Source organism: Cucumis melo, chromosome 5, assembly GCF_025177605.1.
Source record: "Cucumis melo cultivar AY chromosome 5, USDA_Cmelo_AY_1.0, whole genome shotgun sequence".
Taxonomy (NCBI): Eukaryota; Viridiplantae; Streptophyta; class Magnoliopsida; order Cucurbitales; family Cucurbitaceae; genus Cucumis; species Cucumis melo.
This window is the reverse complement of record NC_066861.1, coordinates 22,216,239-22,288,327: the sequence shown is the minus strand read 5'-3', so window position 1 is coordinate 22,288,327 and position 72,089 is coordinate 22,216,239. Positions and strand designations below refer to the sequence as shown.

At 30.1% G+C, this 72,089-nt stretch overlaps 3 protein-coding genes and 2 long non-coding RNA genes across 7 annotated transcripts; 1 reads left to right on the top strand and 4 right to left on the bottom strand.

The window, feature by feature from the left end:
- Positions 1-12,365: 12,365 nt before the first annotated feature.
- Positions 12,366-18,058, bottom strand: LOC103492589 (uncharacterized). 2 transcript variants are annotated; one of them, XM_008453022.3, is made up of 6 exons: positions 17,769-18,058; positions 17,286-17,552; positions 16,410-16,513; positions 15,997-16,173; positions 13,269-15,127; positions 12,366-12,757 (listed from the first exon to the last, which is right to left on the bottom strand). In XM_008453022.3, exons 2-6 carry the CDS (start codon positions 17,501-17,503, stop codon positions 12,608-12,610), a joined length of 2,508 nt encoding a protein of 835 aa, XP_008451244.1. In that variant the 5' UTR covers positions 17,504-17,552; positions 17,769-18,058; the 3' UTR covers positions 12,366-12,607. The 2 variants fall into 2 exon arrangements, with proteins under 2 accessions (XP_008451244.1, XP_050940523.1); XM_051084566.1 differs by having other exon boundaries at positions 17,286-17,546.
- A 6,427-nt stretch (positions 18,059-24,485) lies between these two features.
- Positions 24,486-26,129, bottom strand: LOC107991384 (uncharacterized). The gene is made up of 2 exons (XR_007820879.1): positions 24,846-26,129; positions 24,486-24,735 (listed from the first exon to the last, which is right to left on the bottom strand). It is a non-coding gene; the product is annotated as an uncharacterized LOC107991384 (long non-coding RNA).
- Positions 26,130-42,412: 16,283 nt separating this feature from the next.
- On the bottom strand, positions 42,413-51,814 carry LOC103492585 (putative clathrin assembly protein At5g57200). The gene is made up of 15 exons (XM_008453007.3): positions 51,487-51,814; positions 51,320-51,389; positions 51,139-51,236; positions 50,903-51,041; positions 50,677-50,804; positions 50,498-50,590; positions 50,356-50,406; positions 49,469-49,534; positions 49,309-49,374; positions 49,114-49,194; positions 48,925-49,002; positions 48,458-48,649; positions 48,302-48,377; positions 47,958-48,073; positions 42,413-43,119 (listed from the first exon to the last, which is right to left on the bottom strand). Exons 1-15 carry the CDS (start codon positions 51,574-51,576, stop codon positions 42,685-42,687), a joined length of 1,779 nt encoding a protein of 592 aa, XP_008451229.2. The 5' UTR covers positions 51,577-51,814; the 3' UTR covers positions 42,413-42,684.
- Positions 51,815-60,219: 8,405 nt separating this feature from the next.
- LOC103492569 (protein CHLOROPLAST IMPORT APPARATUS 2) lies at positions 60,220-64,839 on the bottom strand. 2 transcript variants are annotated; one of them, XM_008452988.3, is made up of 3 exons: positions 63,130-64,839; positions 62,307-62,469; positions 60,220-60,613 (listed from the first exon to the last, which is right to left on the bottom strand). In XM_008452988.3, exons 1-3 carry the CDS (start codon positions 64,231-64,233, stop codon positions 60,591-60,593), a joined length of 1,290 nt encoding a protein of 429 aa, XP_008451210.1. In that variant the 5' UTR covers positions 64,234-64,839; the 3' UTR covers positions 60,220-60,590. The 2 variants fall into 2 exon arrangements, with proteins under 2 accessions (XP_008451210.1, XP_008451201.1); XM_008452979.3 differs by having other exon boundaries at positions 62,311-62,469.
- Positions 64,614-65,024, top strand: LOC103492578 (uncharacterized). The gene is made up of 2 exons (XR_538285.3): positions 64,614-64,760; positions 64,836-65,024. It is a non-coding gene; the product is annotated as an uncharacterized LOC103492578 (long non-coding RNA).
- Positions 65,025-72,089: the final 7,065 nt, after the last annotated feature.

The window sequence follows — 72,089 nt, the reverse complement described above, 5'->3', positions numbered from 1 at the left end:
ATATAAATGTTAAGGTGTGCAGGAGAATGTGCCATTTGATAACTGAGTCCGGGGCATTCTCACTCGCATTTTCTTGGGACGAACACCGGAAATCCTCGAGCTCGGCCCGTTTCCTTTGTTGCAAGTGCATTTCCAGTGGTTTCTGACACCGGACGAGCGTTCGCCACTAGTTGGAAGCATTGGCCATCATTTGGACCGTTTTGGATCACACCTCAGTTCTCCCTCCAACGAGCTCGCTTCCCGACCTATACCTTGGGAAAACATGTCAGGGAGCATGCCAGAAGTATGGGTTGAAGTTCTCGGACTATGAGCCCCGAAGATCGAGAGACTTATGACCAATACGAAGCAAAGGGAAGAAACTGTTAGTGGACCGCTTTTTGCCCCAGGACGAGAAAACTGAGTCCGGGGCATTCTCGCTCGCGTTTTCTTGGGACGAACACCGGAAGTCCTCGAGCTCAGCTTGTTTCCTTCGCTGCAAGTGCATTTCAAGTGATTTCTAACACCGGACGAGCGTTCACCACTCGTTGGAAGCATGGGTCATCTTTTGGACCGTTTTGGGTCCCATCTATATATTCTTTAATTTAGGCTTTTAACATATTCAAATTTTCTTTATAATGCAAAACGTAGGCATGAATGTGAAGTCAAATGATTTTAAAGTGAGATAGTTTACAATTAAAATCGATGAACTCCACCAAATTAAACCAATCCATATGTGGGTGTATTAGTAACACTCTATTAATAACTATTAGATATATGGTTCGATTTTTTCTACGTTAGTTGTACTAAAAAATTTTGGTCCAACTCCTCATCTATTTCCAATAAATAATGTTAATAATCACAATATTGAATTGCTTTCATCCCTTGAACTTTCATGTGATAGAGGTTTAGATGAACTTCCGTCTGTACAAGGGATAATTCCTTGTACGTTCAACTGATACCTGTAAGTACCTGTGGACGTGAGATTTCAAGTTCAAATAAATCTCCATGCTCCAACTTGTACTAAAAAAACTTTGTACATTCTGATTTTATGAAATTAGGATTACTCTTAAATTTTGTTCCTTCAATAAATAAAAATAAGATTGAACATACCTAAGTCTTTTCATAATTGGGGTTAAAAGTTAAAAAAATAAAACAAGTTTTTAAACCCTAGTTGAAAAGAAAACTTAACTTTATTTTTTAAAATATTTGGAGAAAATAGGCAATAAAACAAAGAAACTTAAAAGATGGAAAAAGTGATTCATATATAAACTTAATTTTCAAAAACAAGAAATTAAAACCAAAATAGTTATCAAATAGACCGAAAATATTTCGACTCATTTATGACATAAATACAAAATAAATGTATCGTTCTTACTTGTCTTAATGGCTATTAGAGTAAAAGTTGTCCCACAAACTAACATGAGTCCTTTCAGGATGTTTTGTCTTCACCAACATGCATCTTAAAAAAAATCAACATAGAATTGTTTCGAGCTGAGCACGCTTAACACTTTGGAGTTTCAATGATTGAGTCATTGAAAAGGAAAGTGCACCATATTGGTATAGGTATATTAACTTTTAATTCTTTTAAGTATTTCTTAACCTTATTTTCATGTTTTTAGAATCTTTCCCATTCAAATGTGAAATCAGATGAGTCAAATCCCACTTCTAAACTTAGAGTATTACGACAAAACTTAATCCTTTGTTTTAAAGCGCCATATTATTTGGTTAAAAGTACTATTCTTGTCATTATACTTTAACATAAAAACATATTCAAATGACTAATTTAGTCGATACAATCCAATAAACCTTAAACTTGGTTTCTTAAAATTAATTTAATTATCGAAATTTATTAAATAATAGAAAACTTATTTTGAATGAAAAATCTATTGAAAGTATTTGTAAATATTACAAAAGATTATTCTATCGCGCTCTATTATTATCACAGTTCTATTTTACTTTATTTTATTTTATTTTAAAAAAACTCTAAATAATAATGGGTTGTAAAGGAAATACAAATATAAATATGTGTTAAAAATCTATTGGGAAAATACTAATAGAAAATTAATTAGAATGAACTAAATTCAATAACCACAATGGAAGTATGTATGAACAAATAAAGTAGTGTTATGGAGATTTGAGAAAATGAAATTGAACATTAAAGTTTGTGAATTTAATGCTATCTCTCTCACATTCTTAAAGGCATGCCACCTAATTAGAGTGTGGAAGGGACATTTACAAAAGAAAAAAATTATGGATAAGGATCAAAGGTGATTTTCAATGGGACAAAAAGGCAATGGATTTTTGGTACTAAAATCGTCCCCCTCATTAACATCTTACCAAGCTTTTAATTTAATGAAATATGATTTGGTTTTCTATGTGTCTCAAATCAAGAAATCAAGATTATGGAAATGGCTAGTTTTTTTAGAATTTTCAATTTTAATATTTTATTTTTATTGTACATTTGATTCTACAAGATTTTAATCTTCTTTTTTTTTCCACAATATAATTTAATTTGTTTGTTTTTCACCACCATTGCTTGTTTTGAATTCTACGTAAACACTCATTCTTTAATTTGCTTTTATTTTTCCTTCCTACTAATTAAAATCGACTACTTTTGTTTCTGAAGAATTAGATATCTCTTCGACATAACTATGTTGTACAATGAAAGATGCGCCGAAAACAATCAGCATGACGATTTTTATATGGTTTGACAAAGTAACATAAATTATTTAACTTTTAAGTTGTTACTTTAGTTAAAAGCTAGAGTGATAGCTAAGAAAACATAAAGTAAAAGGAGCATTGTTCGATGAAAACCACCTACTTTTAGAGAATTTTTACGGTTCAGAAAAAAAGATTTTACTAAGATTCAAATGAGTATTATTTTGTGAACACACTTCATTAGTCTAGAAAACGCTCCCCCTAGGTTGGTACTATTTTAGTTAAATAATATTTACTAAAATAATTATGCCCCCTGAAATTGATAGTTTGAATCTTTTGAAGATTGTTAGGTTCCCCCTAAATCTATAGTTGGATGTTTTCAATTATCAACGTCTTCTTTAAATCTCTTATCCTTAGATAAATTGAATCGATCTTGAAGAAGTCAATTAATCTTCATGAAAATACTTGTTTATGAATGTAAAGACTTACCTTTGTAAAAGTTCTTCTATAGATTTTTGCTTGATTGCGTCTTGATTTGATGATACCTTGAAGAAGAAGAATTTTCCTTTTTATAGATAGAGAAAATAATCTTTAAAAACTCTTAGTCAAAGACTTGTTGATGAAACAAAACAAATATTTTCTCTAAAAAAATCTTCATGTGAGAGAGAGTGCCGCCAACCAGGGGAAAAACAAGTATCACTACAAACTTGGAAGATATTTTTAAAATAATTCTTTTAAAAAGAAACTAAATAAAACTTTTATCAAAACGTACCATGGTTAATATATTGATTTTCATGGACTATACATTATAACAATTTACTGATTGTATTAAGTTTCTATATTAAATATAAAGACTCGTTACATGGTGTTTGTCTATCATTTCAAGTGACATATATAGTTTAGAACGTCAATATTATCCTTATCATAATTGAAATATTGATGTTATATGGATTCAATAAATAAAGTCTATTCGTAGGATGATAACATTAGAAACAACTAACAATATACAAATGACAAGATTGAGCTTAAATGCATGGATTTGGTTGAATTCAATGCTATGTTTTATTCCAAGTAAAGTTTTAAAAAAAATAATCATATATCTACTTGCATTCAAAGCACTTTTTAAACTATAGAACAAGTAGATCAAGTAGTAACATCTTTGTTCTTAAATGCAAGGTAGATTTATGTAATAAGTTTTTTTTAAGGACCTATCATTATTTAGACAGCAATTTGTGGGTTGTCTATAGATTGATTAATCATCATCAATGTCCTAACAGCTTTGCACACCTATGTTCTTGTTGCATTTTGTGCCTATGTCAATAAACATCATCACAATTTTCAACTTTGTATCTAATATAGAGTCTCGATTATTTGTATATTAAAATTGGAAGTTTTTAATTTGTGTCTAATAAGTTCTAGACCAATTTGACATTTTCTAAAAAAAGATTGATCTCACGAAAATGAAAGATCGGTGTCCAATTATAGAAAAAGAAATTAACTTTATATTTAATAGACTCACTAATCTTCAAAAAAAAATTAATATGTTTTAAACCAACTAAATAAAAAGGAAAAGTTGAAGAATATCTTAATTATTTGGCATTTTAAGTGTTAAATGATGCATATATATATATATATATAAAAAAATTATGTATAATCGTAAATGTTGATGGAGTTTGAGTTATTTAGATGTTTTATAAAAATTATATTGAACAAGAACATGAAAATTAGAGTAGAGTAGTAATTTAAGTGGGGATATAATGGGTTTGAGGAAAATAAGGCTACTTAATTATTGTGATAAAAGTAATTGTGCTAATTAGGGTTTTAGAGTTTGAGGGGTTTGGTGGAGATATAAAAGTAGGTGTTGGAAATTATGGTGACATATGAAAAGGAAAAAACACCACAAAAGATATGTTTGGTGGCGGTGGAGGACAATAAAATCACACACTTTTTTTCTTTTTTTTTTTTACTCATTTTTCACTTCTTTTCCTTCCCCCTTAAATCTTAAATTTTGTAAACAATTCAATTATATATTTAGTATACAAATTCGAATAATAGGTTAAAACAAACGTAATTCAACTCAAAGGTATTAGGTATTATATGATGATAGAAACATTATTCCTCGTCGTCATCATCATCATATATGTTGTGTTTCTGTGTCAAATTCAAAAGAAATTACATAATAAGAAATATTCAAAACTTCTAAATTAATTTAAAAACCTTATAATGATATTTTGGTTAGATCAAAATCAGAAATATATATATATAGTGCAACCCTAAGAATTATAATTAAAGCTATGCTGAGACATTTTTTAAATATGTCCTAAAGTTGAAATTCACAATTTCCCTAATTTGTTCTTTTAACAAAGTAAATAAATAAATAAAAATACCAAATGAGCCAATTTTTTAGTTTATTTAAAAATAAGATTGTTGATTAATTAACATTTTTTTTTATTTTATAATTTATATCTCCCCAAAATGCTTTAATTTAACTTGAAAGAAGTAACAAATTTTCTAAAGAACCTAAAATACAGTAATTCTTGAACGTAGAGAACAAATTCGATAAATGTAAATATAATATACACATTTAGTAAATTATTTGGATTAGTGGCAAAGATCAACTAGGAATACTTCTTGTACACTTTCCTTATACTTCACTAATTTGTGACCTAAAAGTCCAAGAAATTTGGTTTTATTATTATTTTTCTCTAAAAAAAACCTAGGTTTGATAATAGTACTATAATTTGAAGGTTTGGATCCGCAAACTCAACTTTTACAAGTATTGACCAAATAAATGTAGTTGAACGTTGAGACTAAAGACTCGTACGTTCAATCTCTCTACATATATTGCAAGAAAAAAAAAAGCTTTCGTAAATATTTTATAGGTTTTTAAACTTTCAATTATATGTTTATCAACTCTTCAAACTAAAAAAATTTGTAATAAATTCTTAAATTTGTGACTTCATGTCTAATTAGATTACTACACCTTTAATCTTAACTATGATAGATCTTTACTTTATCCAAAAATTTGACTTCACACCATAACTATCTACTAAATTAAAATTTTTGGATTTCATCAAGCACACAATTTTAAATTATATGAAAAGAATTTTATAATATAACTAGCTATGCGTGGAAAATAAAAAGGACCTAAAGCAATTCTTTTAATCGGACAAAGTCGTGTGTTTTTAGTTTATTTTGGATCTAACTTCCATTTGCCTTGAATTTTAGGTTAATTTTAAATATAGTAAAATGGATTAAAATATTTACAAATAGCCTTGTAAAATGTTTATGTTTTATCAACGATGAACACTAATATATAATTAATAGACCGTAAAATTTTACTATATATTTGTGAATATTTTTAACAGATTTTTAGTTTATTTTTGTTGGGCATTTATTTTACAAAGACTTTTTTACTTTATTAAACCGTCCAAACTTGAAAAAGATGTCATATTCCTTCACAAATCACAACTATGATTTTGCTTCTCTTTTTTTTCCCCTTTCAAGGGAAAACAACAGCTCCAACTTCTCTCAATTCTTTTATTTTCCTATTAAAATAACAAAATTATAAACTAAAGTTACAAGAAAAGAAAAGGAACACAGAGTGTTTAGGGCCTAATAATAATCTTCATTTTTTTAATAATAAAAATCTTATTAAAAAAAATCCATTTGGCCTGGAAGCTATCATAATATTTGTGGGTTCCTACAAATTTTTTCAAAAGCATTTTTTTTTTCAAAATTCATCCATAGTGTGGTGTAGTGGAAAAAATAAAAGTTGGCAAAAAAGATTACAACTTTTAGGGTTTATGAGTGTTTTGAACAAACCAAAAGCTTATAAAGCAAGTAAAACAAAAACCCTATTTTAGTAATTTTTCATTTTTCAATCCATTCTCGATATATCTAGGATGATATCATATTTCTCTACTTTAGATATATATACTCTCCTTTTCTTTGTTTAATATCTAAAATACTTCATACCACTAACAGAGATAATTAATTAATGTCTCGTGAACTTTTTCTCTTTTCTAATAAGTATTGAACTTTATAATTTTCATTCTTCTTCTTCTTTTTTTTTTTTTTTTTTTTGTTTGGGAGCACATGTCGTCAAGAACGTCAATCACATTTCACATTGTGGAATCATTTAACATTGACTACCATCATGTCCTACTCTTGTGTTTGACATCTAGGGATAGCCATCCACAATTTCATATATATATATATATATACACACTAATAAAGTATACCTTTGAGACTCATCACTCTTTCTCTTAATTACTTCAGAATAATACAACCCATGACTAATTTGAAAGTAAAAACAGAAGACCAAAAATTTATGAAACTTTTGGGTGATCAGTTTTGAAATTTGATTTTGGGGTCAAACAAAAGCAGGTTTACTTTAGAGATTGGATTTAATATAAAGTCTGAAAACCAATTAATGATTCTAAAAAATATTGAGGCGAAGCTTTGAAAATCAACAAATTTCCCAATATAATACTTTTTATATATAGTAAAGAGATTGCAAAAAAGTTGATTTAATGCCAATCATTTAAAAAAAAAAAATCCTCATAGCCTTGAATTTCTACCCAAAATAATAACTATTATTATTATTATAATAATAATAATTACGCGTTTAATAATGTCCCACCCCATCATCAAATTAAACTTAATCATGTGAACTTTCTTTTTTCTTGAAAATTAGGTACATAGTAAAATTAATTGTATTTTTCTTTTCCAATTAGATTTCTCTGTAAATGAACCATAATATTACTCAATATTATACCAATCTTAAAAGTTTTATAATGTCTATAAATTTGTCTCACACATAATAAGTTTGATTTCTTTTATATATAATGTGTTAATTACTATAATAACCTCACGATATTATTGTTTTCTTTATTATTTAAAAATAATACTAAAAATTCAGAAAAAAAGGAAAGAAAAATTTAAAAAAAAAACGAAAAAGGATAGTTTTGTGAATTTTTCCACCGAAAATAAATTTTAAAAATGAAATAATGTGTTTGAAAATTCTCGACTATATTTATAAAAAAACTTGCCAAATTCAAAATAAATTACATAATAAAGACATTTAAAACTTGTAGAATTGAAACCATTTTTTTAATATACCCTAATTAAAAGTGAGTCCATGTGAAAAAAAAATTGTAGAAGAAGATATATTTGAAAGAAGTGAAATCTTGTTTCAAATAGAAAAGAATTGAAAATGGTTATTGGGCTAAATCAATTGGATCATCATTCTCCAATATGTAATGATGACCTAAATAATTGTGACATAGTTATGAAGGAAAATGATGGTATAGGTCTATAATCAAACAAATTCTCATCAACCTCTACTACCTAGACATTGTAGTCGATTGGAGTCTGTCGATCTCTATCAATCTCTATTATTAAAAACATCTCTTCTAAACGCAATTCAATTCTAGAGAAGGTTTGGGTGTATTCATTTAAAGTATTCGTACCTAGTTGTGGAAAAACATTTGGATATTTTTCAAGTTGCACTCATTTTTATATATTTCTTAATACAATTAAAAGTTATATAGAATGTAATATGGGATGCATGAACTATTATAGGGTAAAAGTTTCATTTTTCTTTAGTATTTTTTTTAAAATAATAACAACAATTAGAAACTCTTGATGTGATTGATATTCTTTCCTTTTTGGTTTATTTCACTTCTTGTATACTTTCAAATGTTTGTTTTCGACCGTATATATATTTTTAATTTTGGTTTAGGTTGATTGCATACACGTACTTAAGTGTAATCATGTTGGTCCCTTAACAATGATAAAAGTGAAGCTGAAGACCAAAATATTTACACATTTGCAGAGTATGAAGAAAAAAAATGATTCAGTTGCAAGTATATCTACCAAAATGAATCAATGGTTGAAAGTATAGAGACTAAGAAAATCGTTTTAAGAGTATAGACACCAAAAGCAAAACTACGTGATGAAATGGAGCACTTTAAGACCCTTGAATGTAGATCAATAGATGTTTGTTCATATGGATCAATAATGGGCTAAAGTATTGATTATAGTTATTTATCAACCTACATATTAGTTGGATTGTGGTTGTCATACTCTTGTTGATATGTGTTCTACTTTTTCCTACATTTATGAGTTCTTAGGTAAAAAAACTTTATTAAAAATTTCTACCATATTAATCTATTGATGTTATGAAGAATTTATTTCTGGTCCAACTATGAACCAAGTTCTTTTTGAATCAATTGAGAGGGCGAGATCCTATTCTTCAGGTTTTGGAATCAGTACTTAAGAGCATCGATCAATTTAGTACAGCTCCAAGTAGTTTGAACGTCATTCAACTTTATGCTCTTAAATATGTGTTTCTATCAAATTGAATTGCGCGGAATTAATTAATTGTTTTTTATTTTCTAGAATGTAATTCTATAAAATATAAATTTGTTAAGTTTAATATAAATTACATTAGAGATGTGGAAATTAAATTGAAGTGTTGAAATTTTTTTACTTATATTTTGAATGATTTGATTAGTGATGTGCCTATGGATTAATTTAAAGTAATTTTGGAAATATTTTTTTAAAATAATGTAATTTGTAAAAAATATTGTCAAAAATAGGGTCGTTCCAAAAGAAATGTCAAAAATAGAGTAGGAAAATCATGTACTGGGTACACAGTTTCGCTAAATCGTGGACTGAGTCTACATATTCGAAAAGGAATCAAGTACCCGATCCACGACATTTGACTGGAGTCATGGACCCGATCCATGACTTCTGACTGAAGTCGTGTACCGGGTACATGACTTCGATACAAATGGCAGACTGCCATCTAACGCGTACCAGATGGCAGTCAACTGTAACGTTGACTGCCAATTTTGTCATGTAGCGCCGAGGTCATGTACCCGTATTTGCTTATTGAATGTTTGTACCGTATTTTTCTTATTACGACGAGATCGATGCTATGTTCCTCGAGTTTACAGAGGCGCTAGATAACCCTGTGAGAGGGTCGTAATTTACTAATTTATTTTGAATATTTAAGGAAGATTATTCTTTCAAGAACTAAATCTTTGTGTACTAATAATAATAATAATAATAAATAGAATAATTAACATAATAATAATAATAACAACAACAACAATAAGAACAAGAACAACAATAATAATAACAACTATTAATATGATTTTTTAAAAGAAGTGGTGTACCCGGTACACGACTTCCATACACTCATCCCACGTGGGACGGTCAAATGTTGGTCATATGTTGACCTGTTCAATGGAAGTCGTGTATCGTACACGACTTCCTTCGAAAAAGCAAATTTACTATATTTTTACAATAGTTTGCCCAACTACCCTATATTTGTCATTTCTTCTCGACCTACTCTATTTTTGTTAGTAGTTTAAAAAAAATTATATTTCTCAAAATTGTCAAACAAATATGATAAGAAAAAAAGTGGTTACATGTAAGTGAAATATAAAAACCCACATTTGTTCTTATGAGCACTCTCTTTTTTAAGATGAAAATGAAGAAATGACCGTTAAAGGATTTTGAAGAAAAAAGAAATGATCATCTTTATGTTAATGGAATAAGAACTTAGCTTTGTTCATGAGCATCATCTTTTTGCATGAAAAAAACTCATCAATTTTGTATTCACAACCTTACTAATTAAAAAGCAAGTAAGCATTGCTGCCAAAATAAAAAGTGTTACAATCAAAATTGAAAAAAAAAAATGAAGAGTTGAGCATTTACTTTGATAACAATATGATTACGAAAAAATAAAATTGATGTAAATGGAAAGTTCTTGAATAGGCTCTCTTTTTAGAGGCTTTTTTGTATTTACAAAATTATTTTTAGAAAAATCAAACATTGCTGTCAAAATAAAAATGACAAATATTGCTAACAAAATTGGAAAAAAAAAATGAAAGGAGTCAGCATTGCTTCTAAAATTGATAGACAATTGTGCAATTTTACGTTCATGCTGAGCATTCTTTACACAAAACTTTCTTGATGGATGCACTCATTTGATTGGAAAGAGAAAAAGTAATTATAAATAAGTTAAGAATTGGTTGAATAGGTTTGTTTTGCTTGTAACCACAAAATCTAAGGTATACTTTAAAAATTGAAATAGATGTGTGTTGTTAGTAACTCCTAGTTAAATCTAAGAAATACGTATAACTAACCACAAGGGGTATAATAATCTAAGAAAGGTAATGATTCTTCCCATTTTGCCCCTTTTTTATATAGTAAAAGACTATTATACCACTAATACTAGTGGTTAGCCTAGTGGTAGAATTATCACACAACTCTGGATATTTGGATGTATTGGATGCACTCACTCACATGTGAAAACTCTTTGTATAAGATGACCTCACTCACATGTCTCCACATAAACAGTTTGGGTTACATCTTTTGAAATAGATACAGAATGAGTTGTATCCCTATAGTGCCACCAAGATTAGACGTCCAATCTTATCTATCTACCATTGACCTTTTTAGTCATTGTTCATGTCTCATGCAAATAACTTTGGATTTTGTTCTATTGTATATAGTTATAGAAATTGAAAACATGATATAAAATTACAAATTATTTTATTAATCATCAGTAAATTGTTTATTTATTTACAAACCACAAGTTTATGGTAAAAAGTCTAGCATAAAGCTCTTAGGAAGGTGAGATTCTTTTTCTCGCAAGTTCTGCATAGTTGTGTGAATACGATAGGTCGTCTTACCATGAAGCTTCCTCGCTTATTAGGTCATTTTCTTGTATCCTTTCTCAAAAGGCATAGGAAAATTTGGATCATATTCTTTGGTAGTATGATTTTGTTAGTTAAGTTTGGAAGTGTTTTCTCCGTACGTTTGGTTTTTTGTTTGTTCATCAAAAGAATGTTAGTTCTATGATTGAGGAGTACCTACCTCATGAGAAGAAGGGGAGATTTTCGTGATTAGGTAGGGTGGCGCGATCTTGTGGATTTTCTAAGGTGAGAGAAATGATATGATCTTTAGAGTGGTGGATAAAGACCTTGAAGAGATTTGATCCCTTGTACACTTTTATGTTCATCTGTGAACTTCAATTTCAAAGACCTTTTATACTATTTTTTAATTGTTATTTTGCATAGTTGAACCCTAGTTTGTAAGGGTCAATGTTTTCGTGGGTTGATTTTTTGTATACTCCTCTATTCTTTCATTTTATTTCTTAACAAAGGCAGTTGATTTTATAAAGTAATAATAGGAAATAAATAAATAGATGAAATTTTGGTTTGATTAAATTTTGCACATTCAAAATATTCATTTTTATAATGAATATTTTAAACAGACAACTAAACAAAACCAAAATAATGTTTAAAACCAAAATTTAATTATATTTCTCAATCATTTTAAATCCACGTCGGAGACAATTGTAGATTTAGTAATCCATACTTTGTCCTTTTCTTTCTTTTCTAGATTTGACATATCCATTTTTCACCCTTGGATTGGTCATTGCTTTCCATTTCAAAACATGGAAACTAATTTTGGCTAATTATGAAGATCACTTCAAATTTCTCACCATATTCTTGTAAAATGTTCAATTTTATATTGAATGTATGGAATCATTACAATCAAATTCATTTACAAAATAAAAGTAAACATAAAAATTGATTGTTGAACCAACAAAACTCCTTGATTGGATTCTCCAACTCATAACTGTTGAACTAGAAGCGGCCTTTCATTAACATCTCGAAAAACATTTCAAAACGAGAACATAGATCTTAAAGCAATGGGTGAGTTTACTTATTATGAAGTTAGATCTGCAACAAAATTCTGTATACATTTATTCTACCTCAACGCCTTCTCGGTACAAATGCATGTTTATAACCACGGTTTAGACTTTAACCCGACATATTGAAAGGGCTAGTAGTAGTAGCAGTAGTACAGATAAACTCGATTTTATTAAGCCACTAAAAATATAATTACAAAATGTATATACAAATAATGTAAGAATAGGACTGCCTTACATCTCAGATAAGAGATTGCTGATTTTCCGAAGCTCCTTGAGAGCTGCCATGGCCGTTACTTGTCCTTTGCCGACTAAATGATTTTTAGACAAATTCTCCAACGATCCTACTTGACCCCGTTCTTGCTGAAATACGGTCTCAATAACCTGTCAACCAACCAAATTGACCGTTATTGTAAGAATGGAACGACAGATGAACCAAATTTACACAAATGAACGTCGTTTTGATGATCATAGTTATTCATCTTCTCGTCATTAGCATTCGATTCCATACTTTGTTTCTTTCTATTGTGTGAGCCATTGACACTATCCATTACAGACTCTCACTAGGGGTAGAGCCGACAATTTTCTTGACAATATTTTGCATTCTAACTCTGTAAATAAACTAGAAGAAAGTAGCTCACCATAAGAATATCTAAATATTTTGCACTCTAACTCCGTAAATAAGACTATCTAAGTGCTTTATATATAAAACAAACCGAGAGGCAACCTTCTTCGCTCGCCTTCCAACTCTCACAATCAAACTTAAAATAACTACGTACTTATCAAGCCTGTTTCTAAAATGACAGTGCTGCACAGAGGCAATATGTTTTTTTCGTACTTCAAGAATTAGTGATACATTAAACCCAGAAATGAAGTGACAATTTAGAAATGTTACCTGTATATGATCGAGCATAGACTGACCAATATTCTTGAGAGTCCCCATCACGTTCTGATCGACACCGTCTCCTTTACCGCTAATAGAAGTACTACATGCCCCATCAATTCTAGGGGGAGCAATATGCTTTATCGGATTATTCTCAGCTCCAGCCAATTTGGAAGCCTCAGTGTCACCTTTCCCCTCACTAGCAGCATTTCTACCAAACTTCCAAAACCATGGAAATTTTCCAAGAAGTTTCCTCTCCTTTGCCCCTACTGCTGGATTGCCCTCACAATCGTTCGTGCATCCGGATTTTTCAGGGATGTTCTCAAGCTGATCAGGAACTGGAAGGGACGAACCTTCCACTATAGACTGGGACTGATCATCATTTTCATCCAAAGACAAATTTGAAGCAACACTGCTTCTGTTTGAGTCATTTAAGTCAGGTTCATTATCATTTGCTCCACTGAAGGAACTTGTTGGGTCTGAGAATATTGAAGAGTTTTCTTCACTGCCAGCAATTCCACTTCCACACCTCTTGTCTTCAGCATTTTCTAAGTACTTCTCGCAGCCATCTTGTCCATCCACCTCCCCTTCTACTGAAAGATCGTCCTTGTTATTTACGATTTCATCATTCCCACATTTTTCACTGTCTTCCTCTGCACCAAGTTCCCGTGACAAATCAGCCAGTAACCTTCGCCTAACAGAGGACTTAGTGTTCTTTTTGCCACCAACCAGCTTTGCTGGAAATGGATCAGATTCCGTCCTATACAGGAACCTCACTTTCTCCGACCATCCTTTCTTTTGGGCTGCATTCTTACTTTTTGAGCCACTTTGTTTAAATTCTTGTTCCTTGTGTAAAACTCTCCACTTCTCCTCCCAGTAACTCTCGGGAACATGATTTAACGGAGTTTTTGGTGAAACAGAACCAGATGAAAGGCCATTACCTCGTCCAACGATAGACTTGCTGTGGTGGTGATATGCTCCAGACAACAAGGGTGACGACGAGATATTAGAATGCATTGCTAATGTCTGCAAAGATTTTGCCTTCTCTATCAGTTTTTTCAAATCCACGTTCTTGGGGAAGTTTAGCAATCTTTGTAGGCATAAAGTTGCATTTTCTGTGGCAAGTAAAGATGATCGCAGATAAAGTAACATAGAAACCGCAATAGCAGCAATAAATGCACCACGAGATGAACTAAGGAAGCCAAAGCTGGAGCTTGTCTCAGGTTCATCACTTCTGTCAAATTTGGTATTATCTGAAGCAAATATTTCATCCCAAATCGTTAAGAGATCTTCAAGCGAAAATTCACGACCAAATAAAACTCTTAACCAGCGGAGAGAGAAGTACTGAGGTTCTACACCCAGTTCAACAAGGTGAGCATGTAGAGATGAATCAACATGTGACAGCAAGTGGTATAAAGCAGAAGACGCTTCAATTACAGGAGGCAATCCTGAAAGGGAACCACCTGCAGGCGTTGGAGAGTAAAAGTCTGCCATTGCAACTTCCCCATGAGCTCCACTCATTAAAGCATCAAACATAGTATATGCATCATGTTCAATAAATCTATCAGAAAGGACAATTCCCAGTTCCCCTTCGGCTCCATATGCATCAGTCAACAATATAATGGTTTGTATTTCAGGATCTAGCTCTGAAAGACTTTTCACACTTTCCACATTTCCATCAGCTCCAAACTCATCTTCAGTTGAATCCAGACGGTTTTTGAAATCGAAATTATATTTGAAACTACCATCTTGAAATGAGAGACCATCAAACTTGTCAGCAAATTGGTCTTCATAAAGCTTTCTCACTTGGGAAAGCCTCTCCACATCAACATGAAGAACATACAATAGAGGAGCCAAAAGTTCGTGCATTCCTACAGTTCAGAACAGGGGAGTATAGCTTAGAAATATAACAGCAGGAGGCTAATCAAATTTTTTTTTCTCCCTTTGTGACAGGAGAGGAGGGTAGATCGAGAAAATTGTACATGCTGCAAATTAAGTAGATAAACTCTTGAGCACATTTCTATCACATAGTTTTTGATATGTGAACCTTCAAGGAGTGAAAATCGTTTACATTTCATTTGATTCCATTTTTATCAGAGAATATTTGTTGGCAAAAATGTCAAACCAAACACAAAATTCAGGCTAATGCAAGGTTATAAGTTTGCACCTAAACATAAAGTCCAGAACAAATAATAGTTCCTACCATTATTGAAATAACTACTGTGAATAAGACCACAAGAACCGTGACGTGACAGTTTCTCCACAGTACTCACGCTTGTAGGTTTCAGTGTCTCACTATAAACGACATTCAGAAATCAGGGCTATATAGCCCTAGTTAACATATAGAATGGTCAACAATGTTCATCATACCATTTAAATCATTCTTGCCCAAAACATTTGAGATAAGTAGGGCGATATATTTCACGCCTAAAAAAGGGATCTTGTAATTGTTAGTTTTTTAATTTGTTTTAAATACAAAAATCTCACCTGTGATATTGTTTTTCAATAGATGTGGTTCTCCAACGCTTTTCTAGTTTTTCCTAGAAAGGAAAAGTTATTGGAAAATCATAATAGGAGCAATTATTTTACATAGCTCCTCCCAATATAATTAAATAAAAGAGAAATTTAATCATTGGTTTGAGAATTAGAAAATCTTTTGCATCCCCTATTTGAGATTTAATTCATAAAATTTGGAACAAGAATTGCTTTTACTCTTTCAATTTTAAATTGCTGAAATTACCTTGTCTATAGCCGAACTGCGGATGTTGAAGGCACCATAACAATAAAATTCTTCTAAGCAAGCTTTGGCATCCAGGCGTCTGGAAGTAGCTTCCATGTTCTGGATATAAACGTGATAAATCCTGGTCAACCATTTTCTCCAGCTCAGCACTCCGAAAGAAGCGACCCCACATGCTATCTGCAGTACAGGATGGTGGCAATTAGAAGCAAATATTGACATTGCTACTAAAATAGCAGCAAAATGAACTCATCTAACAATTCAGTGCCAATGAAATAGAAATGTTAGGAACCCATTATGAATTAGTATCACCCAGTTCACACTTGGGAGGGAGAAAAAGAAAAGAAATGTTTGACGAGTAATACCAAAGGCATCAAGATCCAGAAACCTTCCAGGAATGAGGAGCTGCAATTTACCTGGGTTTTGTGATAGAGGATTATCCATTGCAATATCAGGAGAACTGCTTCCATCCTTGGAAACGTGTGGATCAACAAGGTGGCGTCTTCTCAAGATAGCATATCTGAAATAAATAAAGAAGAAGAAAAAAGGTTCAATATGATGATTAAATTTTGAATTTTTAGAAAATATGGAGATGAAATCAGTTTTAGAATTGTTCAAATCGATTTCTTATAAAGAAAAATACCATCATTATTGAGATACAGTCCTCTACATCATTACATTCTACAACAAAGTTTCAGAAAGAAACTCTATAATTTATTGGCTGGAGACATCCACTTAAAAGGGGTATCTAAATTACAACCACCGACAACATATTGACATATACCACAACATGAAATGTAAATAAAACTCAATAAGAAAAACAGTCGATGTTCTGTATGAAACTATAAGCTCAACTTTGCAAAATAAACCAATTTGGGAACTTCAACAAGAAAAAAACAAGGAAAATCAAGACAGGCTTGCGTTAATTATCATTTCAGAACATGATGAAGAGCACGTAAAATGTCAGAAATCAAGGAGAAACGTTCACGCAGAACGGAATCCATTTGAAAAAGGTTAGACGAGAGGTAGCACATCTTTAACAAATTAAGAAACTACATGAATGTATGCTGCCGATTACAGAATCGTAAACATCTAAACCGGCGGGGAAGGAATTATAGACAGATTTAGTAAACGGAAAATGAATCTCAGAGAAATTGTTGAAACAATTCACAAAATGAAGCTACATTAAACTCCGGGGAGCAATATAAAAAAATGACCTACAAGAGAAGTAATCAAATAGAAGCAACTTAATTAAGAAGGGTGAAAAACGGGAAAATCCCCCAAAAACAAACCTTCTTCTGGAATCAGCTGTGACGCGACGAAGATCATCAATAGAAGCCAAAGAAGAAGACGGCAAAACCCCAAGATTTATACGCCACCGTACACCTCTAAGATCAACAAACTGCCGCTTATCCTCAGAAATCCGATGAAAAACAGAGCCAGAGCAGGAGGAAGAGGACGTAGTCGACGTGGGTTCGGACAATGCCGGCACGATTTCAGAAGGGGCCATAGATTAAAACTCAAACTTTCACCAACCCAATTTTCTCCACGTTCTGAATCTACAGAGAGGAGAAACAAGCAAAACCCGAAATGTCAACGAAATCCCACAAAACCCCAGATAAGAAAAAGGGAAAATTAAAGCAGGGGAAGTAGAATTCTGCAACGGAAGAATCAGAAAAGATACGAAGATCGAGAAAAAAAATAAAAACACATCAAAGAAAAAGAGAAATTAAAGGTGGGAAAACAATGAAAACGAAAAGAAAGTAGATACTTACGTTTAAGAGTGGGGATGAAATCGAATGAAGAAGGTAAAGGAAATGAATTGAGTGACTACCCAGAATTCCATCGACGGGGTTGTGAAGAAATTAGGGAGTTCAATAAGAAAAAGGGGAAGAAGGAATTTTGTTGTTTGTTTGGCTATGGCAGGCGAGAAGGAGAGAAGGAGAGAGGGAGAGAGAAGAAAGGAAAAAGGAGAGAAAGGAATTTTGTTGTTGTAATGGCGCTGATAGGGCTTTTGGAGAAAGTCTGGTTTAGGGTATGGTGAGCTGTCTTCTTCTCTTATTTCTCTCTCTCTCTCTCTCTCTTTATTAGTAATTTTTAGAGAATTTTATTTCTCACCAATTGTTTTCTCTTTCTTTTTTTTTTTTTTTTTCTAATGTAATTTAATTTGTTACATCTTCATATCTCAAGAAACTAATTTTCTTTTTCATTAGAATGTTTGGCCTAACTTTGGGCTTTCAATATCATTACATAAATGATTTTCAGTCTATATTGAGCAAAATTATAATCCTTCTCTCAAAATATTAATTGGTAATTTAATTTGAATTTAAGCTAAATCACCTATGATAATTAAATTATAATTTCCATTTAAATATGTTTATTCCTATTTATTATGAAATGTTGAAACCACAACTAAATCTTATAATCAACAAATACAATTCTGAATGGTTGAATTAATTAGATTTATTCATTAATCTACAATTTTTTTCAATAAATATTGTTATTGTTATCATTATTGTTGTTGAAATGTATATGATTAAAAAAAAAACAATCCAATAACATTTTATTGTTCAAGTCTATTATGATTATACCTGAATTGTAACTTATTACAATGTACAATTTTAATTGATAAACTTGACATTAGTTTAATGGATAAGAAAACTATTGATTATCAATAATCAGAGAATATTAATTGAAATATTAATAACCTAGATTTGAATGTTGGAAATTTGAATCTTTATTTAGATATATACCCTTTTCTTAATTACAATATGGTATAATATATATATATATATATATATATATATATTTATTTATTTGAGATCTCTCATTCTATTATTATTATTATTATAGGATATTTAACGTTGTAAAATATTTGTTGGTTTTTTTTTTTCTTTGAATTTTATTGTTCGTGAGTAATTAATCAAATTAAGAAATAACCACTTGAATTCAAAATGGTTTTGTTGTATTAAAATAAAATAAGTGGATCCCAAATTAATTGAATCGAATTATTTAATGATATCGAAGTTGGATTCGAATAAATGGGTTTCAAAATATTTCATAAATAAATACTAAATGTTGCAATGTCATAAAAGCAAATAATCTCACATCTTAAAAAATCGACCATAATTCAATATATAAAAATGAATATTAGACTACTTAATTTTGAAGGGTCAACTCAACTCCTTTTAAGACCAATTTTTTTTACTAGAAATAATTTTAGTTAAGGATTTGACAAACATAAAATACTAAAAAAAAAAATAGATGATTAAATAAAATTATTAAAAACAAATAATTATAAGACGAAAATTGAACTTATCCATTTAATTTTACTAAATCAATAATAGCATTTAATTACTGTACAATGTACTCAAATAGTATAAAGTTTGTATTTAAATCAAAAGATCCATAATTTGAATCTACATTGATACAACAATTGGAAGACGATGGATTAGATGTTTCTTACGATGGTAAATTCACTTTCTACTTACAAAGTTTTTAAAAAATAATAATAATTAATGGAATATAAATCCAAAAAAAAAAAGTGGTGGAGGTTAATAATGGAAGAGAGGGAGGAAAATGTGGATTGGGATAGTCTATATCTATTTGGTTCTAAAGCTAAAAGCATATTCCCTTTCTTTTTTTCTTGTTAGTGGCGTTCCCATTGCTTTCTCACATGCATTTCTCCATACCTCATTACTTCACTACATAAATCATTGTATATAGAGAAAAAGGTTAAAACTGGGAGCCCACAATTTTCTTTTTACTCCAAATAAATAGTTACAAAGTAAATAATTATTTTACCATTCAATTGTATGAATATCCATATTCTCTTTTTTTACAAAAACTAATTTCACATCCATCCTTATAAAAACTGTACTCTAATCAATTATGATTGTACACTGTTCTGTATGTGAAAAATGATCACAGAATTTTCTTTACAATTTAGAGTCATTACAGTTGACACATAAATGAAAACTCAGTACAATCGAATCAATTTAATTTGGTTATAGATTTGTAAACTTGATTTTAGAATAGTCCTCTTATTAGATTTAATCTTAGAAAGAATGATTATAAAAAAGAAATGAAATTGTCAAAAATAGAACTTTTGACAAAATATTTATAATTTATAGAAAAATCAAATATAATAAAATTTGTTTTTTTATTGGTTTTGCTAGTGTAAATTATCAAATCTTTTTATATTTTTAGAAAAACCAAAAAAAGAAGTACGTACTTTCTCTCTTCTCATGAAACTGAGCTAAAACTCTTCTTTTTTTTTTTCTTTTCTGTTCTTTGATTAGAAAATTTACTCAAAAAAAATGAAATTCAAATCGAGCATAACTCAAAAAATTCATATATAATAATCAAAACCATACATTAACTTTAAGCATAAAAAAAGAAATTAAAAAGAAGTAAAATTAATTGGCGGTCGGTCAACGTTTTTTTTTTTTTTTTTTTTTTGTTTGTTTTTTTTTTTTGTAAAAGAGGAAAAAATTGGAAGAAGAAAATTGTGAAGCATAAACCGTTGCTGACGTGGCAGATACGTGTCTTGTCTTCCAAGTCACTAATTCTTCTGCCCAAATTGACCTTAACCAAAAACACCTCTCATTTTCTGCACATCTTCTTCACGTGTTTTTTTTTCTACTTCCATTTTATTAACGCAAAATAATAATTATTATTATTTATTATTATTACTACTTTTATTATTGTTCATATCAAATTTAATCAACAAATATAAGTGTGACTTCTCCTATACAACATTGGTAAATTTGTAATTTAAAAATTGAGGCTATTCTACACAAATAAGAATAAGGTCTGTGCACCGATGAGATATAAACCACATTGGCATGGCTATTCTACATAAATAAGAATAAGGTCTGTGCACCGATGTGATATAAACCACATTGGCCTTTATGCTTGGTCAATTATTGAGATAACTTTTAATGTAGGTATCATACATAGCACACAAGACGATCTACTTTCTCCTTGCCCATCACTCTTCTATTTATAGGATCTTCTCTTTCCTTCTCCTCGTAGTCTAAGTCAGCCATCAAGATCTAGACCCTCCTTGGCATCGTGCTTAACCTTGCTGGTCAAGGCCAATCCTTCTTGTTTGGGTCTCGACTCATCTTTTTTGTCTTATTGTGGTTGAGACCCATCTTTGTTGGCTCAGCTAATTCAATTTGTTTTTTTCTGTCTTATCGTGACCTTATATGATATTATCTTTTGTTGTAGACTTATCCTCTATAGAAGTTGTTTTCATCTAAATGATTAAAAAGAAAAGCAATTTAAAATGTGCACATTCATGTATTTGGTTAAATTTATTTGTTTTTCTTTTCTTTTCTTTTTATTAATAATGAAAGATAAATACGAAATACAATGGACTCGAGTCAATGTAATCAGAATTAATTAATGTTGAAAGGAAAATTAAAATTTTGATTTTGCTGACTTTTTTTTTTCTTTCCTTCTATTGGTTCTCTAATTGCGTTTACGCCACTTATTTGTTATGTCATTTAATTATTAAACTAAGTTAGGTTGGTTAGTTTTTTTGGTTAAATCCATCCTTTCCTCTTTATATATATATATATATATATATATATATATATATATATATATATATATATATATATATATATATATATTTCCAGGGAAAATTCCATATTAACATACAATAATAAATAAATAATTGCATTTAATGTTTATATTCCGTAAAATGAAAACCTTCACATTGGTATTTTAGTTGTGTTAATTAGTTGCAATAATAAAAAGTAAATACAATTTCAGTCTAAGAGCTTAGCTATTATATATGACTCTAAAAATAACATGTATCATCCTCATTTGATTATTGTTTTTAATTCCCATAATGGACGCACACAAAATAATAACAATCATCCTTTGACAAAATACTATAAAATAAAACACTACAAATTAATAATTTAAAATAATATTGATCGGAGTTAACCATCTAAGATAGTGGTGGCCACCAAAGTTGATGGAAAGTGGTGTGTTGAAGGTGGTGTCAATAGCAACAATATAATAGCTTAAAGCTTTTCATCGGAGGCAATTGGTCTACATTATACTAGTAGAGAGCAGCGATAGCCGCAACAAAGATAGAAGAAGTGAGATAAGTGGTTTTGGAGGCGATTTAGTAATTATAAGAATTATACAAATTATAAAAGATTAATCAAATATTAAACATTAAAAGTATTTTTTTTCTATAAATTAAAATGTATTTGAAACAAGCTTGTGGTTATGAATATTATTTAAGTGGAACATTCTTTTCTTCCATCCATTTACTTCTAAATTTAAAAATGATATGAGATTCCTTTTTTATTTTTTTTTTCAATTTATAATAGAGATTATGGAAATAAAGATATTTGATTTAAACGTTTGGTATAAGACATTTTAATTTTTAATAATGTGGATAAAAAATATTGAAAAAAGCATTTTAATAGGGATAGATAGGTGTGATAATGTGATGGGTGTACCAATATCAATAAATACTAATAATTTTGTTAAGGTGTGACAATGGTTGCTCTTAATTCTTCTCACCAACCAGACAATCTTTTTGCTTATTTATGATTTTTTTTTTTGTTTTTTTCTTTTTTCTTGTTCTAACTTTAGTTTATATTCCATTTAAAGGAAAAAAGAGGAATAAAATCACCTCTTTTTTGTAACCAAATTATTACTTCAAAATTTACCATCTTACACACCAGTATTTAAATAATTAAAACCATTTTTAATTTTAAAATCATATTAAAAAAAATTGAAGTTTTTGTTCGATGAATTATTATAATTATTACTACTATTTTAAATAAACTTCGTTAAAACGAGAAACTAATTATAAGAAAAGCTTTCATCTAGAATAGAGGATAACCAATTAGAGTAAACATCATTTCGGTATTCACAACAATAATCTTTCTTCACCTCAAAAGAATTTTGGAGAGTAAAAAAGGTTTACAACAGCACGTATCAAAGAATATACAACAAGATTATGAGAACGATTACAATAACCAAAAGCAACCTCACTAAAACATTTGGCAAATGCAAGGGTGGCATCCATCGCATATTTGTTGTGATAGAGATCAACATCTAAATCACTTGAGGGCCGAATGATATCAATAGAGATTGGGACACCTCCATGTTCAAAATATTAATTTAGTTTTTTATACTAAAATGTTACAATTTTTCCTATAAAATACATGTTAGAAATTATATTTTGATTTATATGGTTGGAATGCAAACAAAAAGCTCACCTCTCTCTTTTGGTGTGAATCTCTTTTGTTTTCAATGTTGGGAACAATAAGGCCCCTCTTTATATCTCCTCTATCTTCCCCTATCTCTCTCCACCAAGTTTCACATAGTGGAAGATAAAAGCATGCATTCAATTACTAGTTTTTTTTTCTTCTATATAAAATATTAGATTTAGATTTTATTTAAGTCCCTAAAGGTATATTTTAGTTTCTAAAGTTTGAAGAAAAATGTTTACTTTCATCCATATTATTAACTTGACTTTAACATAATGGTAAGGTAACTATATTTTGAAATCAAACGACTAGGCACTAAAAAATTAAAATTATCGAGCAAATCAAATAGAGTTTTATAAAATAAATGTAATCTATATATAGAAAATAAACAGTTCTAGAAAAAATAAAATATGATTTCTATACATTACAAATGTGGCTTCATCAAAAAGAAAAAGGGAAAAAAATTGAAAGAAAGAAAAACATAATTATCTTAACAAATCACAAAATTAAATATTAAATATTTGAAGAAACAAAGCACTCAAAGTTAGTGAAATAGAATGTGTACAACTAATAGGTTAAAATAGTAAACAACCAAAATCTTGATCGTAAAATTTACTCTTGAGTTCTCGTGTACAAAATTGATTTACTCTCTAATTCAAAATTGAAACTTTGTATTTTGTTAGCCCGATTAATTTATCTGGGAGCCATCTACAAATTAAGTTTTGTGTACAAATTAAATTAACAATTATAAAAAAAAAAAAAAGGATAATTTCAATTAAAAAATTTGAATTGCAATCATGACTCATGAGTAGTGAAATAGAAAAAGGTCTGATTGAATAAAAACTCAATCTATAAGAGAGGACACCTTTTGTTATAAGATTAGGGACAATTAAACAAACATTAAAGATTTAAGATTTAAGATTTAAATTGCATACTTAATCCTATAATTATTGTTGTATATTACGATGGAGGGGCCCCACATATATATCCATTGTTTACATTCATCATAAAAAGTTCAATTAATTATGATTAATATGTTTTGCACAAATATGATTAAAAATACTTTTTTCTCCTTAAAAAGCTATTTGCCCAAATTTTGCTAATAATCAATATTAAAAATTTAGTCCCCTTCTTTTTCTTTTGATTGGAATTAATTAGTTCCTACGTGTAACGACCCAACTCTTTATACTGAACTAAGGTCATTACTACTTAAAATATAGTAAAACTTTCTTAAATCAAAATGAAAAATAACAAATTTTCATAATAAAAAACTCAAGTACTCATAAAAAATCATAAATAAACTAATGTATGGAGAAATAAATCTCAAAAATAAAATCCTAGCCTGGGCCCTATCTAGTTTTAAAAGAGTAATAATGAAAATGCAAAAATACTGAAATCAAAACTAATAACATAACGGCGGAAGTAAAACGTTTCCCTATGGCACGTCACGGTCACTTCTTGTCATTCGCCAACTTTTCTCTATATCTATCTTTGCCTGAGAAATTAAACATTTAAAGAGTAAGTACAAAAATATATTCAGTAAGGACCAACTACTAGTCCCCTAGGTGTCTGTTAACTTCTTATTAGAGTTCTGCAAAGTAGTACCCCTAAACTGACACGTTTCTGAACACATGCAAACTGTGATCCCGTAGAAGCATCTCTAGTATTCAGTGAATCCAAAGAACACCTAGGACAAAACTGGTCTTTAGTGAACTCGAAAGAGACACTATGACAATCGGGCTATGAGTGACCCTATCGAGTCACTCATATACATATCATCTCATACTGGACTGGTAATCTCGTTGGACTACACAATAAAAAAAAGGTGGTGATTCCGAGGGACACCCATGTGGGAATAATTCTAATAGATAAAGTTAACTGAACACCATATCCATAGCATGTAGCATAACATAACATCAAAAGCATGACATAAATATTAATCATAATATTCTTATTCATAAGATTAATATTTCATGCATTAACATTAACATCATCAATCATCATCAATAACATAACCCAATCATAAATATCAATCAACATCAACATCAATACGTTATTCATTTTAGTTACCTCAATGCATAATATGAATATCACATGCAAACTCTTACTTTAATACGAGGATCTAGTAGGAGAATCTTTTACCTGGAGATTAGCTTAATCCAAAAATATAATACTGACGGCAAGGTCAAGCTTTTCAAGAGGAATCTTAAACAGTAAGGGTAAAAATATACTAAGTTCAATAACTTAATTAACAGTTGAGGTCGAATCCAATTTAACCTTAATTTAGGAAAAATTCCACAACACCAACTCCCAATTTGATCTAACCAGTCCTTTATGAAAAACAGTTCAATTTAATCCAAAATTAAATTATTTAGGGTCCAAAATTAATCTTTGTTTGGCATTAACCAAAATCCCATCAAACTTACCAAAAAATAGGTGAAAAAGACTAAAAAATAATCTTAGCAGCTGAACGGCTTGGCTAGAGAGGAAGGCAAATGCATGCGGCTCGAGTGAGGGGTCTGCTAGCGCTACGACTCAGCATACACGGACGAGCAGCTTGGAAGGAGTCGCGTGTAGCTCAGGTTGGGCTCCACTAACGACTTACGCGAAGACACGACTGATTGGTGACGGTTGACGAAACGTGAAGCACGGCAACGCTGCTTGAGGCTTGTGATGAGGTGACACTCGTGGTGGTTTGCGAATGGTGGTTGGCGCGACACATGCGTAGATTGACATGGTGTTTGGTTGCGCGACGAAGAATCTGTTCAATTGACGGCGCTGCTGCATGATGGAAAGACGAGTAGAGAAGAAACCGATGGGCGAAAACACAGACACATCGGAGATGGGTTGACGAAAAAGATGGAGGCGGCTAGAGTTTTGTGGTGTGAAGAAGAAGATGAATTAATGAACAAACACGCTTCTGGAGGTCTATTTAAATAAAATAATTTTTTTTACTTTTACTTTTTCCCTATTTTCTCAATCTTTTCCAAATTAACCAATCATATCTTCTCTCACTTTATTTAAAATCAATCAAATCTTTTTTTTTTTAAACTCAAATATTCTCTCTCTTCAATTTAACTCTTTCCATCAAATCATACATTTATCTTCTTTTATTCTTTTCTCCCAAAACAATTATATCTTTTCTCAAATAATTATATTATTATTCTTGTCCTTTTCACAACTTAATTAATTATATATACAATTAATTATAATTCCCTCAACTTCACCAAAGAAATCCACCAAAAGCTTCAAATTTCAAAATAGTTAATTAAATATTTTTCCAACAATATTTAATTAGTTATAATTTCTCCAAAATCAAATAATTTCGACAACCAATTCAAATTAAATGACACCAAAAATAATTTTAACATGATAAAACTTAAACTTAAGATAATTAAAATTAAAATTACCTTTGAGGTGTTATACAAGCCCTTGGTATTGAAAGGCATGAAAAAAAATGTGATGTTATTTTTGGATAAGATTTCATATGAGATGCATACGTGAAAGAAGTAAATGAAAGTATTATTTAGCATTGAAAATTAGAATATGGTTGTTGAAACAAAATTAATTCAACCGTATGTGTATTAAAAATGTTTAGAATACTATCTTAACATCGCCACATTCTATTATTGTTATTATTAGGTTCAAATTCTCGTACCATATACTTAATATATATATATATATATATATAAATCGTGACAAATAGACGAGTTTCAAAACAAGTTGCATCAATATTAAAAGAACATCTATGGAATAACATAAAATAATTGCGTTGGTTTTCTTTTTCCCTTTTTTTCTAACATCGTGACTTTTACTAAACATCTCAATTATTAGTCAATTAGGAAAAATAAAAACACAAGAAAGTTTTTAAAGCTATTTGTTAGAGAAGTTTCAATACTCAATTTGGCTTCTCGTTTCATTAAAATCTAACACCAAAACAAAAACTCAATTAACTTTATATCCAAATTTTATAACCTTAGTTAATATAAATTTAAATATTATCTCGTTTTCAAATTTTGACTTAGTGTTTAAATTAATTTTAAAATTTAAAGGTATATTGCAAAAACCACTCTTAGTTATCAAATTAACAGTCGCTTAATTTTCTTTTTTAAGTTTTGAAACCGTCCAAATAGAATTAATATAGTGTAAAAACGAAAACACGGACGTCGAAAGAATATAATATTAAAATAAATAAAATAATATAAATTAAAAATTAAGAAAATAAAATTATCCAAAATTCTCCACCTACTCTGCTATCTCCGATTTATTTTCAAATTCAATTAATATGTGTATCTCTTATAAACCCACCAAATACCTTTATTTAGAGGTAAAATGACAAGTAGTGGTAGATTAATGGACATTAATGATGTCGTCGTATTGAGACGACAGTTATAATTTGACAATGAGTCTATTTAAAACATATATCATCACTATTTATACTACAACAAATATAATGTCTATTTAGTAAATTTGAAAATTGCTTACCAATTTATCCCAATTTTTTTTTAAATTTTAAAACCGTGAAAAATTATTTATCAAACAATCTAATTTTCATTATATTAAATTTGTTAGGTAAAGCAAATTTGGACTTTAGAGTTTAGAGTTTAGTTGTTATTTGAATATTTCACCAAACCTTCACTTGCCTTCTAATCAAATAGTTTCACACCTAATTTAATTGTTAATTTATTAACTCACACACTTCCTAATACTCATTTGCTTTTTGTTTTTCATTTTTAAAAATTATTTTTTAAAAAAACGCATGGTTACTAATTCGCTTTCCGTTTTTTCTAAAACAAGAAAATTGTTTCTAAAATTATGAAAAATAATTAAAAATGAAAATATAAAGATTTGTTCGATAATCCATTTGTTTTCTTTTGTTCTTAAAAATTAATTTGCGTGCATTGTGTATCTAATTTCATTTGTTGTTTTTTAAACAAGAAACTTGTTTTTAAATTTATGAAGGAATTAAATTTTAAAATGAAAAAAAAAAAGAGAATATTTCAAAAAATACATTTTAATTTTTAAAAGCAAAAATTTTCAAAATTTTCAAAATTTTCAAAACAAGAAAATTGTTTCAAAATTTTCAAAAAATTTCAATATAATACACATACATATATATGTGTGTGTGTATTAACTTATTTTCAAAATTTTAAGCTAATTTAATTTTGGAATAAGGGTAAAAAATAATAACAACAACAAAAGAAAACTACATAGTAGTTTGCAACATTTTCGTCTCATGAATCTAAAGCAATGCTATGAAATTGTGTGTCAAAGTTGAAAATTGGAGACTTAAACACAGTTATATATTATTCCAAGTCACCACCACAATCATTTCAATCTCAATTTGCATCTACAACTCTATTAGATTTTTACATTTTTATAAAAATAAGATTAATTTTGAGATTTTTTTCAAAAACCAATTTCAAAATTTAGAATTAATTTTTATAATTTAACATCAAATCTTTAATATATATTTTAAGATATCCTTTCTCGTTGATTCAAAGATGAGTGGAAAGTCAAACCCAGTAGATATAATCAATAATTAAAAATGAAAAGAAATAATTGATGTCAAAATTATTTTAAATGTGAAAACTTTTCAAAATATTTATAAATATAGTAAAATATTACAACTTACCTATAATATACCACTGTGAATTATTATTTATATCTATCATGATACAAACAAATTAGTCAATCTTGATCTATCACAATCCATCGTAGATATAGAATGTGATATTTTGTTATATTTTATAAAAAGTTTAGTACGTTTTGCTATGATTAAAATAGTCCTAAGTTTAACATTCTTCTTGTTGTTTTTTCATCTTATAATTTAAGAAAAAAAAGTACTTTTTGTATATAATTTTATCATTTAGACACCGACTTTTCCTTCAATAATCTAATTTATGTTAATTTTTAACCCTTCATTTAACATAGCTCTAATAATCTTAATTCGTTTAGCAGTGTTTGAACTTGCCCTCATTTTTTAAAGAGTAAATTATAAAAAATGATTGCAAATTTTGTGGTTTGCATACAAAATATTCATACAATTAATTAGTTTGAAATGAAAACCATTACCATTTTGTTTCAAAAATACGTTTGAACTATTGAAAAGTTTTATAATACCCGTAAACTTAAAAAAAATACTTAGACTAAATTTCTTACCACACAAATTAAAAATAAAAAAATTTAAATTACCATAATTTTAAATTTTCATCGATTTATCGATATTTTTATTGATATTTTCACATTTCCTTGAATTCAATACCGATAGAAGATGTGAACCAATATTTCCATTACAACTTAAAATATATCCACAAATCATAAAAAATAAACATCACAATGACATTGATATAAATATAATATCAATAATATACATGTATACTTATTTTAAAATAATAAAATATTTATTCGATAGTATAAATTTATTTTTGAAATTTTTTTTATAATTTTTCCAGAAATATGCATTGAAATCGAAATTTATGCAAAATTAAGACTTTGATATATCCATCAATATCGATATTTTAAACCTTAGTTAAAACATAAAATTTCATAAAAATCAAACAAAGTTTCAAAATAAAAATTTCTCCTTAAAACATAATATGACAATAATAAGTAAAAAGAAAAAATCTTATACAGATAGATTTATCAGACTACCATTGTGTTTTAATAGTCAAATACATTTTTATTTGTCAATCAACTATATTTTAATTACAATAGTAACTATATAGATTGCTTGTGTTTGTGACTTATCAATGTATATTAATAGTTAAATAAAGTTAAAATTGTAATTTTAACTTAAAATTTAGGTTTTTATTTTGGTTTGTGAGAAAATCGGTGTAAATTTTGGATTAATAAGAATATTTTTTTTAGTATCTATTTTAGTTTTTTTTTTAAAAAAAAATTAAGCTCAAGAGACATTTATAAAACTTTTTCAATAGTTTAGACGTATTTTTTGTACAAAACTTTAATAGTTTCCATCTAAAACTAACGGGAAGAATATATATATATATTAATTTTAAAACTTTTGAAAGTTTAGAGATATTTTTTACCCAAATTATAAAGTTGAGGGGCATCTTTTGTAATTTAACCAAATTATGTGGATGAAGTTAAACTGATCTCATGTTTTTGGTGGGTCGCAGTCTTTGAATAAGAGTCCTTTTTTCGTACCAATTTCTGTTCTCACATCCCTTTTAACTCATACTTAGAGTATAGATGAATTTCCTTCCCACAAATAATATTTATTGTTTATGTTAAGATTCAGACATGAAAGAAAAACATTTAATCTTACCTGGTAACAACAAGCTATAAATTTCCTTTAATGATGTAGAAGGGAGAAGAAGTCATAAATTTAAATTACTTACATAATCCGCTATCAAAATTAATAAAATGAGTTTTCCTTAATATGAAATTATTTAGAATCAAATCTTTTATATATATATATATGTATATATATTGGTCTTTGGTTTATTTTTTTGGAGAAAAACTTAAGTGCAATCTCAATAAAAAAATTTGTGATATGACCATTTTTTCTAATAAAAATTAATTTTATTTTATAGCATGTAAAAAAAAAACAGAACACAGTTGCATCTAATCATTGTTTTTTAGATCCAAAATCACCACAATATTAGATCTCTCCTTTTATATATTTGATTTCTAAAATGTCACTTTCCCTTTTTCTGAATACAAAATCAATCAACGTAACCAACATAATTGGTCTTGATTAATAGACATGTCTAGATACCCAAAACTCAAATTATTGTGAAAGACAGAAGAAAGTGTATATATATATATAAAGAAGAAAAAAAAAAAGGGAAAAGAAGAGATTATATTATTGATGGAATCCAACCTTAAAACATCTCTCATGATCTCAAATAATGTTTTTTTCTTATCCTTGGTGGCTGTGGGGGCCTTTTGTTTCTGAAATATTATGGACTACTTTTTGGCTACTTCTATCTTATCAATTCTTTTTGGTGCATGTACTCAAAACCCCCCCTTTTTTTTTTGTCTATATTCCAAATACATATGTCTGTATATATCATAAGGCAAAATTAAAAAATTAATAATAATAATAATAAGGGTATGGTTTAATTTCCTTGCTACATCTATATATATAACTTTATGAGCACCATGGAACTAATTTTTCTTTTTCTTCTTTTCTTGAAAATATACATCACATATGACTAATTAATTTGAGGTTTAATTGCCTTAGTAGATTTAAAGATTAGTGGAAGGTCATCGTATGTGATTCTATGTATAACACAAAATACACACAAGTCAAGTTTGATTGTTGTAAAAAAATAAATTATAATGTAAGACAATAAAAAAGTAGAGATCTAGACAAACGCATAAATTAGATTGGTGCCTCAATCAAAGTGCATTATCTCTCCTATTTTGAAAATAGTGTGCTCAATGAAAATAAATTTCATTGTATAAATAGTTAAAGCGATTAAAACCAAATACTTACCGGATAAACTTTCTCTACAGTGATTCACGCACACACAACTTATTCTTTAGTTTTATAACTTAGGCTCCATCTAATCTATACATACAAACATGGAGGAAAGCAAGTCTTTGATGAGTTGCATAATAAGAATGATTTATCATGGAGCTCGATGCTTGTAGGGTATGTGATAAAAACTGTTCATTTAGTTCTTATGTTCCCATTTAGAGTTTAGAGTCTAGGTGAAAACTCATTAGGCATGGGAGGAATTCTTTGGGTCATAACGTCAAAGCTGGTACGAATATTTAAAGTTTTTTACATTACAACCACCATATTTTTGTTTGATTAAAATTTAAAAGGCTATGACTGTGATCGGTAACCATTTAGTTTTTAGATTTTAGTTTTTGAAAATTAAGCTTACATACACTTTTTCTATTTCTAAATTGCCTCGTTATCTACTTTTACTAATGTTTTGAAGAACCAAGCTCAATTTTACGTGAGTATGTGCTATTTTATTGAAGTTATGATGTTTTAATAGGCAGTAGCAAATTGATTATTTGCAAAGATGTGGAATGTGGTCGGTGTTTTTCCAGAGTGTTGGACTTAAAAAATGACTGATTCACTAGCTGTTTTCAAGATGGTAAGTGAGTATAGATTAAGGTAAATGAATAGATCTTAATTTTGATAAAGTGGGGTAATTGTTTTTGTTTTTGTTTTGTAATGCCAACAATTTTATATGTGTGGTTAATAAATTTAAATACAACTAGATGTTCATAGTTTCTTAAAGTAATTTACCTGTATAATTTTTTTTTTTTAATGTTTGTTACTAACAATTAGAACATAGAATATGTAGATTTTTAAGTGAAGTTTAGGTAAAAAGGTTAGAAATTATAATACATGCTCATTCTCCGTATTTGCATACTATTCTCCCAAGCTATCTATTTTAGATATGGTTTGATTATTGGCGATATAGTGGCTCCATTTACGAAGGTTCTTGTTAAGATTTTCCTTTCTAAGAATTTAATGTGTTGTGGTTGTCTAAGTTATATGATTCTAAGTCTTCCATGTTTTGGTAGCTTGTGTAAATTAAATATAAGTTTTAGACTTTGTTTATTTTATTTTTTTGTATATATCTTTGTAACGCCTTGAATTTAGGAGGGGACACGAATGATCCGATATCACATCTAAATGAGAGGGATCATAAGGACATGATCTTTGTATATATGATTATGTTCGTCAGTAATACAATTTTTATTATTGGTAGCTTTTAAACTTATTGTCTTTGATAAGTTTACTATTTCATCCTACTGTTATTTTCTCATTTGCCCCGAAATTATCTAGTCAATGTGGGTTCCTGAAATTCTGCTTCACCTAATGTTTGGTATTGCATTGGTTTTAGTTCCTGATGTGAGGCTTGCTCGTAGAATTAGACGCGATACGGTAGAAAGGGACAAGGACATCAACTCTGTTCTTGAACAGGTAAAATATAAATATTCTTTCTTGAATTAAACCTATTCCATCGTTAGTTAAAAAGGTTGAAGACTGTGTATACATTGAAATATTTTGGGTGTTTTCATAGCTTACTACCATCAGTCCGATCTATCTCAATTCAACGATGTGAGTCACATTGAATTGAAAATGTTATCTTCTGGTTTTCGTTCTTCTTGTCTATTATGTTAGGTTTCGTTTCTAATTGTGATTATCATTGTAATTATGAGTGTGTGATTTGAATTTCATTTTCGTAAACGCTAATGTAGATTTTTGAAGTTTTTTACTTGATTTAAATACATTTTCTTTTTTAATTTTTTAATATAGATGACTATATTTTATTAGTTAAGCATTTGCATGTTGATTTCATTTTGTGAACAAAAGTTATATTTATATATCCTGAAACACATTTTGTCAAGTTTCGTTTCTTTATTCGTAATTTGTCAATGTCTTTATGATCCTGAGTTCACCACTTGAATATTTAAGGCTAATGTAGCTTTCAGAAGTTCTGTACAAATCTTTGATCTTATTTTTTTTGTCCTTTTCATGACAATTCTTGGATATATCTTTTTATGTTCTACAGATTGATACGAGAAACTTATACTCACAACTTGAATTGGATGAAGTACAAGTGGAGTGGGCTGAACTTTTAGCTGGGTACATATGATAGACACGCAGATATGATCTTAATTTTGTAAATGGTTAAAATATGAGAATGCCCATAACCTTTTTTGTGTAAATGTTTTGTACATGTTGATTATATTTGGATTGAAATTCTGTAATCGATGACATTGTCGAGAAGAATGAAATTATTGTTGGTTTACTGGTTTATTTGTCATTTTTTTCTGTTGTGTAACTACTGGTTGGAAAGGAATGTATCTAATGCAGGAAACGGAAAATAGAAAATTAGTATATTTAATATATTAATAAACAATATACATAATGTTAAATACATGACAGTTTTTTAGTGTCACTATACAATTTTACTTAACGTGTAAATAGTGTCAAGTATACGATCTTACTTGAATCAAATATAATATTTTACTTAACGGTTTTTTAGTATCAATTATGCAATTTTACTTGACGTGTAAATAATGTCAAGTATGCGATCTTGACGGTAGATTACTTGACGTTAATACAGTGTCAAGTAAACGTATACTCCACGCTTTATTAGTGTCAAGTAAAGGTATACTTGACGTGTTTTAAATGTCAACTAAAGGTATACTTGACGGTTTTTTAGTGTCAAGTAATCTGACTATACTTGACAGTCGATTACTTGACGCTTTTAAAAACGTCAAATAAAGGTTTACTTGACACTATATTAATGTCAAGTAATCCAATTTCTGTAGTAGTGACATGAAAATAAGATTAAGAAAGGCTTAAAAGAATTAAGAGTTAATACAAATACCAACAAGGTGCACCTTCTTTTAAGGTGGCTCGAACATATAGAAACTCCAAAGTTAAGTGTGATTAACTTGGAACAATTCTATGTTGAGTGATCTCTTAGGAATTTTCCTAGGACTCAGGATGAGGACAAAACATGCTGAAAGGACTTATGTCGATTTGTGGGGATGACTTTCACGCTAATAAGTCTTTAAGATAAGTACAAATGATGTGTTGTCAGGTTGCAAAAAGATGCATAAGAATATCGGGGATCCGAATTTCGAATCCTGGTTCAAATCTTGGGACTAGGTTGTTACAATCTTCCTAGTAGATATTTTTGGGACAACAACTCTATGATCCTTCATAATAGACAACAACTCCCTCGTTCACTAGATTTTGGAAGCTTTGTGTATATATTGATCAATGTAATTTGCTAATAGGTTACTTAGGTTAAACCATTTGTCACTTTATTCTTTGTTGTGAATGAGATAATTTTTGTGTTTGTTGAGAGTTGTGTTGTATACATTAGAAAAGATATTGTTTCTTGAAAAAGAGAGATATTATTGATTTGCACATGCGTAAGCAATATATACCAATACATTTGATCGTCGTTAAAAATAGATTGGACAATGTGGTAATTATTGAATAAAATTGGTGACAAACTGATGCAAAAGACATTTAAATGGTCTACAATGTGAATTTTCAAGTGACATTGTTGAGCAACTATAATGTCAGTTTAAGAAACTTTAATAACATGTTCATAGATGTCGGTTAAGAATCGACACTGTAACTCTATACTGTCAGTTTTAAATCGACATTGTTGGCATTTTTAATATCAGCTTAAAACCGACATCAAAGCACAACCAACATTAAAAGTATCTAATAACACGTTCATTGATGTCGGTTGCCAACCGACACTGTACTGCTATAATGTCAGTTTTAAACCGACATCAAAGCCTAGTTTTGTTGTAGTAAAATCTCCTCGCGTCGCTTCCATAATAAAGCTTCTCCCAATTTGTAGTTTAACCTTCCCTCAAAATGATTTGCAAAGCTCATGAAGAATCAATGTAGTGTAAATGACCATAGAGCAACATGCCCAATTCATAAGGATTACTAACAATATGTGAGAGTATTTATCACACCCCCATCCAATTCACTACTTGAATCAAGTGAATGTGACAAGCATGAGAAGTGTCAGCATTCATTGGTAAGGTGACACTCGATGTCTAACACAAACCCCCAAACTCAATGCATTACTTTCTTACTATTCTCCTAATCATCACTTAGGCGATAATAACTCAAATTAAAACCCAACTCAAATGAAAGCCAAGTTCGATCAACATGATGTACAACAACGAAGAATAACGAACAATTCATTTTTTAAACTAAAATGCTTGTTATATCTTAATTACAACGTATTCCTCAATGTACAATTGGGTGAAATGTCTTCGAATACACTTTTTACAAATTAGCTATGAAAAACCATACTAGGTAGAGGACTAAGAGTCAAAAGTGTAACACTTCTATATGACAAAAATAGACAACAACTTTTGTGAGGCACCTAGAACTCTTAGATATCGATTGAGGAGGGGAAAAATAAGATAATTATTAGAAATGTCAACGGTTAAGCTCAATGAGCGGCCTTTTAAAAAATAGTGTTTACGTTCAAAACATACCAACATTTTAGTAAACAATTTCAACATAACACATTTATCACACAAATATCTTCCAATCACAGCAACAAGTCAAACTCTCATCAAACTTGTATCTGATCGTTCTGTAGGGACTGACAATCTCAACACATCTAGGCATCGGTCAACTCAAAGTGAACACTTCTGAACAACTCTCAATCTATTAGTGCATTGATAGATACTAATAGAGAAATCTAATAATGTCAACATTAATAGAATCTAAAATTTTGTTATATTTAATAGTGTCCACGATTAAAATTCAAATATTCAACCATAAAATTGAAAAAAAAGAGGAAAAATCGGGAAAAAAAATTCTGCAATTCATAAATGAATTTTATCTTTGGTCATTTTACGTAAAGATTTTTTTTCATAGTTAAAAAAACCAAAGGAAAATCCGTTAAACTTTTATATATATGTGTGTGTGTGTGTATATTAAAAGAACCACTTTGTAATGATCTCCAAACAAATTTAATTGCAAAATAGTTACTTATTTAACATAACTCAAATTATTGTTAAACATAATGAATGAGATAAGATGTGATTTCCAATTACATAATTTAATTGATAATTTTAAAATGATATATATATAAAGAAAAACAACTATTCCTAAAATATCAATTTGGAATTTAGTGTGTGCAATAAATTTCCCCCATATATGAATATATTTTCTTTTATTTTAGAATAATAAATAATAAATAAGTGGACAAAATATAATTGATATAGAAACCTCAAGAATATAACGTGAATGTGAATTAGTTGGAGAGGTCATTAGACATTACAAAAATATTATCTCTATCCCTCCACTCTGATTCTAACACTTTATCTCTCCAATTATTTTATATATATATATATATATATATCAATCAGATTTTATAGTATTATATACATATGGATTTGCATGTTTGGTCTGTGCCTTCCATTCTAAATTAACCATACAAATAATTTCATAATTAATTCAACCAAACTTCACCATTAAGAATAATAATAATAATAATAATAATAATAATAATATTGATTTCACACATCTACCTTCTAATTTTCTTTTAAGAAATAAAATCCAAACTACCAACCCATCAAACCCTCCAAACATCAATCCTCCTTCAATTAATTAACAATAATATTGGAGATTAGAATAATGGGTAGGTATATAGTTTCTTTTTTATTTCAAAAAATGTGTACATCTATTTGATTGTCCTATTAAACAAAATCAAAATCACTCAATAATAAACTATAATTAAGTCTTATCGGTTATTTAATCATTTGATTTTTCATTTTAGATTTTGAAATTAAGTCTACAAACACTTTTTTCACCTCTAAATTTGATGTTTAAATTTATACTTTCTACTAATGCTTTAAAAATCAAATTAATTTTTAATATATATATATATATTTTAATTTATCTAAGAATTCAATTCTTTTATTCAAGAAAAATGAAATACATGGTAAAAAAGTAGAGAGAAAATAGACTTAACTTTCAAAGGTTCAAAATTAAGGACCCTTTGGTAACTCTTTGGTTCTTTTTTCTTTTTTGTTTTTTAAAATTAAGCGTACAAACACTACTTTCTTCTCCAAATTTTTTTTTTTTTTTTGTTATCTACCGCTTTAAAAGCAAATGCAAAATTTGTAAACTAAAAAAAGAATAGTTTTTAAAAGTTTGTTTTTATTTTTTTATAATTTCACTAAGAATTGAATTTAGCCCTTGAATTTAATAAAGATGCAAGAATGTATGGCCTAAATAATTAGAAAACTAGCGATAAATAATTTTGATGCAATAAATACGAAAGGGAGAGTATAAAATTCTAGACTCAAGAAAAGAATGGGTGATTTAATTACTTACAAATGTAAAGTTTGAAAAGTTAACTGTTGCTATTTTTGTTAAAATCAGTTTAACTCGAAAGTATGTAATATGACTTTTCTCTCTAAAGATTGAATGTTTGTTTTTCATTTACAGAGTTTCTATCTAAATAAAATTTAATATAAATAATAGTTTGTGTGTCCCACGCAATCAAGAATATGACGAATCCATAGTTAAAACCACAAATCAATTGTATGATTCTCATTTTCAAGAATCAATCTTTGAAAAGTTCAAAATTTTATTCTTCCATTCAAATTGATGTGTATGGTCTCAAAGCAATTTTAAATATTAGTATGGTTCCTAAAAATAGGGTGAAATTTTATTTTAGCCTCAAAATAAAATAATCTTATACATTATATTTTTGTCTTTACATGAAAAGAATTATGAAATGGAAATTATTATTAGTGTATTACAAAACAAACAAATTGTCCATTTGATAAAGAGAAGGGCGGCTGCATAATGCTATTAGGTTTTCCACTTAAAAGCCATCCATTTCCTATCTCCATCACTCTCACTTCTCAATTTTATATCTTCCTTTTTTTTTTTTTTTTTTTGAAAATTTAAAACATTTGTTTTCGTTTGATTATTAATGTCTTTGTTGACAACAATTTTATATTTTATTCTATAATTTAAGGTTGTTTTTCACTAATAATTTGTTTATTTTATAATAAGTAATCTTCAAATAGGATTTAACTCAAGTTAAAGTTAGAGTCGATATAAAAAAGATGAAACGTCAAATGCTAAAGATCAAATTTCAAAGCCACATCGAATCCAACTCTTGTACATGGAAAAGATAAACAAAAGGTTTGAATTTGTTGACAAATTGAAAATTTTAACTACCTTGACATTCTGACACTAGCACTCTGTACAAACTACAATCACCATAGACACCCAAGAGTGTGTCAAGCAATTATAAATGTTTGAACACACCACCATTTACAAATTACAAAGACATGTAACTCAGTGTATTCAGTTATATACCACTTTACTCGTTAATTAGCTTAGGTGCTAAAGTGCGTTGAGCATGACATCATACAAAGTGTACGACTATACTAGCAAGTTAGCTTGATCATAGAGGACTTGAATCCTCGGATGGAGCCTACTACCTAAATATGGGCATCAACATGTCTGGTTTTTTAGTTTTTAAATATTGAGTTTGGAATATCTTTTGAATTAACAAAAAAAAAAAAACTTGTTTTGGTTACAACTTCTTTTCTTTGTTTTACATCTTTGAATATGACGAAGGTATAAGATTTGAATCACACATCTTTTAGTAGCTAATATATTTGTATGCCAGTTGAATTATGTTTACTTTCATGATAATTATAATTATTATATACATTCTTAAAATATTAACAATCTATATAATATTCGAAGAAGTACTTAATTAATTATTTCATTTCAAAAAAGTGTGTTATTGTCGCTAAATTCATCCTAAATCAAATTTAAAAAATGAGAAGATCAATTTTGTTTTAGTTTATAAATTTTAGCAATATTGAAAAGAACAAAAAAAACTAAAAACACTATGAAGGAGAGGTACAAATTGTCAAAATCTTGTTTAGCAACCACATTTCCTCTCCTTTGTTTTTCATCATTAATTAAGAGTTACTATTTTCTCTTATTGGCTTTACTTTCTATTGGCACCAAAAGCATTAATTAATATAAATAAAATGAAAACATGACATATTATTATAATATATGAAACCAAAACAAAAGGATAATAAGAATATGCCACATCAAAGCAACAATAAATTATATTTTCCCTATAAAAAAAGAAAAAAAAAAGAAAAAAAGAAAGAAAGAAAAGGAAACCAAGTCAAATTCAACCTCATGAATCAAAGCTTTTATAAATACAAACAATTTAGCAAAACTATAATATTGGCCCACTAATTATTGGCTCTTCCCCTTTCCACCATTTCTCATTGAACATTAAAAAGAGCTCTAAAGTGGTTGCTTTCAAATTAATTATATATACATTAGGTTTAGATTCCATCTAATCCATACTTTTATCATTTTTTTTTCTTTCAAGTTCCCATTGTTAATAAAATTCACCGATTAAAACGTAGAACGTGGGCTAGAAGTCAACTCGATCGATCTACGTCATTTAAATTATTTTTAATATTAAGTAACTAAGTACAAACATGACTTTGCATTTGCATGCTATAGTATTGTTTAGAGGTAAGAACAAAACGTGTTAATGAATCAAACTACTATTTTGAGGCAATTTCCATATGCTTCAAGAGACTTCTATATATGAATTAACAAGATCTCGTAGATATATCCATCACAGTAGACTAAAAGTGCTAATCAATAATTTAGATGGATGGACCATGTTTATAAAGTTTTCATGGGTGTATCGATAACTTAACAATTAAAATCAAACAAAGAAATTATTAACCCTTATACATGAAGAAGAAAAAAAGGAAGATTATAATTTTACAACAATTATGTTTTTCCTTCCAAAGAAATAAACAGTTAATAGAAAACGAAGAGAAAGATTAACTATTTTAGTACAAAGGATCTCTTAATAAAATATAGTTTATATCAATTGAGTTATATTTGCCGAAAAAAATTAAAGAAATTTGGTTATTGAATTTTTGATTGAATTATGTTTTTTTTGTTGCATATATACACTTTGATGTAGAAGCTTTTGTAAGGTGGTTTCATAAATGATAGAGACAATCCATTAGTCCTAATTTTTCTTTTTTAATTCTAAAGCTTTTGACTATTTTAGATTTTAATTGAATACTCCACCTTCTAATTCTTATGAGTGAGTATCTAAAATGAAAATGATAGAGTTTATATATATAGAGTGTGGGCTGGGCTGGGCTGTTGAGCTGCTAGAGATATAAGAAATGGGCCTTGTTGGATTTTTTAAGGCCCATCTATATCACATTTATCAAAAATCTAATTTTTTGTATTTCTTTTAATTGAATGTTATTTATGATTCCAATTAAAACTTTCAAACTCTTATTTAATATGTCTCTAATTTTTTTAAAAAAGGAGTGTGATGTCCAACAAATTGACACAAACAATCTCTTCCAAAATTTGAAACTTCCCGTAGAAAAAATAGTATAAATATAGTTATTTTTTCGGATAACATTTTTCTCGATCTCAATATCTAATTCGAATTTGTATTTTTTTTGACCTAACATTATTTTAGTATGCGTTTTCTTTCTTTTCTCCTTGCATAGACGAGTATGAAACCTAAGAAAAAAAGATGTTTCTGAATTATTCTTGGATTTTAGGTAGATTCTAGATATTTTCTATGGGTTGTCCTTATTTTAAAGCATTTTAATTTCTTGGAGACTCAAGAAATGCTGGGATGTTTCTTAAACATTTCTTTGAGATATTTGCATCATTATTCCAAGTAAATCTAAATATATCTAATATTTTAGACTATTTGGTTTTTTTCTTTTCTTTTCTTTTTGTCTCAATTTGTTTTAATGGTTTTCATTTTCCTAACTAGAGATGATTTTTTTTTCTTTTTTGCAAAATTTAAAAGAAGAATAAATTTTAAAAACTATGTCCTGATTCCTTTATTTAGGCCTTGATCGGTAATCATCTCGAATTGTGCTTTTTGGTTTTTTGTGATAGTACAAAATTTTCGAGTAGGGATTATTGGATGAAAATTTGTAAAAATAAAAAAATATATATATCATTTTACATAAGTACAGTACTATAGAGACAAACCTTGCTCAATGAAAATGTTTTTAAAAATTTTTAAGTGAGGTATTGATAGTAAAAAGATTTCAAGCAGAGGATTGTTTGATGAAAAATTTGTAAAAAGAAAAAATATATCATTTTATTCTCCAAAGCACTTCCACATGATTATTTTGGAACGAGGCTCCTTCAAATACCTATTGATTGACCAATAGGTTTTGACCTTTAGGGTAGGGAGGAGATAGGCAAATGAGGATATCTCCTTTTCTTTTTATTTTTTTAAAGACCCTTCTCCTTGGACTGTTTAAACCTTAATGAAATAATTGGAATAGTTCATTTTTGTTTTATATGCATTGCATATTATTCAATTAAACTATGTCAAAATATTACTTAAAAGATTGATGAATGATGGAGGAATTAGGATTCTAAATAAATTAAGCTCAAAATAATATATTAACGAAGTGATACTAAAACCATTGATTGAGATATTTGAACCTTGAAAACTCGGAGATCCCAAATTTCACCATTGTCTTTGGCTGATTGACCTTATGCACAGACAGTATCAACCAATGAATTAGTGAAAACAAAGATCAAATTCAAAAGGGTATGGGGAAGAAGAGAGAAAGGTTGGATAGAAATGAAACTTACAGCAGCTCTTTCAAATATAAATAATATATAGATAGATAAATAGATATATAAAACTATAGCATAATCACATCTTAATTCCTTGCGTTTATGAACCAAATGTGTTTGTATTCATATACTCCCAGACCAAATTACACCTTCCATTATTTAATTAGTTACAGATAATAAACTTATCAACTTCACAGTAGAGAGAACATATTAATAGCCCTATGAAGAGAGAGAGGAAAAAGAATTACAGAACTTGAAGCCAAATTAAGAAGGAGAAGAGAAAAAAAGAATCTAGATTAGATTATGATGTCCTCCTGGGGGTACTGAAGTTTGAGGAAAGGAAAGAAAAGGGTCACCAAATGGATTAGAAGGACCAATTTGTTGCATTTGTTGTTGTGGGTATTGAGGCAACTGTTGTTGATAAGGAACCATCATCATTGAGTCATTTGAATGTAACTGCTGTTGTTGCTGAGGGAAGGTATTGCTTTGTAATGGTTGTTGTTGGTGTTGGAAAAGCATTTGTTGTTGTTGAGCCATCATTGCCATTTGCACGTTCGGAGGAGGCGCTATGTTGCTCGACAATGAAAACGGGTCATGCTGTTCGAATGGATTCTGTACCATCATTTCCCCGTATGGTCCATATCCAGCATTCTGAAGCTGAAGATGTCTTCTGGCATGTTCATCTTCATACAAGCTATCAAGCAATAGCTTGTCAAAGCCCCCGGCCTGATTCATAACACAAAACTTATCTATATCATCATAATGCAGCCAATTCGTCAAAAGTTAGGAATTTAGTTTGTATGGTTTTAAACTTAAAATTTAATCTTTATAGTTTGGTAAAATCTTCATAATTAGTCACTATCTTAAGGATTTTTTAGGAAGCTTTTACCAAAATCATTAGGACAAATATTTTAAATTTTTTCTATGGACCAAATTTGCAATTAACCCTAAACTCAACAAAGATGGCGTAGCTTTTGCAAGCACAACTATTCAACAAAAAGAATATCAACATCTAGATTGGTGGCACACATCCTTCTTGAAGGAGCTAGAGCTACTATCATTTTCATTGTTACCGTGTTCTTGTTTTCTAATTTACCTTTGCAGTATCCTTGTGTTGTTAACTCCCTTTTATTAACTTCCATTCAATATATTATATCAGATTATTGTCTCTGTTTCTCTAGTTCTTGTTGGAATTTTTTGTTTTGAAGAGAAAAATCTTAACAAATTTATATCACAACCATAAAATCCTGGGGAGGACATGATCTATGGCGCAGAAACAAACAAATGAGAGATTAGAAACGAATGAGAGAGAGATCAAAGATTTGAAGGAGATAATCTTGGGGCTGATGAAAAGTGTGGAAAGATTGGTTGAGGAAGTAACAGAAAATAGCGCTAGTAGACATAAAGAAGAATCAGGGAGGTCCAATGGCTCAATGTTGAAGATGAAAGGAAAAACGGATGGAATTGATTTGACGATGGGTATGGGACACGGAACAACAGATAAGAGTAAATACAAGAAATTAGAAATGAAGTTATAGGGCCGAACATTACTTCAAGATTAACAATTTAGCTGACACAGAGAAAGTCAAGGTTTCCATGATGAGCTTTGCTCGAGATGAAGTTAATTGGTTTAGGTGAAGCAACAACCAAAAGAATGTGACGTCGTAGGAGGATATAAGAAACCAGATGTTTGAGTATTTCCAATCCACAAAAGAAGGAAGCTTAAGATAACGTTTCAAACCAGATGTTTGAGCATTTCCAACCCACAAGAGAAGGAAGCTTAAGATCGCATTGTGCTCCATCTTAGGGTTCACAACAAAAGATGTGATTGTATTAATTGACAGTGGGGCAACTCAGAATTTTATCCGCTAGATATTAGGGGATGAACTAAATCTGCCAATTACTAAGGAGACAAAATTTGGAGTCACTATAGGGGACGGAACAGGCCGTGAGGGAAGTGGAATCTGTAAAAGAGTGGAGGTAAAGCTGGCAAAGTTGACCATTTTGGTGGATGTTCTATCAATCGAATTAGACAAGATGGTTGTCATCCCTAGAATGTAGTGGTTTCTTACTACCGAACTCATGGAGGTGCATTGGCCGTCTATGACCATGGCTTTTATGGCTGGCAATATTCAGGTCATCCTCAAAGGTAATCCTTCGTTAATGAAAGCTGAACGCTCTCTCAAAACTCTTACCAAAACCTGGAATGAGGATGATCAAGGCTTCCTAACTGAGTTACAAAATGCTGATATTGAGATAGAAAACGAGTATGTAAGTGGCTGAAGAAAAAGGAAACAAAGAAGACTTGTCGATGATCTAGTTTTCGTTGAAGCAATATGAAGAGATCTTTGAAATACCGAAGGGCTTACCTCCTAAACTAGTAGTAGACCATCGCATTTTGACTTTAGAGGGAGGGACACAAACCTATTTATGTCAGACCATATAAGTAAGGATATATACAGAAAGAAGAAAAATCAAGAAATTGGTGACTGAGATGTTGCAAGCTGAAATTATTCGATTGAGTCGTAGCCCTTACTCGAGCCTTGTTCTCCTAGTGAATAAGAAGGATGAGTGGCGGAGGTTTTGTGTTGATTTTTGTAAACTAAATCAAGTGACAGTACCTAATAAACTTTTGATACCTGTGATCAAAGAACTACTTGACGAATTACATGGGACGGTTGTGTTTTCAAAATTAAACCTACATTTTGGTTAACATCATATCGAAATGAAAACGGGTGACATTGAGAAGACAGCTTTTCGTACACGTGAGGAGCACTATGAGTTTCAGGTTATGCCCTTCGAGTTGACTCACCACCTTCCAATCTTTGATGAACTAGGTCTTTCAACCATTCCTGAGACACTTTGTATTGGTGTTCTTTGATGATATCTTGGTGTACAGCACGAACATAAGAGAGCATGAGAAACACTTTGGGGTTGTATTCAGCATTCTCAAGGACAACCAATTGTTTGCTAATAGAAAAAAGTGTGTAAATAGGCACTTGAGCATTCAATACTTGAGCCACAGGATTTCAAGCAAAGGAGTGGAAGCAGATGGGGAAAAAGTTGAAACAATGGTAAACTGACCCCAACCAAGAGATGTTACAGAGTTACGTGGGTTATTTGGTTTAACTGGATACTACAGAGGTTTTGTAAAGGGATATGGGGATATTGCGATATTGCGGCGCCACTCACCAAGCTCTTACCAAAAAATGCGTTCAAGTGGAATAAGGAAGCGGTCGAGGATTCGAACAACTGAAAGAAACCATGAAATATGTTCGTGTCTTAGCCTCATTGAACTTTACATTATCATTCATAATTGAGATCGATGCCTCTGTAGTTGGATTAGGAGAAGTGCTAAGCTAGAATGCTAAGCCTATTGCGTATTAAAGTCAGAAATTATACCCACGGGCACAAGCAAAATCTATATATGAGACAGAGTTAATGGACATGGTGATGGCATGGCATCATTACTTATTAGAAAAGAAATTTATGGTGATCTCTGACCAAAAGACGTTGAAGTTCCTCATTGAGCAAAGGGAAGTACAAGCTCAATTTCAAAGCTGGTTGACAAAGCTATTGGGAAACGATTTTGAGATCCTATACCAGCCCGGGCTTCAAAACAAAGCTACAGATAGCTCTGTCAAGGGCGAATCATCCAGTGGAACTATCAGAATTGTCGGCCCCTGGAATAGTGGGTATGAAGGTAGTCCTAAATAAAGTCAAGAAGGATGAGAACTGAAATGGATAGTCAACATATTAAAGGAAGATCCAAAGGGTAAACCTAATTATCAGGGGGCCAATAATCGATTGTTATACAAAGAGAGATTGGTTTTATCAAGGATGTTGTCCTTAATACCATTCTTATTGCGTTTCATAACTCCGTGTTGGGAGGTCCTTCTGCTTTTCTTCAAACATACAAAAGAATGAGTGGGAAATTGCATTGGGTAAGTATGAAAATGACTTAAAGAAGAACGTAGAACAATGTGAGATTTGTCAGAGGAATAAAATAGACTCGCTGTCACAAGTCGACCTCTTACAATGGCTGCCACTTCCGAACTTAATCCTTGAAGATTGGACGATGGATTTTATAGAAGGTTTGTCGAAAGCGAGTGGGTACGATTCTATCATGGTTATTGTGGTTAGGCTTGGCAAGTTTGTGCATTTCATCACTCTCAAACATTTACTCACGCCTAAGAAAGTAGCATAGATCTTTATTGAGCAAACATGGAATTCCAAAATCGATGATAACTGATAGTGACATGATATTTCTGAGTAATTTCTGAAAGAAATTGTTTTCGGCCATGGGAACGGTCCTCAAGAGGAGCACTGCCTTCCATCCGCATACTGATGTCCAAATTGAGAGGGTCAACCGGTGTCTAGAAGCATATCTCTGATGTTTTTGCATTGAACAGCCGATTAGATGGAACAAACATCTTGGGCAGAACTCTAGTACAACACGACATTTCATGCTTCCTCAAAGACTACCCCATTCCATATTATGTTTGGTAGACCGCCGCCCCTGTTGATATCATATGGAGATAGGAAATCTACCAAACAGCAGTGCTAAACAATTGTTGAAATAAATTTTGTCGATAGCACATAACATAATGAAAAAACAGGTCGACTTACACCAAAGAAAGTTGAAGTTCAATGTTGGGGATAAAGTCTCTTGAAATTGAGACCTTACCAGCAAAGATCGTTAGCAAGAAAACGAAGTGAGAAGTTGACCCCTAAATTTTATGTAATGTTTTCCATATATCTTAGCTGAAACTCAAGTTAGGGCAAACTGTACGGGTGAAGCACATACCGCCAACATTGACTGAGGAATTCGAATTGCAAGTGCTACCTGAAACTGTGTTAGGGGTACGGTGGAATAGCAAATTGGGGGCAAATGAATGGTTGGTAAAATGGAAGGGACTGTCAGTGAACCTACTTGGGAATCAATTTTTCTAATGAATAAACAATTTCCTACATTCCACCTTGAGAACACAAGTTACGTTTCGAGTCGAGTGGTAATGTTAGACTTCCAATCATCATTCACACCTAAAAAGCGTAGGAACTAGGCTGGTAAGGGTAAGAATGGTATTACACAGAAGACAGCTTTTGGGGAGGTTATTGGAGAGAAAGGAACAGGTTGAGGGACCCACCTTAGATGTAGTACAAAAGGAATGTTTTGGGGATCGCCAAAGGGAGGTCATAATTGAGTGAAAAGTTGTTGTGGCCTCTGGGGAGAAAAGGCCAGCCATCTCAAAGTGGCTGGAGCTACGATCATTTCCATTGTCATCGTGTTCTGTTTTTTTCTGGTTCACCTTTGCATTATCCTTGTGTTGTTGATTCCCTTTATGATTTTTTATTGATTTCCATTCAATATATTATATCGAAGTACTGCCTCTGTTTCTCTAGTTTTCGTTGGAATTTTTTGATTTTCAGAAGAATCTTAACAGTATTTTAGTTCATATTTTTATTTCATTTCTTAAGAGACCAAAATAGTAGCCTTTTAAAAGTAGAGAGACCAAAAAATATTTTTTGAAAGTAAGGTGAAAAGTGAAGGGGAAGGGAAAAACCAGTCTGCCTTCGACAGAAGGACCAGTATTATTGCTTGGTGTGGTAACAAGCGCTAGCTCCCAACCACTACCGCCAATTTCACTCAATGCACGATTTGAAGAAGATGGGTCATTCCCTGCATATAATTAAAAACTTCATTAGATAAATGGACGGACAAAACCTCTATAATTGCAACAATTGGAAAAGATAGAATTTTCAACTCTGAATTTACTTTGTCAGTCTATATGATTTGCAAATAAACACACAAAAGATGTGCCAGAGTAGAGGTAGTTGCTGCATCGCTGATAGACTCTTCATGGAAAATAAGCTCAGACATTACAAAGCTAAATGGCGGACAACCTACCATTTGTAACAATAGCAAGAGCTAAAGCATTGCTTTCTTCTATTTCTGCAGCTTTGGGATTTATTTCATTCAGACCCTGCATGGGAAATTATCACTGGATGTAATGGGAGAGGCAGTTAAACATGTCAAGAAAATGCTTTATCTGAAAATTCTTACCAGAAGATCACTTGGGTCGTGGGTTTCTATTAGAGGTGGAGGTTCAGCAACCTCCTCTTCCTTCTGTTGGGGTTCTTCCTCTGTTTCAACCAGTGGTTTGTTGTCCTCAACATTTTCAACCTCCTTTTCAATTTCGGCTGATTCTTCGGGCTTATCCTCTTCCTGTGTCAATAGCTCTGTCTCTCGGTATTCCTGTCTCGAAAATGATGATAATGAAGACCATAAAGCAAGAGCGACAGCATTTATACAGTACACTAACGCACCAGAATCTAATCATGACATGAGAGTCTAGAACTCTGCATCACAAAGATGCAGAGATAGTACTGAGTGAGAGCTTTATGGAGTTAGAGAAACGCACATAGACACAATGTTTGTGCCAAACAAACAAATGGCATGCATATAGATATATGAACATGCTATATACACAGTGAAGATAAAAACTTTGGGAATTAGAAAGTTTTGCTCACCAGTCTCTTATTAACAGAACCAGTCTGTGGTGCTTCTCTTATATACTCCTCCATTGTTGAAAGAAATGATGGAGGTGGCTGTTGATTGCATAAAATGAATATCGTAAGAAGCATTTCTAAGATTTAGTAGTGTCTCCCTATTTTTAACTGGGTTCCCTTTATGGATCTAGAGAAATAAAGGGAAAAAACCTGCTTCAAAGTGGGAAACTGAAAAGTTCTAGCAAGTTCCAATCCCTTACAGTATTCGTAAAAATCCGCAAGATTTTCAGCCTATGAATAAGAAAATCTGGAAGAGTTAATCTCATTGTACTATATTTCAAGTTTCAAAAGTCCATAATTTCATATACAGATCCAAAACAGGTGGAAAAATTAGAAGGAAATAACCTGGTTGCTTGCTCTTTTGTATATATTGAGAGCTTTAACTGCATCATGCCTTGGCATATCAAAGAACTGTAAGAAGTCAAACATAAATGTTATAGCAAATAAATAAAACCGCACTAGTATAATAGTAAAAAACTAGTGGTAAATTGGAGCAGATTCCTACCATGTCCACAAGATTTATTATTCCATCATTTATCGCACAATATATTTTAAAGCTCTCTTTGAGTACCTTCATAACGTAAAAGTCAGAGCATGAAAAATACAGAATGAGTAACATAATTAACGTTCCTAACATATAATCGCAAAAATGTGAAGAGGCAAATAAATAAATAAATAATTGATATGTTTCTTGAACACTTTCTTAGAAAAAGGTAGAGAATGAAATTTACCCCCTCATGTGTTTTCATGACATGAATGCCATAACAGATTAAAATACAGTTGACTGTAATTCCCACCCAGACAGTAAAAACCAACCCTTCGTAGGTTCTTCATAGCTTAACGAAGACAGTTAAATCTTAGGGATAGTAGTTAAAATCTAGAAAGCTTCCGAGGTACCTTAAATCGTTAAATCATACAAGACTATCAACATCCACATCAAAATAATGTCCAAGTTTTTCAGCGACCAAGTAATAAACAGAAAATATGGAAGTGCATATCAACAATATTAAGGTTTTATAGTTATGTTGTTTTGGTTTCTCCTTGTCCAAGATCAAAAAGGACTTCAAGATGCAAATATCATCAATGGGAAAAGAGTACAATAACTAGGAAAGGATAACAAGAAAAGCTTACTATTTCTGGAATTTATTAACCACCATAAGAGGTTAATTAAAAAATTTACCAAAAGTAAATAACACTGATGCTTTAAAAAATTAAAAATTAAAATAACATCTATGAGGATGCAATCCTCTGAACTTCTTAAAGTTTTAAAGGTAGCAGAAACAGCCAAAACTTGAAAAAAAAAATTAATTGCTAGTCCAGGACCTCAAAACTTTGTTGTAGAGCCCAAGGTCATAGATAGGTCCAAAACTATAAGATGACACAGTTACTTACCAAAGCCAGGGCATACTGGATAAGATAGTTGCTGTAAGCTCCTCCTTCTGGCTGCAAGATAAAAGGGCCCACAATCCACATAGTTAATAGCAACAGCTTTTTTATAAGCATAAAAAGAAAATAACCCTTTAACAGCTATTACCTGACATCCCATAAGGCGGTAGAGAAGTTGCTGCAATGCGGGTAGCTGCTCCAGTAGCTCATCAGAGTTCAGCAATCGTGTCCTACTATGGACCTGTTAAAGAAGGGGTTTCTTACGTATAAAGGATTTACCAAATTTCCATTTGACTTCCTAATTTCATTCTAGTGATCATTACAAACCTTCGTCGATCCAGGTGATGTTTTCGTTAGACGTTCCGATTCAATATCATACTTCAAGATTCTATAACATTCAAGTCTCTCTTCTAGAAAAAGGGCATATGTCCTTACCCAAGCAGAACAATCCCAAGCTACAGAATGAAATGTTTTTAAAACAAACATTGCGAAAGTCGGCTTCCTCGTCAGCATAATGTTTAAATTCAATAAAGATTGGAGAGAAACATTTTACCAAGAGGACTCGAATCATCCTTAAAATTGGATATTTGGAGAATATGTCCTCTGTGTGAATAATTAAGAAGTTCTTCCCTGAAGGTGGGATCTCCCTCTCTCAATGTCCTATGTACAACTATCAACGTCTTCAAGGCAACCTATCAGAAACAAACACCCTAATTAAGAAACATACAACGCAATAATGGGGAATAATGCACAGCAGAAACAAAAATAATGAAAAAAAATATATATTACGATCCAATTCCGCGTCTTCGACAATCTCTTCGCCAATGCATGAATACAATACGCCACATCTGCCCGAGGTCTCACAACGGACGTAGCCGAAAAAATTTCTAGCAAACAGAAAACCAATAATATTCATACATATATTTTCTAACCACATTGAGATATATGTATAAGAACAGAGAAAACTGACTTCGAACATGACGTTCTTTAGGCGGACATTCAACGTGATTGGTAGCCTTAACGATGGCGATATCCAAATCCTTCAAACAAAATTTTTTTTAAAAAAAAAAAAGTCAAATAATCAAACATGTAAATTATAGAGAATGAAATGATTGATTGATTGGTTAAATAACTAACCTTGAATTCGCTGTTGACCTTAGCGAGGCCGACCTTGGTGGAATCTTTGAGAGCGCCATAAGCTTTGCGGAAGCTCTGAAATGTGCCCATGGGGGGGGGGGGGGGGGGGGGGGAATTAGGATTGAGGAGAGAGAGGGGGGAGAGAGAAGGAGAGAAAGGAGATGGAGATAATCATCTTCTTCTTTCCTCGGTCATTGAATCTTCCATTAACAACCAAAAAAACCCAACGAAATCAATCTCCCCCCCACCCAGCTCTCTCTCTCTCTCTTTCTCTCTAACCAAAAGTTTACGCATCGGCCAAAATGAAAGAGCAAAAAGGAAACAGAAAAAAAAAAAAAGAAAGAAAGAAAGAAAGATTGGAAGATTGAAAATTAATTTTGGTTTAAGATCGGGAAAAATGGCGGGTTTCGGTTATTTGGTTTTTCCTTTTTACGAGAATGTCCTGTTTGTTTACGGTTAGGATGGGGGAATGGAAGGTTGATTTAGTAATTGTGTAATGGAATCTATTTGCTTGTGTTCTGATTGGCTGGAATGCATCAAAACGTGTCGTTGTAAGACTTTTTTTTGCTGGCATTTCCTGTCAAATCCTACATTCCTCTTATGAATACTTCATAACTACATTATTTTCATCATACGGATCCCTTCACATTCCATAATATACACGTAATTACTTATAGTATTTATTATATTTGCAATATAAAAAATATATATATATAATAGGTTTTTGTTTTTTAAACATTTTCTGAATCACTAACCAAACACTTTAGAGAAATTGAATGAATTTTATGTTATAATTTAGATTCAAGATCTTCAATTCAAACCTAATATTTTTATTACATTACAACTTTATCAACCACTGAACACTTCTAAATAGAGTTTTTTAGTAAATTTAATTATAAAGAGTATCAATTTTAGAGATAATAATTAAGTATATAGTAACATTTATTAAAATTATAAATATAGTAAAGTCCATCCTATACTCTTATGGTCTATTAGTAAAAACTTATATTATCGATAGATTCTGAAAATTTTTGTTATATTTGTAATTTTTTAAAAATGTTACTATATATACTATTAACTTTGAATTTAACTGGTATGTTTTCGGTTGTCATTTTCTTAAAAATAAACTTTTGAAGTGGTTTTCTTAAATTTTAGGTTGAATTGCAAGTTTAGTTTACTATAGTTTGAAAAAAGTTCAAATTTAATCTTTGTGGTTTATAATCGTAAATTTAACTCTTACGAATGGATCAAAAACATTTGTAAATAGTTTTTCCAATATAGACTATTTACGAAAAATCTTATTAAATTATAGAGATTATTTGTGAAATTTTTATCGAATTAAGTAATTAAATTAAATTATATCTTTTAAAATTATAAATACTAAATTTCCTTGGTAGACTCATGCATGTTTATGAGTTTGTCATTGCAATATCGTCAACATTTATATCATATATATGGTTAAAAGATTTTGATAAATCATAAAAGAAAAACAAAATGTTTATATCATTGAACATATAATACAAGATATTAGCATTTTAATTTATTTAAAAGTGTAAATTGTTTATGTATTAATTTAATTTTTTTTTCTAATTTTAGAATGGTTTTCCATAAATATCTATAAAAGTTGATGTGATTGAACATTTTGGATGTCCAAGATACTCAATTGCAAAATAGGGCAATGATCACCAAAAATGGCTACTTTTTTCTATGTTTTCTTAAACTAATACATTTTCTAAGGTCTCCTTTTGACTTTTTATATCATTGGTTTTTTTTTTCTTTCACATTTCTTAATGACTTTCATCTAATAATAAATATTTGAATTCCTACCAAACCTCAAAAATACAAAATCAAGTTGTTAATGATTTTTTTTTTCGTCACGATAATATCTCTAATTCATTTATACTACTTATGTAATAATATTTTCTATTCTTCAAGAGAGATTTCGTTGTATTATGTATTGAAAGAAAGTAAACTTTGTAGTATAGACTGTTTCAATAAACTTATATCTTGTGGCTAATAAAAACATTGCTATAATAAGTCAAGCATGATTCTTCACGTTCACAATTTAAAATAAATAAATACTTTAGCATTCACACTACAAAGTTCAAAAACATATGTAATACACATGACTCATTTCTCGTACATAAAAATTGTTCAAATCTAAGAGAATCTTTTGTTTTTATTTTTCGTTTGTTTTTTTTAACGAGTCTCTATCTTATCATTTTTAGACTAGATACAACTTGTCAAACTTAAATGTTTATTGAGCTTACGAAATGCCACTCTTTAATATGAGACATGGTTCTTGATATCTTATATACATTGTAATTGTGAGTCCAGTAAATGTCACTCTTCAAGATGGGACATAATTCTTCATATCTCATATATATGTATTTAATATCAGTGAAATGCAACTTTCAAGTAAAAACGTAGTTTACATATTGCATCATTTTGCATGTCGAGGGAAATTTATTTATTATAAACATTGTTTTTTTAGTAATATATCAATCTCACTTCAACTTTCATCTTTCATGGCATAAATTAACAACAACAAAAAAAAAATAGATAGAAGAACCAAAGGTACCACTAACTTAATTAAGTACTATGAGCTAAAATATCACATTTGAAAATGGAGGATTAAATACAACAAATCTAAAATTCATGAATTAAAAGGTGTATTCTCTTTTTTCAATAAAAGAATTCACTACAAGAAATTTGACCTTCAATGTCGGTTTAAAACCGACATTAAAGGCCTTTAATGTCACTTGGCGACCGACATCTTTGCGAGCGTTATTAAAGGGCTTTAATGTCGGTTGGGCTTCAATGTCGGTTTATAACCGACATTAAAGACATCTTTAATGTCGGTTATAAACCGACATTAAAGGCCTTCAATGTCGGTTATAAACCGACATCTTTGAAGGTGTTATTGAAGGCCTTTAATGTCGGTTTATCTTTAATGTCGGTGGATAACCGACATTAAAGATGTCTTTAATTTTTTTTTAACCGACATTAAAGCTGTCTTTAATGTCGTTTTTTCAAATTTATTTTTATTAAATCCTTGCATTATTGTCCATTTTGTATGACACCAAATAGTTAAAAATGAAATCTTTGACTTGTACATATACAAAATGAAATCTTAATAATGTGTACATTTATATACAACTTGGCTCCAAATACAAAGTAATTATGAAGCTTAATTATTATACACTGATCATCCTTTGGAAAAAAAGAAAGAAAGAAAGAAAAAGAATATATTGAGAGAGTAATAACTAAAATTGCAACTAATAGCAAACTAGAACGCTTCACAAATGACCATCTTCAAGATCTTGTCACAAAGATAAGGGTCTGGCTAATTGTACTCACTTGCAACCATTTCTTCTATTGCAGTCATTTGTTTAGTGATATCTCCCTGTAAAAGACATCAAGATGGTTGAATTGATAAGTAACAATTTTATGACCTAGTTATAATTGAAAGTCTCGCAACCGAAACCTACGTAACTAAGTATCCATATCACAAACAAAACAAAAAAGTAAAAAACAGAAACCAACTTATTTAAGAGAAAAAAAGGTCGTTCAAAGCAAGCAAACCACATATCACAAAGATTTTTTTTTTAATCTTCAAAAGAAAAAACACCACACCAGAGCCAGCGGTATTTCCTCCTTGCCATAACCTGACTGAAAAATATGGCAACAAACTAGAAACAACAATGAACTTTGTGAATAAATAATAAATATGGTATCCTGTTGATTGTTACATGAAAAATATTTCCTACGCCTACCTTTTAGATATACATACATCATATCCTCTGAGAATTGTGATGAAGAGCCACTCAACTCTCTAGCAGATATGATTGAAGAAACAGAAAGCTAAGACAAAAAATGAAAATTACCTCATATGCACATTGAAGCTTCTTAAATGACTCACTCGCCAATGGACTTCCCATATTTTTATCAGGATGCACAAGCACAGCCTAAAAGAAAAGACAAACATTAGTACAATTTTTCCTCAAGAGATTCTAGGAGTGACTAAATACTAGAATGTTGGCATCAAAAGCAAATGGAAAGGAATTTCATTAGCCTCTGACATCATTTTACTTTAAGTGGAGTACATATTCATCAAGAAAATTTACTCTTATGGGAAACGGATATTAAAGTGGGCATAAGGGTGAATAGTCGTGTGTAGAAGTATAAAAAGTTCATATAGATCTTCATTGCAACCACCACAAGCAGTGTGCAGTAAATTTGGAAAATATTAGAAACATCTATCTTCTCTACTTGTCATTTCTAAATTTAAAATAATTATATTAGAGATAATATGCCCATAAACATCTTCCCTCCCAGTATTATGGACATTTTATTCGTACATGTAACTTCATACAAAAGGAGAAATTAGTTGATACTCTTTGTAACACCTTCGTGACAATTCACAGATGGGATATCAATCTTGGAAGATGCACAGACGACATTTGTATGCAAAATAGCACTTGTTCAGTCAACATAACATCTAATATGGTGAAAATTTTGCCATACTTCCCCTTCCCCCACTATCTCCAATAGACTTATTTATGAAATACATGTGGAAGATGCTTTTATTTTTTCCTTTTTACCCCGCTGATTACAGAAAAAGTTATGGCATTGTGGAAAGTCATACCACAGATTGGAACATTGAACCTTCAATCACAAAAAAATAGAAGTAAACTATGGTTATCGGCTACTATGAAGACACACAAACCACAACCATGGAAAAGATCTAGTAGTCAACTCTGTACCACAGTTTTAATTATTAATATGTGTCTGTGTAGGAAACCGAGAACGAGAAGTGTGAAAAGAAACATGTATCATAGGGAGGGAAAAGAAATGGAGTCTCAACCCTATCAACAAGAACATACCCTAATCTAAATGAATTTATGAGACTAAACTGGTAATTACAAAGAGCCCAATTTATGGAAAGAAGTTTGTACCTCCAACTATAAACAACGTCCCTGTAATCCAAAAGTTAGCATACATCCACAAGACTAGAATAGCAAAGAGCCCCACAATAAAAAGTCCAGAAGTGTAACCGAGATATTGAACAGCAACTCCTGCAGCTCCCTGAAACAGTGGACTAAGCTATAAATATAATGAAATGAAATTTCATTTTATTGACGTATTACACTATTAAACTAAAATAGAAGGAACCTTGTAAAGCAACTTAACAAATAATTCTATGAAAGTAACTTGAAAATATATCGACTATTGCCCACTTCCATGACATTGTAAATCTACTGGGATCGTAATTCAAAGAACAGGACTATACGCTAGAGAAGGGAACATGAGAGAATTCTCGAGTCAAAGATGCACTTTTACAAACGGCTACCAATACCAAAGAGTCAGCTATTAACAGAACAATAAACCTCAAAGTACCTCTACAGTGATGTTTTCAACAAACTTACATCATGAAAATAAAATCTAAATCATTCATCGTAACCCTAACTCAACCACGAGTAGCAAAACAGCGGCACCACCAAGGATTATATGGAAAAGTAAGGTAGTTGAATACTAGTATGAACCTTTGTGGATGGAATGTTAAACATCTCTAGCTTCTCAATTGTCAAATTTATAACAGTGAAGATCCAATGTAAAGTTTTAGCCACAAGTCAATCATTTAACCAATTGTTGCCGTTGGGAACTTAACTTCATAAATCTCGTTATCATTTCAAGCAACATCCAGATCCTAATTCTGAAATAACCCAAAATAACATAAAAAAACTTTTTATCGCGTATCAGAGAGGAATATACCATACTAAGAAGAACGTAAACCAGGCAGGACATGGAGGTTAAACTAAGAAAGCAACTCCACATTATAAGAAGCAATGCAGCAGAGCCTAATCCCCAGTCAAATGAATTCCAAAAGGGTTAAAAGCTCTCGTTGTAATCGATACTTTTAGCCCAATATCCTCCAAAATTTCAAGAACCAAATGCCACAAATACAAGACAATTTATCACAATTGAAAATCAAGAAGTTACAAGATAAACTATTCATCCTCTTGAGTTTCTCACTTGTACATCCAATGATTATTCAAAATTGTTAACCACATTAAGACGACCCCTTCAAAGAATTTTTCCATATGGAACAACCAAAATCAACTTATTATTGATGCATTTCCAATGGACCCTCTCTTGTGTGTTTCAGCTTCTCCGGCCGCAGCAATGACTTAAGAAAAACTAATAACAAACAAAACATGGTTTAGATGTAATTAAGATTAAATTACTGTTTCAGAGACTGCATTTAATTAAGGAAGCTTACTCATTGGTCTCTACCGCAGCTTTAATCTCCGAGTCCAACCTTGAAAATCTTTTGGTGCCAAAAGTCCTGGAGAAAAGAAAAAAAAAAGAAAAAAAAACAGACTCAATTACAAACAGAGAATAAACTTTGAATGAGTACAGAAAGAATTTTGGAAATTGGAAAGATGTTTATTTGTTTCTTCCCCAGTTACACAAAAAAAAAACAACTCATCACAGCATTCAGTTGGAATCCATTACCCAAATTGAACTAAAAATTCATTAAATAGAAACGCAATCAAATTAGAAAAGCAGCAATATACAAGGCAATTACATTGTATTGGCCTCTCTTTTTTAGTACTTCTAATTTTAATTCTCTTTTTTTTTGTGAATAATATGTATAGCTCAAGTGGTTTGGTATTGGGTTTGACAAATCCGGTTGTTCTTTTGTTGGAAGAGTTGGTGTTATTCCCAGCTGTTACCACTGTGAAGGAACATGTGACTAGAAGCACAACTTCCCTGAATATTACATACACCGAAAGGAACCGAAGATGCAGATCTCTCCAAGTAGGAAGCATTTGGTGGTGACATCCGACGAAAATAACGGTGAGCCACCGAGGAGGAGAAGGAAGTCATTGAAGAAGGAGGCGATATTCTTTTAGCATATTTGGGAGGGGAAAGGAACGCTCTGATCTTCAACGACGAGGAAGGGTGATCAAAGAGCGAGCGAGATTAAAAATTGAAATGAGCGAGTATGAGGAAACATTGAAAATCCCACTTACCTTCTTCACCACTGCCAACAGCCGCTACGTTGTAACTAGCGGGATGAGATGGAACTATTTTGTTGTCGGTGACGAAAATGTCAGCATCATCAAAATCACTACTCACAAATCGCATCCCGTCACCTTCAACACCAACTCTACTTCAAGCTGGTTCCATAACCCTAACCTCCAAAGCTACAATGGTGGCGTCAATGCCAAAATTTCCCTAACCATCTTCCTCTTCATGTGAATCAATCTCTCGATCATCCTCCTCATCATCTTCCTCTGTCCTATCTTTAGAACTGTAGAAGAAAAATGAGAGAATAGAGTGTTTGGTATTTGAAATTGATAGAATGAAGAGAAAATGAAATCCAAGAGAGGATTGGAGAGATCTCACCGAAAGTTAAGAAAATGAAAAGGGGAATTTGGGGGGAAGCTCATGCAAGCAAATCAAAAAATGTGAGAAGATTCGAAGACGTCCACGGCGATGGCGATGGCGTGAGAACGGCGACGGTGACGGCGACGGCGTGAGAAGATTGGAATGCATTCACCGGTGAGAATGTGAGAAGAAATGGACAGATTCCATTTGGAGAAGAAAGGGTTTGCGAGTGGGAGAAGATTGAAAGAGTAAAGTAAGAGAGAGAATTTGTTGTTTTTTTACAAAATGAAATTATTAAAATAAAAATTTAAATGGACCTTTATTGTCGGTTTAAAACCGACATTAAAGCTTGTTATTTTTTAAAAAAATAAAATTATTAAAATTAAAATTTAAATGAACCTTTAATGTCGGTTTTCAAAATGGCGGACCTTTAATGTCGGTTTAAAACCGACATTAAAGCTTACTCTTTAATGTCGGTGGAAAATCGACATTAAACATCCGCCTTTTAAAAACCGACATTAATGCTCATTTTGCATTTTTTCCAACCGACATTAAAGCCTATATTTCTTCTAGTGATTTGAAAAACAAATAAGAATCTATTTTCCGAATTTATATCTAAAATTATAAGTAGAATTATGAAATAGTTTTACAAATTGTAATGCAATGTATAATTAATCTATGTTATCTAAAAGAGACTTAGTGAAAATCTTTTGTTTTTTTTTTTTTTTTTTTTTTGTTCTTTTGGTCTCTTTTAATCTATATGTTGTATATCTATATTGTATTCAAATGAACAATGATGGGAGAATTTGAATATTTCCTCTTTGCACTTATATCTTAAAATAATGACTATTTTCCCTCTTATCAATACACTATAATTTCCATCATTCCTATTTTAATATATTTATATTACCATTATCTTATTATGTTTTTTGGATTTTTTTTCTACAGAGAATTAAACTAATGTTTCTCTATTTTACTTCTTTATATTTCATGTCTTTCTCTTCTTTCTTTTATTTCTCTTATCCCAATATAAATTATGGCATTTACTTCTTTAATTTTTTAAAAGCAATAATTCTTATGAAATATACATTTCTTTTCATATCTTTTCCTTTTTTTTTTTTTTTGTTTCTATTTTATATCCTTTTAACTAAGATTTCAAATTTAGCTATTATCTCTAAATTTAGAAAACTACTCTTATACGTTTTAAAATATTGGGTGGATAATAAAATGTATGCACAATTTCAAATTTAAAAAGTCAAGTAGGTTTTTTTAAATATATAAATAAAGTTCTGACTATCTCTAAACTATGAATGTCCAAAATTAATAAGTTGCAAATTACACCAAAGGAAGAAATTCAAATTAAAACATATATGAGCCTCTTCTCAGACACTATAAAACAAAACTCCAAAAAGGAAAGATACATATATTTAAAAAGAAAAAAGAAAAAGCCTAGATTTATTGAATCTCTGACCATCTACTTAGTGGCCATTCTCTCATTGAGCTTTCTGGAATTGGAAAAAGGCAAAAAAAAAAAAAAACTAATCATGGAAAATATAATGCAAAGTAAAAATGAAAAAAGAAAAGAAAAGAAGATGATAATAATTAATTGTGAAAAAGAAAAAGGTGGGTCTAGAAAAAGTGAAGCCGATAACTCAAAAATGGAATCCTAAAGGGAAGTGTCAATCTCTTTTCTATGGCCGCTTGAATTAGGTCTCCTCACAAAACGCCCCTGCCAAAAGGAAAGGAAAACGTCTTTTCAATCATCCCTTTCATTTAATATCATATAATTTCTTTCTAACTCGTTACTACATTTTCTATAACTATTTGCAACAAAATATTTCATAGCTCTTTTAACCAATTAACCCAAAACTGCATTCTCTTTTTCAAAACTATATAACTACTGATGTGTAAAAGTTAATATTCCTCCTAATGTGTATCACTCTTGAAGTTAATAATTAAGTATAAAACATTGTTCTAAATAAATTGTAATTATAAAAGAATTTATACTAATAAACTATAAAAGATTATATGGTTCATTGATGGCATCTTTCCCTAATAAAATAAACTAAATTCAAATTTTTCTATATTTGTAAAATCTTTCTAATTGTATTATATATTTTTATTAATTTTTGGAAAAAGCAATTGTTTGGTAATTAATTCACTTTTTTAAAATGAGAAACTTATTTTTAAAATTACGAAGAAAATTAAAAAATATACATATTGTTTTTAGAAAAAAAAAACAAATTCAGTGTTATTATTTTTAGTAAACAAAAATTTAAAAATAGAATTTTGAAAATAAAAACAAAAATGTAAAATGGTTAGTAAAGGAAGTTTTGATTTTTAAATTTTAGGTATATTTTCAATTAGATTTCAAAATTTTACAAATTTACTCCAAAAATATAAGTTTTCTTTCAAATAAGTTCATAGGTTTCAATTTACATTTCACTCGAAAATTTTGTCTATGTGTTTGAGATCCACTAATTAATTTAAAATAATTATAGTTAACAATTTTACGCTATTAAAACTGAATTTAAAATTTTACTTCATATTATTTGAAACTAATTAACAAATAATGTCAAAAACAACTAAAAGTGAATATTTAAATAAAAGAATGGAGGTTGAAAGTGCAAATCTCAAGAACCAATTAAATTGGAAAAAATATATATTAAATCTCACAGCTAAAATTGCAACATTTTATATAGACATAACATTTTACATATATTAAATTAAAACTAAACTCAAAACTTGATAAATATTTTAATCTCTTTTTTTATTTTTATATTTTTAAGACGATGTTCTTAAATTTTTGTTTATTAAAAACAAAATCTATATATGTTTGCTTGTCTTATGTTTTTGTAAAACCAAAAAAATACTTTTTAAAAAAGCTTTCTTTTTCACATTTCCAATTTTCCTCCCAAATTTTAAAAATAAGTTTTTTTAAAAAATAAATTAGTTAAAAAAACACACGTATGTTTTATAAAAATTAATGTTTAAAAACAAATAATAGAAAATAAATAGAATCTATATTATTACTTCCTGCCATTATAATAAATTATTTTATGAAATTTACGTTTGGTTGAAAAAACAATTAGATATGAATTATAAGAAGGTTATCCAATGAATAATTGGTTTGTTGGTCAAACAACGTTTTCAATGAAAGAAAAATAATTTGTATTGAAATGAATGAGTTTATGAAATAAATTTACTTATTGTAATTAAACTTAGTTAGTGAATTTAAAACTACAACATTAAGGTTAAGTAAGTGTAACAATGAAATTAAGAAGTGTATAGTCCAAATTAACAAATTTAGGATTAAATTTGAGATATTTTTCTAAATTAATTTGAAACCTAAGAATAAAAAATGAAAAATGAAGATATTTGAAAAGAAAAAGAAAAAGAAAAAGAAAAAGAGATTCACATACATACCTTCATTCTGGGCCGTCCATCTGCATTGACTTTCCTAACTTGATATCTTATCTTCTTCGAGAACAACCGAGTCCGCCTCTTCTCTTTGTACCGTAACACGCTGGCTTCTCTCAATAATCCTCCACCCTCCGTAAATAAATCTATATTCGCCAGCCTTGCCTGCCAATTTCCAAATATACCCTCACTTTTAGTTCTTTTCCCTTCACAATCAAACCATATTTTCGTCTTTTTCTTCTTTTTTTGTCATTTACCATATTACCCTCCCATTCAATACTTAAATTATTCTTTTCTTTTCTTTTCTTTTCCTTTTAGATTTCCCTTTTTTCATGACAACCAAATCTATCAACACTCTAAATATAATAATTACAAAGTCAAAATATTTTCAATTCCTCACCTTTGTCGTACAAAACAAATTCAATGGGTAGCTTTGAAACTTTTAATTTAACCTAAATTAATTGTACTAATAATTTTTTTTAATGTATTTAGAGATTAGGTTGTCATATGACAAACCATTGATAACGGAAACTAAACTACATTTAAAAAATATTTGACCTAAAATTTAAATTAGGAAAAAACTAGAGACTTATAAAGATTAACAAAGACTAATAATGTAATTTTACCACTACTAATTTTGTTTTAATTTTCTTTTTCTCGAGGGAGGAATGAAAGAAACAATAACAAAGGAAGAATTTTGGATTCCTAAAACTCCGGGGGGGAAGGGAAGGAAGCATTTTTATTTTATTTATTTATTTATTTATTTTTCTTATTGCATCAAAGTTTCTTGGGTTTTGATTTTCGGTGGCGGAATGAGAGACGTACATTTACATCACTTCCCGCCGTATCGGAACTTGGAATCTCATCGGAAAATGGAGATCCCCTGCTAGACCAAGCGTCGGCCACGGCTTCGTAGTTCAATTTCAGAAGTAATCCAGCAGGTTTCAATTTCGGGATTGGCTTCTCTGATTTCTCTGATTTCTCCTTTTGTAATGGAATTGCGGCTTTCTTTGATTCAATCACTGTAAGCTTCTCCACTTTCTTTTTCTTCTTCTTCGTCGAGACGGCCGCCGGTGTTGGAGTTGGAGTCGGTGCCGGAGCCGGAGCTGGTGGTTTTGGATTTAGTTTTGGAGAGATTTCGATTACATCGACAGTCGGAAATCGCCACCAGTTTCCATTATCGACTCCTCGAATTGCTGTTCGTTCGATTCCCTTACGGAATCCGAAGCCAGATTCGAATTTCTGGTTGAATCCTAAACCGATTGGATTCCAATTCCAATTCCGTTGATGATTATTCGCATTCACACAAGAATCTTGCGTTGAATTACCATTTTCTAGGTTATCCACACTCAGATTCCCCATAATACTATCGATTCCTTCTTCGATTTCCTCGTCAAGAATCGATTCCGCATCGAAATCTTCAATCTCTTCAATCTCCATGGAATTCGGTTGGAAATCGATCTCTCCAGGACTAGAACACGGTCGATTTTCCCAAAGATTGGTCAATTTGGAATGAATTTGGGAATTAGGCTTTTCTTCAAGCAGCGGTTGGTGAAGGAGAAATCCAGAACTATCGATTACTCGAAAAGGCAAAAGCAATTCAGCAGATTCACAGAAGAGAGAAGAAGAATCATCGTGAGATTTGGTGAATTTTCGCGGATTGGTAAGATGTTTGGTTGAAAAAACATTCGGGTAGGCCGTTGAAAGCAAAACTGTAGCTTCGTTGTAGGTTTGATTTGGGCGTTTTCGTGGTGTTCTTAATTTTCGAGTTGAAATTGCTAACTGTGTTGTATTGTTGCTTGACTCTGATAAAGTTGAAGATGGCGATGAAGTTTGTGAAGTTCTTGTCCATGAAGAAGATGGAGATTTCACAATCTCTAAATCGAAATTGTAAGCCCTCCCACCACCACTTATACATGGAGAAGACATTGAATTCCAACCAACAACAAGAACAAGAAAACCTCTAAACTCTGTTTGGTTACTGAGAAAAACCCAATTCCATTAAAAAAAAAAAAACTTGGAATATTTTTGAAGGAATTGATAAGATGAACAAAACCCCTAAACCCTAAACCATGAAAAAACCCAAAACAAAAACCCCCAAAAACCAAAATTCCTCTTTCTTTTTTCTTTTCCTTCTAAATCTTACTTCCTTTCTCTCTTATCCCGAGAAACCCAGAAGGAATTTGGGAAGTTCTCCATGAAAATGGGAAAATCTCCACCAAACAAAAAAAAGAAAAAAAGAAAAGAAAAAAAAAACAAAAACAAACAAAGAATTAACCCAAAAAAGAAATAGAAAAGAGTATGATTTCTAAATATGAACACACCTTGAATTTTTGTGAAAAACAGAGAGAAAAGTTGAAGAAAGTGAAGAGAAAGTTGAGAAGGAAGATAATAAAAGGGAAAGATCCGTTGAGTGTGCTGTACATATAGCCATTTCTGCAGAGACAAACAAACAGGTATTTTCTCTCTCTCTCTCTCTATTTTTTTTTTCTTGTAGATTTATTTTTTCGCTTTGAGTGTTGTTCTTGCAGTTTTGGGCGATGGAGATTACTAGATAGAAGAGAACACAAGACGAGACAAGACTCGGTTTCTGCAGTCCGGTGGGGACTACTCACCTTTTTTTTTTTTTTTTTATCCTTCCAATTATTATGCTTTTTATTTATTATTTCTTATGTCTCAATGAAACAATTATTCCCTAATATATTTTCTAACTTCCCTGATTTACCCCTCTTCTTATTCATCAAAGAAAAAAGAAAAACATCTGAAATAGTAAAGTTGGTCTGTTTGGTTTGGATGTGTTTTCTTCTCTAATAATTTGATGGTTTCAAGTGCATCAAAATATTAATATGAGGACATAGGGCATAATAATACTAGGAAATCAAACTTTGGATTGAATGTGTTTTCTTTTGAACATGTTCAGACAATAAATAATAGTTTGAGGTTTAGCATACAAAACACATAAAAAAAATGTAATAATAACAATAATAATAATAATAATAATAATAATAATAATAATAATAATAATAATAATAATAATAATAATAATAATAATAGGTAGATAAATGTAAGATTAATAATTTTGAAAAAAGGAAAAGCAATAATATAAAAAAGGTTCACAAGGAGAATAGGGGGAAAGGGGGGCATTAAATATGAGACCGCCTTAAAAAGGGGGGCAAAATGGGAAATATGGAGAGGGAGGGGGGGGGGGACCAGGGGCAGCGTGAGAGTTTGTATATTTCAAGTAAGGGGATGCCACATAGGAGAAGAGGGGAGCATTCTTATCTGATGAGGTGGCAGAAGGTGATTGGAGGGAGGAGATTTTGTATAGAGGTGAGGTGGAGGGGAGGGGGTCACGTGCATGGAAGAAGAATGAGGTGGATGATTTGTCCGAAGGGAGCAATGATTGGGACCTTTTTGGTATCTTTTGAAGGATTATGTGTGGCATTTGGCCATCAAACGTTGGGCTTATTACCTTCAACCACTTCTGATTATGTTTCAATATCCATCATTTCCTTTTTCTTTTCTTTTTCTTTTTCTTTTTTTAAATATATACATATATTATTTTTTTAAAAAAAAAATTATATCCTCTTGCACTTTTTAGATATTTTCCCCAAATATCCTATCCTAGCCCTTTATATATTATTAAGAAAATATTAAAACATGAGATTTATTTGCATTTTTTTTTACCATTTATTGAAGGTGGGGAATCAAACATGGGCAGAAAAGCTATACGTAGTTTGTTAATTTATTCAGTTACGCTCTAATTTAAATTCTCCGTTTTATTATTTAATTATAAAACTTTAATTTAGTTTTGTGTTTAATAATTTTCAATTAATCTAATGATTCTTGTACTTAAAATTAAATTTTAAATTTGATGGGACTTAAACTTTCGATCCTTTCATCTATTGGTTTGTGAAATTTTGAAAAGTAACAAGCAGACATAAAGTTGAAAGTTTGGTTACTTACTAAACATGACTTATTAGAGTCTTAGTAAAGTTTAGAGATCTATTTGAATGCAAACTTTAAATATAAGAAACAATTATTTAAGAATCTATCTAAAATGAGCATGAACTTTTGAAAAATGAAACGAATTCAATCCATTTAACTTTTCTCTCTCTCTCTCTCTTTTTTTTTTTTTTTTTTTTTTTTGCTTTATCATTTACTTTTTAAAATGTTTTAAAAGGTTTTTCAATTTTTTTGTCTTTATTTAAAAGAATTCATATTGGGTATGAATTTTACTTCTTCCAAACAAACATTTGAATTCTAAGTTAAAATTATAAAAATAATTTTTTATAAATTAGAAAAAAGATTCACAAACTTTATTTTTGTTTTTAAAAATTTACTAAAAATTCAAATGATTTCTCAACAAAGAAAACATTGGTCGGTACATATTTCAACCCAAGAAAATGAAAATGGACTAAAGTTCATAGGGTTAAAAAGTTCAACTTTCAAAAAAAAAAAAAAAAAAAAAGTAAAATACCAAAAACAAATGATTATGAAATATATATATATATATATATATATATATATATATATAAGGGCTAAAAGGAGTAGTATTTTGAAAAATATTGATTTAATTTTTAGAATTTGGTTTGTAATTCAAATATGTTTTCACAGAATTTAAAAAACCAATTTCAAAAGTTGCAGAAAAACAAGATGATTTTCAAAAAGAAAAAAAAAATACAACATCCAAAAACAAAATAGTTACAATAAATTTCACTTTTTATAATTTGTTTTTGAAAATTTAGCTAATAAACAAACTTTCACAGTTTATTAGATTTTTATTTCAAAATGAAAATGAAAATGAAAATAATTAAAATAGCTTTTTTCTAAATTTGACAAAAAAAATTAATTAATATTTACTTAGAAAAAATGAGAACTACCAAGTTTTTTAATAAAGAAAAAAATTTCAAAAGTAATTTAACTTGTAAAATTGTAGTAGATATAGGAAAAGTATTACCAATGACAAAACTATTGAAAATTCTTATAAATGTAAACAATTTTTTTTTTATTATTATATTTTGTAAATATTTTTTTTTTGTTTCATCTAACTATATTTGAGTTGAAATTTTATTAAAATTATTATTTGGTAAGTACATATTTTTTTTTTAAGAAAAAAGAATAATAAAAATTGAAATGCATTGAAATATGATTGGTGAAATGGGAATCGTAATCTTATCACATATCATTTAGAAACAAATGAGAAATAGGGGTTTATTCACCATAGGATTTAATACTAATCCAACCCCATTTTGATTTTATGGTAACCAAAGTATACACTCAACCAATTTTAAATTCACAAATATTTAAAAAGAAAAGAAAAAAAAGAAAAAAAGAAAGGCTTATCTTTTGAATATAAGGATGAGATGGAAAAGTAAGAGCCATTGATATTGGATAGAGACAAGTACTTGGTTTTGGGGATTGGCTCATTCCCTTTGTACTCCCCCCTACTTATTAATTTCACCTCTCACTTTTTATCTTCTCTTCCAACACTTTATTACACTCTTTCTTTTCTTTTTCTTTTTTTTTTCTTTTTTATTTTATAAAAAAACTAAATAAATATCTTCCCAATTCCATAAAATACAAAAAAAAAAAAAAAAAAACAAACAAAAACTAATTATGTGGATGCTACTATAACCATATTTCCACCTTTTCATGGATTTAATATTGATATATAAATTATAATACATTACATTACATATTGACATTACGTTTATTATTGTTTATTTTTTTCTATAAACTTACTCTCCACATTGGATTTTCATAGAGGGGTTTTTGGATTATTTTGGTATCTAAAAATCAAACTTGTTGACATTTCTTCTACTCATTGATTTTGTCTAATTATTTTGGCATTTACATATTGTAAATGTTTGTAAAATCCAAGTTTAGAAAATTAAACAAAAATCCTTTTCATAAAAACTAAACAAAAGAAGAAGCTTTCAAATTACTTTGTTTCAGGCTTTTTTTTTTTGTCATGTTTCTTTAAATCATAAATAAAAAAAAGTATGAAATTAAAATTAAAGACAGAAATTGAAATAGTAAGGAGAAAAGACTCAATTTTATTGAAATTTTGGAAACATTTTTATAAAATTGAAAAGTAAAAGATATGAATAGTTGAATAGAAAAGTCGAGTGTAATAAATATTGTTTTTTAATGATTTTGTTTCATAAATAAATCGTAAATAGTTTGTCAATTTTTTATATTTTTTAAAAAACCCCGAGAAAATACTATGTAAATATATTTTCACCATTTATAAAAGAAGTGTTCACAAAAATTAAATTTTTGGAAAAAAAATGAAAATCAACTAAATTACATGGATTATTTTTAAGATTTATCCAAAGTAAAAATAAAATATCTTTAATTTATAAGATTGATAGTGGGAGTAGATTAAATAAATTGGAAATTTAAGTAGTTAAAGCAAAAGAATTGATAGTGAATAGAAAATTCCAAAAGCAGTTTCTCTTTCAATAGAAGATTTGGAGGTTGGAAGGATATGTGATGATATGGGGTTATCTCATTTTTGGCCTTTCTTATATATCATGGAGAAACCCATTCCCCCCTTTTGAACTAATAATATAATAATAATAATAATAATAAATAAATAAATAAAAAAACCATTACCTCATCATCTAATTCACTGTCAAAACTAATGGGCAAAAGCATGGGAATCCATTGATTGGACCTTCATTGCTTTTGCCTTTAATTAACACAAAATCATATCTACCAAATATATTGTTATATAATATGAGACTAAACTTCCATCACAATTCTCAATTAAATAAAAAGTATTAAGTTGCCTAAAGAAAAGGTTTTAATCTTCTACTCTCTAACTTACTTATATTTAATAATTTATTAGAATAGAGTATTGGTACATGTCTAGATGATGCAACAAAACAAAGAGAGGCAAATCCTCTTTTTTTGGTCCTCCAACCTTCACAAACCTTCCCTTTTTATTATTTTATTATTTTCATTTGTTTTATGTGGAAAAAAAAATCACAACGGTTATTTTTAGTGGAAGAACTATTGAGATTTTTTGAAGAATATATTTTACTTGTATTACTGCTTGATCAATACATGATGTATAGTTAGATTAACTAATATATAGTAACTTTTACAAATTGGTTTTGGTTGTTAAAGGCTTCATGTGTTTTCTCAAAACATGTCAATGTTAGTATTATTTCAATTTTCAAATTTAAAAAAGAACAGTCATTTTGAAATTTTAGCAATTTGAAGAAGTTTTTTTTGGCTTTAAATAATCTATTTTTCTTCATTCACACTTCTAACCTCCATATTTATTACTTCTTTTAGCTTTCATCTCTTTCTTGAAATAACAAAATATCTACACCATTCTTTTCGTTTTCTCTTCTGACAAACCCTTAAATTATTAATAAATATATGTGCAATAGAAGGATTAAACAAACAAAAATAACCGCACAAAATCTTACTTCTTTGTATTACAAAAAATTACATCAAACAACCGACTAATTTAAGAGGTCAATTTTCCACTTAAAACAAAGACTTTCCAACTTTACCTGCATTTTAACTTCATATTTCATAAACTAAACTCAATGTGTCAAATAATCCCTTACGTTTTTTAAAAAAAGTTGAAAAATTAAAATATTCTTATTTTTAATCCATGACATAAATTGTTATGGTGCGTTTGGAGGAAGAAAAGAGTTATGAGGATAAGGATTATGATAATCTTAGCATTATGATGATATGTGCTTGAGAAATGTTTATTATTGCTAGTGTTATGATAATATGTGTTTGGGGGAAGGATTATAATATGTATAGTGTTACGATAATATTCGTTTGGGGAAAAGATTACGTGAAAAGAATTATGAAAATTATTTTTTACTATTAACTTTTTAAATTCGTATTCTAAATCTAATACACAAATATTCATATATTTAATTTACCAAATTGTCATATTTTCTGTAAAACATGTTCCATTGGTTTTTTTAAATACAATGTCTATTTTCAACAATATTTATACAAGTGTTTCGTGCCAATATTTTTTTTTTAACATTTATATTATAACTTCAATACACAAATTATATATATTTAATTTACCAAATCATTCTAGTTTTCATAAAACAATTTTCAGTAATTCATTCAAAGACAACGTCCATTTTCAACTTTTTTTTAACGATGGGTCATTATGTGCGAATAAATTATACTTTTGTTTTTTAATTGATAATCTAAATGCAAAGCACAAATTTCTTATATTTAACAATTGAATATTTAAACCAATGATTGGTAACATAATTTCATTCAAACGAAATGATATAAGAAAAACAAAATAGTTTCTAGGAAGGGAGTTATAAACTGAAGTCAATTACATACAACACAATGCAAGAGCCAAAGTTATTATTATTTTTTAAAATTCATATTCTAACTCAAATACACAAATTTCGTATATTTAATTTACCAAATTATTCTAGTTTTCGTCAAATAATTTGCAGTAATTTATTTCAATACGACGTCCATTTTCAACATTTTTTAACGTAATCTTTATGTGCAATTAAATTCTTAATTTTTTAAATTTATATTCTAAATCCAATACAAAAATTTTGTATATTTAATTTACTAAATCTTTTTAATTTTCGTAATGTAGGAGTAAAAGAGAAAAATACGAGTCAAGCGGTACAATCACACTAAATTACCTAACTTAAAAACATGCGATGTTTTTTCAATAAAAATAAAATTATCAAAACTTATAAATATAAAAATTATAAATGAGAAAAAAATAATTAAATAATATTTAAACTTAAATTGATTATTTATAAAGAAGTTTGTTTGAGAAATGATGGAAATAGGAAAGGGATTGAGGGATTGAGGGATTGAGAAAGGGTTATAATCCTTTTTAACTTTTAGAAAAATTAGAAACATTTTGGGGCTGTTTGAGGTTACGGTTGGCACTGTGGGCTTGGATTAGCCCAACCCTAACCCCCGTTTGGGCCGAGTATTAAGGAAACTGGTTTCCTTAACATGGATTCAATCTCCCTCTTTCGGCCGAAACCCTCCTCGCCTCTTCACCTTCAATCTGCGTTTACCATTTTCCTTCAATCCGTGTTCGTTCGGAACCCTTTCCCCCTCAATCCGTATTCGTGCGAAACCCTTTCCCCCTCAATCCGTGTTCGTTCGAAACCCTTTTCCCCTTCCTTCGTAATTCCCCCTCATCAAATCCCCTCAAATCGCCCCGTTCTATGTTCTTCCTCTTTCGGTGTGCTCTCCCTCTTTCGGTGTGTTGTTCCTATTTTGTTTTGTGTTCTTTCTCAAGAAATGGTTGAATCGTTGTACACTAATTGTTCTCCCTCAATCCGTCTTCATGCAAAAATGGTTGCGTGTTCATTCAATCCGTCTGTTTCGTTGCCTATTTTCTCTATTCCGTTGAATCGCTGAATCATTTTTTTCTCCTTATTTGGTTCTATGTTCTTCCTCAATTCGTGTTCCTGCAAATGGATTTTGGGGTTAGGGTTTGCCCGATTGGGGATGATCCGTTTAGCCGAATCTCTATCTACATCTCTCTCATCCGTCTCTCTCACTCCCGAAAGGACCCATCGTGTTTGTTGAAGCAGACCCTTCCACGGTGTTGGCTCCAAACACGATAACATTTTGGTTATTGTTTTGCCTCCAAATTCGTTTTGTTGAAGGCAATCCTAATTGCAAAATCCTTGCCGCTCGAGGTTACATTGTTGCGGCTGGGTGTTTGGCTTGACATTTCGTTATTCCTAATCTGATAAGATAGAAACTTCATCCCTTGTCTGCCAATGGTTGCCGAT

Excerpts from the sequence above, each read along its gene's own strand:
- LOC103492585 (XM_008453007.3), bottom strand. The coding sequence starts at position 51,576 with ATGGGCACATTTCAGAGCTTCCGCAAAGCTTATGGCGCTCTCAAAGAT. Across the intron at positions 50,591-50,676 it reads CATCACCTGGATCGACGAAG|GTCCATAGTAGGACACGATT; the intron begins GTTTGTAATGAT and ends CTTCTTTAACAG. Across the intron at positions 49,535-50,355 it reads TCCAGTATGCCCTGGCTTTG|GTACTCAAAGAGAGCTTTAA; the intron begins GTAAGTAACTGT and ends TACGTTATGAAG.
- LOC103492589 (XM_008453022.3), bottom strand. The coding sequence starts at position 17,503 with ATGGCCCCTTCTGAAATCGTGCCGGCATTGTCCGAACCCACGTCGACT. Across the intron at positions 15,128-15,996 it reads GCAGTTCGGCTATAGACAAG|GAATGCACGAACTTTTGGCT; the intron begins GTAATTTCAGCA and ends TCTGAACTGTAG. Across the intron at positions 12,758-13,268 it reads CTATGCTCGATCATATACAG|GTTATTGAGACCGTATTTCA; the intron begins GTAACATTTCTA and ends GTTGGTTGACAG.
- LOC103492569 (XM_008452979.3), bottom strand. The coding sequence starts at position 64,233 with ATGTCTTCTCCATGTATAAGTGGTGGTGGGAGGGCTTACAATTTCGAT. Across the intron at positions 62,470-63,129 it reads CGGCGGGAAGTGATGTAAAT|GCAAGGCTGGCGAATATAGA; the intron begins GTACGTCTCTCA and ends GGAAATTGGCAG. Across the intron at positions 60,614-62,310 it reads ATGGACGGCCCAGAATGAAG|GGGCGTTTTGTGAGGAGACC; the intron begins GTATGTATGTGA and ends TCCTTTTGGCAG.